Here is a 72,089-nt window from a genome sequence, read left to right as displayed (position 1 = left end):
TGTACGGAGTGGCTCTGTGGTGGACCGCCTTGCACAAACAATGCATACTGACTCCTCTAAACAAAGTACAGCGAATGGCGGCTTTGTGTATTAGTGGAGCCCTTCGAACCACCCCGAATGAAGCGCTGAATGCGATCTTGAACCTCCCTAGCCTGGACTTAGCAGGCATGGAAAGGGCCAAATCGGCAGCTATTCGACTGAGGGACACAGGGCAGTGGAAAGCCCAATTTTATGGCCATGCTAAAATTCTCCAGCATGATAAATCGATTCCGAAGATCACGGATCTATGCAAATCCATTGAATATACTCACACACCCTCTGAGGCCCTGATTCCTGATAGAGAGGAATAAGAACAGGGCCGACCGGGCACGAGGGACGCAATCTGTTTCTATACAAATGGCTCCAAATTAGAAGGACACGTTAGCGGAGGTGTATACTCCGAACAATTAGATATCAGGAAGTCATTCAGGCTCCCGGACCACTGTAGCGTCTTTCAGGCGGAGGTCCACGCTTTAAAAGAAGCACTAACCTGTTTAGGGAACTTAAGCCTCAAAAGAGGACACCTAAACATATAAAGTGACAGCCAAGCGGCTATTAAATAGATCTACTCGACAAACACCAACTCCCGTACAATAGCAGACTGTCGCAGATGGCAAATCAGTTTACTATCAGCCTAATATGGGTTCCGGGTCACCGGGACATCGTAGGCAACTGCATAGCGGACGAGTTAGCCAGGCAGGGCACCACCAAGCCTCTCCTCCCAGGAAAGGAGAATGTCGGTATGCCCACGGCAACTTGCAAGCTAAATATAAACAGCTACTTTAACACACTAGCCAACACCCATTGGCAAAACGCACCACAGTGTCTTATATCTCTACAGACATGGCCTGTGATAAACAACAAAAAAACATCAGAATTACTCAAACTCAGGCGCACGGAGTGTGGCATTTTAATTCGAGCTCTTACAGGCCACTGGCTTGTCGGCGCACATGCCGGCATTCTAATAGCCCCACAAAATGATTTCTACAGAAGCTGCAGGGATGAGGAAGAAGAGGAAACGGTAGAACACCTTCTCTGCTTCTGCCCAGCCCTATGCAGACTCAGACTGAAGCACTTAAGAAGTCCCTTCATCGACGATCTTACCGAAGTATTGGAGATTAATCTGAAAAACATTAGTGCCTTTATAAAATCTTCCGGGTGGAAGACATGCTGATCAGCTTAACACAGGTTGAAACTACTAAAAACGGGACCCTAGAGAAGGAAAAACGAGATCATGCGGTAGCACAGTGTCGGACCATAGTCAGACAGCCGACCTAACCTAACCTAACCTAAGTGGCAACCTGGCCGGTTCCATAGAAGATTTACAATATTCACAGTAAAAGCGAGATCTTATTACCCTTTTAATTGGTGCGCTTGTTTTAGCTATAAGTTCAGAGTGAAAACTATTTTTCATTGGAGCTTAAAAAAACCCTGTTTTCTTTGTTAGGCCCGGGACTTTTCAGCCCAGGTCTCTTGCTTTGCTGCTTGTACATCTCTATCTTTCATTCGCTCCATTTAGCTGAATAGCTGAATACTAGAGTTTTTCTGACCTAGAAGTACAATCTCTCCAGGGAAGACAATGAAAAAAGAGAGTACGTTAAAGTCGATGCCACCTACTGCGAGGGAGATAGAGATATGCAAGCGGCAAAGAGACTGTTCCCACGATTTCATACTTTTTTTGCATATCTTTTTTATGAATGGTCCGATATAAACAATTTTTAGCAGATTTTTAGATTGATAATAATAATCAGAACAAAAACCTAGTAACTTGTTTTGGCATTCTGCTGAAATAAACAAGAGATCTACATGCCAAATCCAAATTTTTTAGCTTTTATAGTTTCCGAGATCCAGCGCTCATAGTAGAACTGAAGTGCAACAGAGCGATAGAAATAATGCTTAGCAATCTTCATACCTGCTTCCCAAGGACCATCAAAGTGCGGTGACTTTGGAGGAATAAAACACCGCTCAATGCACTCCGTAACGCAAAAAAACCAATGTAGCTTTCTGGTGATCGTTGCTGAGGAACAGGGGTCTCAGTTCGAGCAGCACATTGTCCCTACGAAAATATTGGTTGCATTGCCAGACATAGAATAGGTTCCGTGGCAAATATCAATCCAGTAGCTATTATAAGCGGGTAGGGCATTTTTTTTTGATGGTTTTAAATGTTGCTTGTATTTTTTATGAGTAGCTTTCAAATGCAAGCATAAGACGACGGAACCCTCTTGTTTTATTGCATTTCAAAATATTGTGACCCCTCTTTATCTTCTGAGAATGAGCAGGAGAAAGTGGACGTGCATGCCTACGAACCCAAATCTCACCCCCTACCCACGAGTCGTTACTCATTACTGTGCAGTTTTTATTTTACGGCAGGAAAAATTTTACCATTGGAAAGAGTTACCAAACATGAAAACAACTCATACAAAATATAAGCTACACATAAAACTTTATATAATCTCGTATGGTGTTAAAGTTAAGTCTCTCAAAATTTCTAAACTTGAAATTAAAAATCTATTGAATCTGAGAAAGGTAGCTATTGAGTGGTGTGACATAGTTTCGCATTCGGAGAAACCAAAATAAGTTTAGAGTTCGTGCCATAGCCTTAGCCGTGCTCATATGTCCGGCCTTATCGTGACATTCATTTAAAATGTGGAATCTCAACTGCTTCGGCACAACCCTTAACAAATTGTTTTCGAAACAAGCGGTCTTGTTCGATCACATACTCGTCGCTTTCAGATTTCTTTTACAATTTCATGTCTGCGACAATTTTCTGTATTTTCTCGTCCTGTAGCTGTATAGAAAATAGCCAATCCTCTTCGTCGATTACACCAGTTTACAAAAGAAAATTGATGAAATACGCCTTTCAGGAAACCTTTGTTTTCCGGTAAGATACATCTCCCTGATTAAGAAAAGGGCACTTAAAATGTTTTCTATGGTACCAATTTTTTTTTAAGTGTAAAAAACGTTTTTCGCACTTTTTTATTTTCTAACTCGAGTTGTGATAAACCGAATTCGGTCATTAAGGACTCATTTTACAGGTAATAGAATGCCCTTTAACTTTCTTATACACATCATTAAGTTCCATTCATTAGTTCAAAAGCTACACTTCGTCAAAGTTGAAAAATTTGGAAAAAAATCAAAAACGCTGGCATAAATGGCTTCTTTAAAAATACACGCGTAAAAACCGAAATTAGTTTTATGTTGTTTTCTTGAAGGCTGAACCATAACGGAGAATATGCGCCATAGATCACGACAATCCGTTGGTAAATCGATTTTTAACAGATTTTTAAACGTATATACCCAAGTTCAGTATTCGGGAGCAGCGGCCGTTAAACGTTATTTTAAATTTTCAGTGTTGGGGAACGTAAGAATTTGGTGCAAGTTGTTATGCATAACGTCAGTTTCCTTGCTAAAAATATATAAAAATGATTTCCTCGTAACTGCAATCGCATACTTTTTAGCTTGCCCAGCGCTAATAGCAAGGAAACTGACGTTATGCATAACAACTTGCACCAAATTCTTACGTTCCCCAACACTGAAAATTTAAGATAACGTTTAACGGCCGCTACTCCCGAATACTGAACTTGGGTATATACGTTTAAAAATCTGTTAAAAATCGATTTACCAACGGATTGTCGTGATCTATGGCGCATATTCTCCGTTATGGTTCAGCCTTCAAGAAAACAACATAAAACTAATTTCGGTTTTTACGCGTGTATTTTTAAAGAAGCCATTTATGCCAGCGTTTTTGATTTTTTTCCAAATTTTTTAACTTTGACGAAGAGTAGCTTTTGAATTAATGAATGGAACTTAATGATGTGTATAAGAAAGTTAAAGGGCATTCTATTACCTGTAAAATGAGTCTTTGATGACCGAATTCGGTTTATCACAACTCGAGTTAGAAAATAAAAAAGTGCGAAAAACGTTTTTTACACTTAAAAAAAAATTAGTACCATAGAAAACATTTTAAGTGCCCTTTTCTTAATCAGGGAGATGTATCTTACCGGAAAACAAAGGTTTCCTGAAAGGCGTATTTCATCAATTTTTTTTTGTAAACTGGTGTTATCGTTTTTGCTATTTTCAGACTTGCGGTATCCATCTCTCGAGCATCTTCGAATGGAGCTCGACTGAGTGCGTCTACGTGGTTTATCTGTGTTCCTGCTCGATGAACGATGTCTATGTCGAATTCTTGAATACGTAACTACCATCTTGCCCTCCGGGGTATCAGGTCTCGTTTCTTCATCGACGTCTTTAGGGCATTGCAGTCTGTTGTAGTATACATGTATCATTGTAGCGAGTACCCACTGTACCGACACCAACATTTTGTTACAGTGTACTTAAACAAATACAAAGTGCCGTCCGCTAAACTTTTGCGGCCAGCCGAAATATGAATACGCCTCAGAGCCCAACTTATGGGAAGTGCTAGTGTCAGCATATTCCCATGGCCTGAGTGCAGACACATACAAGGCATGCATATACAACTTCTCTCGCGCTCTCGGTGCTACCAGCCCAAATACAATTGTGAGAATATACTTCGATATATACATGACGGCCGCTGCCAAAGCTTGCAGGCAGCGCAGCCGCAAATAGCTAGCTGTAAGTCATTCTCAATTTGACAATTCTTGAATAAAGATCTGCCCATGGCAATTATAACAAATGACAATTTTTAATGAAAAGTAATGGCAATTATAACATGGCGACCGTGACAGCGATGTTGGACCCAAAATCAAAACAAAGTTGGAAGTGAAAGAAACGCGAGGAAAGCCAGAAGAGAGCCGACCAAGCAGTTATGAAAGTTATGAAAATTTGACGACACATCCACTTGTGTGAAAGAGTACGAGCGAAAATGTTTAAGTGAAATAACATGTGTCTATTGAGTCCAGTATTATAGAATCGAAGATAATTCTATCTAATGAATGAGACGAGTACAAACAAAAGTTGAGACGAAAAAAAAAAGTGCAACAACATTAAAGAAAATGGTTTAGCACAGATTGTATAACCAACAAATGTTAGAGAAAATGCTGAGAAAACGCTATTAATGAGAGACTCAACTGGTCAGGAGAAAGAGCAAGCGCCCACTTTTTAAAATAAAACAATCACTGCCTGTGCGAGGACCAGCACCGGCGCCGCCTAAAACCATTGGCCAAACAACATAAAATAAAACTAAATGAAAGCAATCACCGCCTGTGCGAGGACCAGCACCGGCATTGCCTAAGCCCATAGGCCAAGGACAACTATAACAGGATAAAAAAGTGTGGGAGGCATGGCAAATCCTCCTACACCTACGATGGAAATCTAACGAGCATAAACGATGACGTGCCCCACCAGGGAATACACTGGAGAAGGATAAGCATGTGCAGCCAGTACTGACCCTGGAAAAGTGAACCGACAGCGCTTCCAAGTGCGCACATTTTAATTTTTTTTTTTATATTTATATGCATCTGCGATGCAAAAAATTATAATAAACACAAATTTTACAGACCAGGCAGTTTTTAGCTGCGAGTGTTAATTTTTTTTACCTATTATTTATATACCCTCAGAAAATTAAAAAAAAAATGTATCAAAAATATATAAATGCCTAAAACAAAAAAAGCAATAAGAAAAGGGAGAGGAGGTTAGAAAAACTTCCTAAATTTAAAAATAAAAGAATTAAATAGGCAGCTATATGCTGATAAAACTACCCCCGTACCATGGGATGAAAGCGTAGAAATTAAGAAAGAATTAGAGAACACGTATAGGGAATTAGATGCTTATAAAAATAAAAAAGATATGAAAGAAGCAAGAAAACCAAAGTGCCCTGCAGATTGTAAAGGGCCTTTTGAAAATACAGCTTGCGAGTATACGTGTCATAACAATAAATAAAGATAAAATAAAAAAAAACTTAATATGAATGGACAGTTTTTTAATGAAAAGTAACGCAATATGTAAAACAGATTTTGAATACGTTACAGAAATAATACCCAAAATGGGTTTAATTGAGACTAAAACAGTGGATTCCACTGCCAATGTAATAAATAAAATCGAATCAAAAACTATTGATACCGATTTAACAAACATATTATTATCAATAATTGTTTTTATTATGAGTGCATACATTTTGTATAAAGCCTATATGTACCACAATAAGTGTGTATCAAAAATACCTATAAAAAGAAGCCAGGCCAACGATCTGGATAAGATTTAAATTAATAAAGCACAAACAATTATTATAAAAACATGTTTCAATAAAAATAAAATACGAAATTTGTATATGTATGCAGTGACATACTAAAAAAATAAGAGAATTAAAATTTTGAAAATAAATACAAATTATTAACATATTAAAATGAATACCACAGATTGCATCAGAATTACTATAGCCAACCAACCAAATTTTGAGAATAGGGTATTAGACATACTTAGAAACAGAGCAGAGCCTCTATCAATTTCAGATTTTGAAGACGAATATATGAATAGGTACGGCATAACTTTTTTCCCGCTTATTCATTGCAGCGGTACGCAAAAAGCAATAGTACTGTCTACAGTAAGAAACTGAAAAGTATTCTCTGAAGTAGACATACACCCAGTGCTAGGACATATAAATGTGCTAGAAATTATGCAAAATTAATATCAAAAAAAAAAATAAATAAAAATTAATTCTTAGTATGGAATGGGAGCAATTAACTGTCCACATACGAGAATTAAAGGACACATTTGACAAGTCTTACAAATGTATAAGCCAAAATAGGCCAATACATGTAGGATCTGGCGGGCTTATTACACGGCACACTCGAAGTGGGTTAAGTTATATGGCAACTCTTAATCAGTTTGCAATCTAAAATCCTCGATAAAGTACTCGATTCTTTTAATGCCGCCGATACCTACACGAGTGAGCGGGGAGTCGTCGTTTAGCGTTCGTGAAGACAAGAATACAATTCATGTGACAAACAGAACTCTGTAAAATTTAATCTGAGCACTTCTATGTTTAAACTTTATCCCAATAAATCATTGTGAATCTAACGATTTTCACAGTTTGGGGGCTCATCCGGGATTGACCCAAACATTAGAGTGCAGAAGTGCGTTTTAACAAACACAACTTCAATGATTCCCAAATTTCAAGTCTGGTGAAATGACAATTTGAGACAACTGCGCAGGTAATTTGGCAGTGTGTCCAAAAGACGACGACAAAAACCAGAATTCGGCAGATGTGTGTGTGAAAACGCGCAAGGGAAACGCTTGGAGCCAATAGCGACTACAGTCCAGGAGGTAGTGCATCATAGATCCCCAGAGCGTCGGTATGAAAGAGGGATTTCTAACTTCAATTGACAAACGCGATTTTCCCATCATTACATACCACATCGACCACGTCGGGCCCATGGAAATGACGACCAAGCGATATAACCACATCCTTGTCATAGTAGACGGATTCTCAAAATATGTCTGGCTCTACCCAACTCGTAGCACTGGTGTAGACGAAGTTCTAAACTGTCTGGATAAGCAAGCCGTACATTTTGGAAATCCTTACCGCATAGTGTCCGACAGAGGCACTGCTTTCACATCTCTCGCGTTCAAGGAATACTGCGAGTCACACAACATACAGCATCTGCTTATAGCGACAGGTGTACCACGCGGAAATGGCCAAGTCGAAAGACTTCACAAGATCGTAGTACCAATGCTAGCAAAGTTGAGCTATGAAAGTCCATTAGCTTGGTATAAATACGTGGGACGAGTTCAGCAAATTATCAACAGCACTGAGCCGAGAAGCACCAAGATTACGCCATTCAAGCATTTAACTGGAGTTGATATGCGATTAGCCGGCTGCCATGAACTGAAGGACTTGATGCAGGAGTTTGCGATAAAAGATCTAGATGAAAAGAGAGAGAAGTTTCGCCAAACAGCCAGGGAGAACATCAATAAGGTACAAGACGAGAATAAGAAAGCGTTTGATTTGATAGATAGATAAAGAAATAGACCTAACGGAAAATGAAGATTCCGATTCGAGCGAAGGAATCGAAATAAAAGAAAAAGATAACACTAACAGAAGCAGGGGAAGAAGAAGATATAAAATCAGATATAAGCGTGCCAGACAGAAAAGAAAACATAATGGCAGATCCATTAGCCCAAAGGGCATATACAAAAGATATCTCGAATGCCATCCCGGAATTTAACGGGCAAAAGATACATCTTCAAAGATTCATAACAGCCTTGAAGTTGATTAACTTGACTAAAGGCACATTCGAAGATTTGGCTGTAGAAGTCGATAAATCCAAAATTATAGGATCTACACTATACAAAGTACAGAATGAAACAACAATAAATTCAATAATAAAGAAATTGCAAGACACTGTAGTCGGCGAAATATCCGACGTAGTCAAAGCGAAAATGGCGAAAACAAGCCAGAAAGGCAAAGCAGCCGAGAAATTGGCATCAGAAATAGACAGCTTATGAAAGCTCCTTGAAGCTTCGTACATTGACGAAGGCCTACCAGCCGAACACGCTGACAAATTCAGCACAAAAGAAGCCATTACTACAATGGTTAAAAATTGTGAGCATAGCCGCCTAAAAACAGTTCTAGAGGCAGGCAACTTCACAAACTATGTCTGAAATGACAGGCATTGGAATTTCAATACTGTACACCCAAAGAGGAAACCACTATCGCGGTAACAACTTCAGAAACAATTACCGCGGTAGGGGCAATAACCGAGGTAATTATCAGCATAATGGATATTACCAATATAATGGCTATAACCAAAATAACGGTTATAACCGAAACTATAATAATCAGACCAACAAAAATTATAGAGGTCGTGGTTATTATAGAGGAAACAACCGTGGTGGTAACACCAATAACAACAGATATAATAACAACAATTCAAATACGAATACCAACAGACAGAATAATAATAATGTCCGACAGGTACAAACCACGTCGGAAAACCAATAAAGACCCTTAAGGTAAAAAACCCAGTAAAGAATACGGTTCATACTATCAATCTTAAATTCAATCTTTTCGTTTCTCTCAAAAATGAATAAACAAATAAATTATATACATTACTAGTTGATACAGGTGCAGACATATCTTTAATAAAAGAAACTTCAGACTCGTTTAACAATGTTGATTACACAAATATTACCCAAATATCAGGTGTTGGTGAAGGAACAACCAACTCAAAGGGATTAGTACCAATAGAACTTCTTTCAAGCAACTATGCTATACCACATAATTATACCCGTTACTTGTAGAGTAAAAGGGTATACTAGATTCGTCGGAAAGTATGTAACAGGCAGAAGGAAGCGTTTCCGACCCCATAAAGTATATATATTCTTGATCAGGATCACTAGCCGAGTCGATCTAGCCATGTCCGTCTGTCCGTCTGTCTGTCCGGATGAACGCTGAGATCTCGGAAACTAGGCTCGAGCTCGAGCTAGGCTATTGAGATTTGGCGTGCAGATTCCTGAGCTTCTTACGCAGCGCAAGTTTGTTTCAGCAGAGTGCCACGCCCACTCTAACGCCCACAAACCGCCCAAAACTGTGGCTCCTACAGTTTTGATGCTAGAATGAAAATTTTAACTGAAATGTATTGCTCTCATCAATACCTATCGATTGACAAAAAAAAAAGTTTGCCACGCCCACAAACCGCGAAAACCTGTGACGCCCACAATTTTCATGCTAGTTAAAAAATTTTAACTGAAATGTATTGGTCTCGTCAATACCTATCGATTGATCCAAAAAACGCCCATAACGCTATACCGCCGCTAGGTGGCGCATTTTAATCTCGCTTTGCTGCTTGCATATCTTCATTTAGCTGAGTAACGGGTATCTGATAGTCGAGGTACTCGACTATAGCGTTCTTCCTTGTTTTTATTTAGTAACATCAAATTTTCCTTTTCCATGTGATGGAATTATAGGCATAGATTTTATGAAAAAATACTATTGTCAAATAATTTAAAACCAGAAAACGATTGGCTCATACTGAGGCCAGATAACATCTAAAATCCGATTTATATTTCAATAAATCATACACTAGAAAATAATTTGACAATTCTATCAGCAAGATCGGAAGTAGTCCAAAAAATTGCTATAAATTCAGCAACGAGGTATATATTAATACCAAACCAAGAAATCCAAAATGGTGTATTCATTGGAAATTCCATTGGAGATTCTAAAAACACTTTTGTCCGAATTTTGAATACAACTAATAAAACTGCAATCATTCAATAAAATACACTGAAAGTTGAACCATTGGATGATTACGAAATAATTAAATCTAATAAAATTGTAAACAAAGTAGAAATTGTAGAGAAATTCAACAAAAAATTTCCACATCAGTTCAAGGAAGATCCTAACGAATTATGCACAAAATACACATATATATTCGAAAAGAATCCGAATCAATATCAACTAATAATTTTTACAAACAAACAAGGAAGAACGCTGTAGTCGAGTACCTCGACTATCAGATACCCGTTACTCAAAGGGAAATGGAGATATGCAAGCAGCAAAGCGAAATTAAAATGCGCCACCTACCGGCGGTAGACAGATTTAAGCGTTATGGGCGTTAGAGTGGGCGTGGCAAATTTATTTTTGGATCAATCGATAGGTATTGACGACACCAATACATTTCAGTTAAAATTTTTTATCTAGCATGCAAATTGTGAGCGTCACAGGTTTTCGCGGTTTGTGGGCGTTTAAATGGGCGTGGCAAACTTTTTTTTAAGTCAATCGATAGGTATTGATGAGAACAATACATTTCAGTTAAAATTGTCTAGCATCAAAACTGTAGGAGTTACAGTTTTGGGCGGTTTGTGGGCGTTAGAGTGGGCGTGGCAGTCTACTGAAACAAACTTGCGCTGCGTAAGAAGCTCAGGAATGTGTACGCCAAATTTTAATAGCCTAGCTCTCATAGTTTCCGAGATCTCAGCGTTCATCCGGACAGACAGACGGACAGACGGTCAGACGGACAGACGGACAGACGGACATGGCTAGATCGGCTCGGCTAGTGATCCTGATCAAGAATATATATACTTTATGGGGTCGGAAACGCTTCCTTCTGCCTGTTACATACTTTCCGACGAATCTAGTATACCCTTTTACTCTACGAGTAACGGGTATAAAAATTATAATGAAAGATAATGAACCAGTATACATAAAGAATTATAGAATTTCTCACAGTCAAAAAAACGAAGTAGAAAAACAAGTAGACAAATTAATTAAATACAAAATAGTAGAACCTTCAGTTTCTGAATACAACAGTCCATTTCTAGTCGTCCCGAAAAAATCATTACCAAATTGTGATACTAAAAGATGGCATTAAGTAATTGATTACCGAAAAATTAACAAAAAAAATTTATCAGATAAATTTGCACTACCAGGAGTAGACGATATTCTTGACCAATTAGGTAGAGCTAAATACTTTTCATGTTTAGATCTAATGTCAGGATTTCATTAAATAGAACACGAAGAAACGTCTAGAAATATAACATCCTTTTCCACGAGCAATGGCTCCTGTCGCTTCACGCGATTACCTTATGGTTTAAAAATAGCGCCAAATTCTTTCCAAAGAATGATGACAATGCATTTTCAGGTATCGAACCTTCCCAGGCATTCTTGTGTATGGATGACCTAATGGTCATCGGTTGTTCAGGAAAACATATGATTAAAAATCTTACAAACGTTTTTAATTTATGCCGGAAGCACAACCTTAAATTGCACCCAGAAAAGTGCACATTTTTCAGACACGAAGTGACCTTCCTTGGACACAAGTGTACTGACAAAGGTATTTTGCCAGACAATACAAAATACGATGTAAAAGAAAAGTACCGAGTCCCAACGGACGCATACATCGCTAGAAGATTTGTTTCATTTTGCAATTACTACAGACGTTTTATTAAAAAATTACTCACGACACATATCTAGATTATGTAAAAACAATGTTAAATTCGAATGGACAGATGAATGTCAAAACGCATTCGAATACCTTAAAACTCAATTGATGAAACCTACACTACTACAATATCCAGATTTTAATAAAGAATTTTGTATAACAACAGATGCAATCAAACAAGCGTGTGGAGCTGTTCTTACTTAAGATTACAATAACACGCAGCTACCAGTGGCCTATGCATCAAGATCATTTACTAACTAGCAGCTATCCACTGGGCGATAAATTATTTTCGACCATATATTTATAGAAGACATTTCACAGTCAAGACAGACCATAGGCCCTTAACTTACTTATTTTCAATGACAAACCCGAGCTCAAAACTAACGCGAATGAGATTAGACTTAGGAGAATATGATTTTACTGTGGAATATCTTAAGGGAAAAGACAATCATATTGCCGATGCGCTTTCAAGATTAACCATAACGGATTTAAAGACTATTCAAAGGAATAATAAAATTCTGACAGTCACTACCAGAAGCCAAAGTAAACAGAAAAATTCCTGCGCAGGAAAAAAAAAAGAAAAAATAGATTTGCTTAGGCAAACTCTACATAAAGCTTCTCAGCCCAACGTATACGAAGTCATTGTAAATGACGAGGTACGAAAAGTAGTGACCTTGCGCAGCCGCAAATAGCTAGCTGTATGTCATTCTCAATTTGACAATTCCTGAATAAAGATCTGCCCATGGAAATTATAACAAATGGCAATTTTTAATGAAAAGTAATGGCAATTATAACACTGTGATAACCGTTATCTTCTTGCCATAGATGTAATATTTGAATCGCTAAATCGATTCCACGACGTCTAGAGCCTCAAGTTCGTAGCTGTGATAATTTTTCTCCGGTTTGGAAGTATCTCGGCTATAATAAGCAATTGGTTTCAGCTGATCCTCCTCACGTTGTAGCAAAACTTCGGCTAAACCAACGGCGCTGGCATCGGTATGTAGTTCACGCTCTGCGTCTAAACGATAGCTGGTGACAACTGGATTTGATACTAGGCACTTTTTTATTTCGACAAAGGCTTCTTCTTGTGGCGTTTTCCAAGAAAACGGCTGACCCTTGCGCAATAGGATTCTCAATGGCGCTGAAATGATTGCATATCCATCAACAAATTTGCGGAAATAACCAGTGAGACCCAAAAACTTTCTAACTTCGGTAACATTGGCTGGTTTCGGGAACATTCTGATGGCGTTCGTCTCAATTTCTTCAGGACTGATTCCTTCTGCGTGTATCTGGTGACCAAGGAATGTTTATATAACTCACATTTGTCCAGGGTTAACGTTAATCCGCATTCTTTTAAAACTTTCAGGATCCTCTCAAGCTTCTCGAACGTCTTATCAAATGTTTGACTGCCAATAAGGATGTCGTCCATGTAGTGTATCATGTTGCCTTTCTGTACTCTCTTTTGTAACTCTGCCATGAGTCGATTGAAAACCGCAGGTGCGTTCCTCAATCCGAACGGAAGTCTCTTGAATTCGTACAATCCATCTGTGGTGATGAGTGCAGTAAATTTTCGGCTCTCTGGGGCTTTCTCTATCTGATAGTATCCACTGTTGAGGTCGAGGGATGAGAAGTACTTAAATCTTTTCGCCTGCTGCAGACATTCTTCGATGTTCGGCACTGGAAAATTTTCCTTCTTGATCAGCTTGTTTAGGCGGCGGCAATCGACGCACATTCGATCACTACCATTCGACTTCTTGATGAGCACCACAGGGCTGGCGTACTCTGATGTTGACAACGTAATGATGTCCTGCTTTAGCAGCTCGTCGACCATTCTGCTTACGATTTCTTTCTTTGGCTCGGATACTCGGTATGGGGCTTGTGCTACCACCTGACTGCTTTCGACGGTGATATCTGCTGTGACCACGCTTGTCTTTCCTCTGCCTTCCAGTCCTGTTGAAAAACATCGGTGAACTTCTCCAATAAGCTGCGCATTTGCTTACTTTCTTTGTCGTTCTTAAAATTTTTCAGGAGCTTCGCGATATTGGTGCTTACAGGGGTTGTCGGATGATGGACTGCTCGCTTGATTTTAGAATCGCCTGACTTAAAGTTGAGCTCTAGATGAGCGGAGATGATGACGTCCTGTCCCAACAGAAAGTCCTCCTGCAATAGATCGTTGTCTGCTATATACACTTTTGCTGTGATCGTCCTCCCATCGATTTCTATATCCAAAGTCATCGCTTCTGTGAGGATACATGAACCTCCGCAAATGCCTCTTATCTTCATAGAGCACTTGTGGCGCTTGGCGTTAATTTGCTCGGCAACTGATTATCGGAAGAGACTGGCTTGACTACCTGTGTCGATGAAGGCGCTGTAATCGTGCGAGTGTACGCAGATATTCCTCGTGAAAAGGTTGTCCTGGTTGGCGGCTCCTAAACGCATGACACTCGTTGATTGGCAACTTGTTGCATTTGGTACAGCGTGTCTTCTTCTTCTTCTTCTGACACGAATTAGCAAAGTGACCCTTTCTCCGCAGTTGTAACATTTTACGGATTCCTTTGTCTTTGGTGGTTTAACATCGCTTTCCTGCTTCTGCTCGAAGTTGCTGGCTTTCGGTGAATACTCTTTCTTGCTCGTACTTGACCGACCTCGATTAACGAAATACGATTCGGCTGCATCACGAAGGTGTTTCATTGTGGCGAAATTAATTGCTGCAATACTGTTATGCAATTCTCGATGCTGTAGACCTGAGCGAACATATCTTATGATCGCTGCCTTGCTGAGCTTGTAGCGCACCCCAAGGGCTGACATCCTGAAACAATACTCCTTTACCGTCTCCTTTGATCGCCTGGTTGCATTGGCCATGTTGAAATGCACTTCTGCTTCGTCTGGATTTGCTCCGAACTCGTCCTGTATAGCTTCGGCGAAGTTTTTCCACGTAGTGTGTAAAATGGGTGATGAATCTTGCCACATTTTTGCTGGCCCTTTTAGCTTTGTATAAGTGGCGAGTAATAGGAACTCCTCGTCCCATTGGTAGGCATCAACCACTTTGTTGACACGATCGATGAACTGGTTGACTGAAATGGCGTTGTCGTCGGTGGGATCAAATTCTGCCAAGGTGTGGGCAATTTCCTTGACTGAAGCCTGCGTCACGTTGTTAGTAGCCTGTATAGGAATGCTCTCGTTGCTGGTGCTGTTGCTGATTACCTGCATGTGCTGGTGCTGCGTTTCCCATTTGAACGGTAACTTATCGAGCTAACATGTCCTTTAGTTCCTTCATCTCGTTTTGCAATTGGGAAATTGCCGCTGACAGTGCTGACATCGTTTCTTCTTGCTGCATGTTGATCCCCACTGCTGCTGGCAGTTCTACGTCCTCCGATTGTTCAAACTCTATTAGTCTTTAAGCCAATTCGGCTCTGGTGCCCGATACTGACACGTTTCTAGATCTCAGCAGGAATCTTAACACGTCGCCTTTATGTTCTGCTATCTTCGGCATTTCTCTGGCAGTTCTCTTTGCGAGCGAGACAACTATATGTACCTCACAAAGTTCTGCATCTGCTTTCTCACTTGACCAATACAAACAAGCTCCTTGTATGTATGTATGTACTCCGGCTTCTAGAGAATTCTGACTTGCATCGACTTGTGAAATTCACCAATACTCACAACAGCGTAGTGTGTATGTGCTTTGGCTTCTCTTGAGACTTCTGCTGCTCTCGAGACTTCTGCGGCCACAGGCTCACTAAGAATCCTGATCTAACTCATATGCTTGACTCCACGGGTTCACAAAGATTCCCGATCTGCTTGGCTTGAATCCGCCTGCCACGTAGACCTGGAACACATCCGTAATTTGCACTTTCCGCTGTCACATAGACCTGGGAACACATCCCATTGCAAACTTTCCACGCCGACGATTCTTGCTGCTTTTCTTAGAGTTCTTGGCACAACTCCTCCGCTTCACACATATCCAACCACATTGATCCCACTTCTGAACTGAGAATAGTAGCTATTGAGTGGTGTAGGTTTTATTTAGGATAGTTGTGTTAGATATAAGGTTACATATATAAATTATAACTATGAGTGTTCTGTACACGTTCTGCTCTGGAGTCTATCTCTGTCTCGAATACTTTACATTTTCAGACTCTGGTAACATTACTAAAAGGGACTTATTCTACAAGAATATAGGCAGGTTTGGTATATACAATATTAGGCGCTCTTCACAAATCTAAGTATCGTATTATATATCTAATTGAGGCATTTATTTTAATAGTCTGCATGAGCGCTATTAAAGGTCCTTTTTTACAAGGTCCGGGTTTCTTAGTCTCCTTCTAATTCAGTAATGAATAAATGTATATCATATTTAGATTAACTATGAAAATCTACAGAAAAGAAAGGATCACCTTATTTATACTTTGGCTTGGGACCGACGTAAATTCCCGAAAATTGATCAAAGTATTCTTCCAGGTCGTCAGCTTGTTGTGATTAGTATTGTTTACTGTGAAAAACTGTAAATATTTATTAGTTCCCAATAAATTTATGTGGTTAGGTGTAATACATTTTGTTTAGACGAATATTTTTGTCAACATCAACATCGATCATATAAATATTAATCCTAAAGTCTCCATTATATCTCTCGAAATAAATAATCCCTTTATTCGTGATTAAAAACTCATATACAATAATAATATTTTAAGTTGTGTGCTTTGTCCTTTTTCTCTTGAGTACTTTTTTTTGCTTTGGTGTTTTAAAGGTAGCACTCTCAGGACTTTTATTAGGTATGAATGCTAGTATGCACCACTTAAAACAAAATACATCGGTATTTTGTACGGTTATAAGTGCATTTCGATTTCTTATATTTTTTGGAGCCTGTATGTATCGGCTAGCAGGAATATTTTTTTCCAGAGTCTTAGTCCTGGAACTCACTGCTCGATGCTAATGAGCTATCTACTGCCATATTTAGCTCGTCGATAATTTTTTCATTTTGGTATACAGATTTATATGAGATCCCAAAATGTTTTATTGTTTCAACAGTAACTCCTTTGTCTTTTTGTGTTATGTAGGAACCATAAACTCTTAGGTTGAATTTGATGGCTCTATATTCTATCATGCAAGGCTTTATAATTCGAGTTATGTTTTTAGCAATGCTATTAAAAATTTTTTAAATCAATAGTGTTAGTCAATTCGATATAATTTCTCAGGAAAAACAGTATGTTAGTTAAGAAGAACTATATGACGTTGACGTTCCCTTAAAGTGGGGCATAAAAGTTTTGATTCCCTTTTATTTTCGCTAAACTAAGTTTTTTCGTTGCCTTAATACTTAATCCTTATTATCCATTCATTCTCATTCGTTTGAGGGCATTTGATGATGTCGTATAACGATCGTCCTAATGATTTGGCCGTTTCTTAGCATTCAATAATATATTGAATGCATTTTTAGGTCCCTTACAATTTTGATAGTTAGATAGATAGGGTAGAGCATAATTCACTCCTTATTATAGATTTTGACATTAAAACCTCGAAGGCATTCCGAGGCTTTAAGCACTTAGCATAATAAGCTTCAAACTCACTTATCTCCACATTTTTGGTGCAGAAATCACAAGCAACTAATGACTCCACTTTTCGGTTAGGTAAATATCGATGGTGTACAACTTTTACACAGGTTAAGGAAAGGCGATCTCTGTGTAAGCAAGATACGCATGTGAGGACACTTAAGGTCGGGACAACATTTGCATAAGATGTTGCAAATCAACCATTAGAATTTCCCCAAACCTTAGGCTGAGAGAAGCTATTATAAGCGGGAAGGGAAGTTTCTTTCGCCGTTTTTAAAAGTAGTTTGAAATTTTTTCTTTTTTCTTTTCAAATACAAGCATATAAGTGACGTATACGCAAATACCCTGGATACCAAACCCAACATACAACCTGTATATCCCAAGATACCCATTATTCCAATTGTCAATAACATAAGTCCAGAGCCTACTATCGCAGTTATTCAAATCAATCCGACATAAACATTTAACCCCTCAGACACAAATCTTTCCCACGCCTTCTATCGGCAGCACCAGAATTATAAACACTTCTCACGCCTTTATCGACGAAGGTAGACATAAACAATATTCAAACATTTAAACAAAGGGTCCAGCCTGAGAACCCATTCGTCAGCATAAAAGCCTTGGCCAATCCAAATTAATTAAACAAAAGATGCAGCCTAGAAACCGTTTCATCGGGCCACAGATTTGACCAATCAAAATTCTCAATCAAAGTCCACTTTCGCTGCTCGCGTCGCTGTCACCGCTAAAAGCCATAGTTATAAGAATAATGCATTTTGTAAAATCAGTTTAAGATTGGGGATCTAACTTGAAAGAACTTTACCAATAAAAACTCCGCTGTATATTAAAATAAAACAAGGGAGAACGCTATAGTCGAGTACCTCGACTATCAGATACCCGTTACTCAGCTAAATGGAGATATGCAAGCAGCAAAGCGAGATTAAAATGCGCCACCTACCGGCGGTATACAGATTTAAGCGTTATGGGCGTTAGAGTGGGCGTGGCAAATTTTCAAACATTTCAGTTTTTTATCTAGCATGAAAATTGTGGGCGTCACAGGGTTTTGCGGTTTGTGGGCGTTAAAGTGGGCGTGGCAAATCGATAGGGTCAATCGATAGGTATTGATAAGAACATTACATTTCAGTTAAAATTTTTTATCTAGCATCAAAACTGTAGGAGCCACAGTTTTGGGCGGTTTGTGGGCGTTAGAGTGGGCGTGGCAGTCTACTGAAACAAACTTGCGCTGCGTAGGAAGCTCAGGAATCTGCACGCCAAATCTCAATAGCCTAGCTCTTATAGTTTCCGAGATCTCAGCGTTCATCCGGACAGACGGACAGACGGACATGGCTAGATCGACTCGGCTAGTGATCCTGATCAAGAATATATATACTTTATGGGGTCGGAAACGCTTCCTTCTGCCTGTTACATACTTTCCGACGAATCTAGTATACCCTTTTACTCTACGAGTAACGGGTATAAATATATCCCGAAGCAAAAAACATAATTGGCGCAGTCGGTAGGATACAAGTAATATCCTCGCGAGTGACTACCTAAAAAGGACTTAAAAAAATCACTTCGCGAAAATTAAAACATTATTTGTATCCGCAAAACGAACTTACCAACATTAGTTAAATCACGAATGAGGATTTCTAGTGTCTAACCTAGCGATAATAAATCTAATTAATTTCGCCTAAAAAAAATAAAACCATTAAAAAATGGAAATGCCATCAACATCAGCAGCAGCAGCAGCCGTGGCCGCAGCAGCAAAAGCATCACAAGCCCTCTCAGATGTATCCATGAATCATTTCCTTCTGCAACTAAAACAGATAAATAAATTCAACGGAGACCCACTATATTTGGCTCTCTTTATAAAAGAAGTCGATGAATTAGTCTACCATTACCCTACAACATCAGAGGGCCAAAATCAAATTATCCAAGCAGCCATCACGAACCTCCTAGTTGGACAAGCCAGATCACTCTTGATGAGAAACATACCACAGGACTGAAAGGAATTGAGAACCCTACTTATCAGCGAGTTCAACAGCGCAACACCTCCACATCGAATGATAGCAGAATTACGTTAGATTAAATATAAAAATAATTTAAGAAAATTTGTTGAAGAATTGGAAGAACAGACTAGTAGAATTTGTTGTAAATTGAGCTTAGACAATAATCCATCAAACACAGTTTTAGTTTCGAGGACATTGAGTGATACATTAGCTGAAGTGATTCGTGAAAAATTACCAGTCAAAACTTTTATTACATTAAGTAAATTTGATATTTCGTCTCCTCTTAAATTAAAATAAAGCTTAGAGAGTTTGATTATGAAATAAAGTACATTAAAGGGAAAGAGAATCATGTAGCAGATGCTCTATCCAGGATTACAAAAAAGGAATCAAAAGATAACAAAATTGAAGAAGTATTTCAAAATGAAGACGATGTAGATACTACTGCAGCAACAGTGCATAGTGCACAAGAAGATAATGGCGATTGCATACAAATTACCGAACGACCAGTTAACGTTTTTAATCACCAACTTATATTTGAAAAGGGAAATCAAGACACTAACGAACTTACTCACTACTTTAACAAAACTATTAATAAAATTATTTACAGTAACATGACTGAGACTTTGGCAAAAGACATAATTATAAAATTTATATGTGGACACAATTTTGTTATGTACATTAATAATGACGAAGATTTTGCAATTTTTCAACGAGCCTATATGAAATTAATTAAAGCAAATACTGGTACGAAATTAATGAAAACTTCAGTAGTACTTCCCAACTTGCCCACATATGCAGACTTTCATGAAAAAATATTAGAAATACATGAGAAAACAATACACCAAGGAATTAAAAAGACTTATGACACTTTTAAAATGAAATACTACTTCCCAGACGCACAAAAACTTATTCAAAACATTATTAATAAATGTGAAATTTGTAATTTATGCAAATCAGAGCACAGAAAAGTTGCTCTTCCGTTTGAAAAAACTCCAGAAACCAAAAATATTCGCGATAAATATGTTATAGACTATTACTTTATTAACCAACGTAAATTTTTAACAGGCATCGACATTTATTCAAAATTCATTTCTATTATTGAAACAAAAACCACAGATTGGATGGAAAGTAAAAAAGCTCTTCTTAAAATCTTTAATATGATAGGTAAACCGAAAACAATTAAAATGGATCAAGATCCTGGTTGGTTACAAAAGGAAAATATTAACATTGAAATTATAACTAGCAAGAATGGTATAGCCGATATAGAAAGGGTACATAAAACAATCAATGAAAAACTTAGACTTATTAATACACTTACGGACGCTGAAGATAAGTGAATGAACATAGAAAAGGCAACATATGTTTATAATCATGAAATAACCCACGATGCCACAGGTAAAACTCCTGCTGAAATATTTCTTTATGGAATAAAACCAAGCAAAAATATGCAAAAACAAAAAGAACATAAGATAGATAAACTTAATAAAGACCGCGATTAACATGAAGTAGATCTGGAATACACTAAAGTTGAAAAAGAAATGAAACGTAAAGCTAAATTAGTAAACCCATTCAAAAAGACAGGAGCGTTAGAACAAAAAGACGAAAAGCACTGGCAAGAAACTAATAGGGGTCATAAAGTAGTAAAACACATAAGTAAATTTAAAAAAGCTAAAATACAAAATCTCTCTAGTCATTCCAGTACTGATTCTGATAATGAAAATGATCATGATAGTGACATGGACGAAAATACCATTGACAACAGCTCAACAAATTAGCATTACACCCATTACTTCGAACAACGGTTATTTACTTCTGAACACAGGGACTATAAAAATACCTCTAAAGTATGAACATCATATGATTAAAATAAATCAAACTAAAATATTTGAAACATATCAGGAATTTATAAAATACGAAAACCAATTTAAAAATGTACCGGACATTGTATTAACATTGAAACAATTAAAACATGAAATCAAGGGAATTACTTCGTCATCGAGACAAAAACGGGGATTAATTAACTTTTTAGGGACAGCTCACAAGTATCTATTTGGAACATTAACTGAGTTTACAATTAACAAGAGTTGGAATATTTAATCCTAAATTACTAAAATATGAAGAGTTGGAGAACATAAACGAAGAAAAATTACTCTCAATCAAAACTTCAGCTTGGTTAAGCAGTCAAACTAAAGACACTGTTATTCTAGCCCATATACCCACTTCTTTTAAAGAAACACAAAAATATAGAATTATTAAATATCCAGATAATAGGCCGACAAATTGATATAAATGATAATTATGAATATTTTGTAAATGACGAAAAGAAAGTATTTTACTTGGAAAATTCACCAAATTTATTAGCAAATATTTTAGACCAAAAATTTATTATCACTGTATCTCTCAAATCCTTACTAATCAATTTGCGAAATGTCAACACACTTTTGTATCAGAAAATGAATCTTTAAAATATATTGAGCCTAACATCATTATTACTTATAATTTAAAAGAGACACAAATTAATCAAGATTGCGAAATGTTCAACAAAACAATTCAGGGTAACAATATATTACAATTAAGTCAATGTACTTTAGAAATAAGAGATATTAAAATTACAACATCAAAGAACATAAAAGAATATAAAATAATATTATCCAGCACTAATATTACTTTATATGAACCAATACGATTGTTAAAACTTAAAAACTCTATTACCTATCAACAAAAACAAGAATCAATTTATAAGTGGATTGTTTTTACAATATTAATAATTATACTTTTAAGCATTACTACTTATATCATATTTACCTATAGGCGCCTAGCCAACAAAAAAGAAATTTTGTTTAAATTCAACAAGGATGTTGAATCTTCTAAAGGAGGGGCGAGTGACGTATACGCAAATACCCTGGATACCAAACCCAACATACAACCTGTATATCCCGAGATACCCATTATTCCAATTGTCAATAACATAAGTCCAGAGCCTACTATCGCAGTTATTCAAATCAATCCGACATAAACATTTAACCCCTTAGACACAAATCTTTCCCACGCCTACAATCGGCAGCACCAGAATTATAAACACTTCTCACGCCTTTATCGACGACGGTAGACATAAACAATATTCAAACATTTAAACAAAGGGTCCAGCCTGAGAACCCATTCGTCAGCATAAAAGCTTTGGCCAATCCAAATTAATTAAACAAAAGATGCAGCCTAGAAACCGTTTCATCGGACCACAGATTTGACCAATCAAAATTCTCAATCAAAGTCCACTTTCGCTGCTCGCGTCGCTGTCACCGCTAAAAGCCATAGTTATAAGAATAATGCATTTTGTAAAATCAGTTTAAGATTGGGGATCTAACTTGAAAGAACTTTACCAATAAAAACTCCGCTGTATATTAAAATAAAAATCGCTTTTTTTTAATATATCCCGAAGCAAAAAACATAATTTATACACATCTCATAATCTGTGTGTTTGGTTATCTTCTGAGAATGAGCAGGAGAAAGTGCACGTGCATACCCACGAACCCAAATCTCACCCCCTCACAGTTTTATTGAAAATGTACAGTTTTTATTTTACATTAGAGAAAATAATAGCATGGGAAGGGCTTATATACTAATTTTGGTTTCGGCGGTCATATTTTCCATTTTTTAGTTTAGAAGTGGGAATAAACTGGAGGAAAAAACTAGCTAAAAAAATCACTTTAATGTTAATGTTGAATAAGACTTTTTAAGAGTAAGTATATATTTCGGATACGTTGGCATTTTAGCAACCCTTCAGCTAAGCAAGGATCCAATCCTCGCCAGAATTAAAGAAAACAAGAAAGAAGAAGAAGCTTATATACCCTTGCAGCTATAATTATTAAATTTAAAAACACAAAAAATTATATTCCCAATAGTATAAGATAATATGTCAAAAAACACCAAAGCTATAATTTGTTTCATATTATTTTCCTACCAATTTTCCGATCGTTGCTATGGCAGCTATATGATATAGTCGTCCGATTTTGATAAAATTAAATTCGAAATTCAGAACTAATTAAAAATGTTATTTCCAAGCGTTGGAGGTTATATGTTGAAAAACACCGAAGCTATAATTTGTTTCATATTATTTTTCCACCAATTTTCCGATCGTTCCTATGGCAGCAATATGATATAGTCGTCCGATTTCGATAAAATTTAGTTCAAAATTCAAAACGAATTAAAAAATGTTATTTCCAAGCTTAGGAGGTTATATGCTAAAAAACACCAAAGTTATAATTTTTTTTAATTTTTTTGGTCCGAGTATTCCTATGGGAGCTATAAGATATAGTTGTCCGATCCGGCTCGTTCCGACTAATATAATACCTGCAAAAGATATAAGACTTTTGGGAAAGTTTCAGCCCGATAGCTTTAAAACTGAGAGACTAGTTTGCGTAGAAACGGACGGACAGACGGACATGGCTAGATCGACTCGTCTAGTCATGCTGATCAAGAATATATATACTTTATGGGGTCGAAAACGTCTCCTTCACTGCGTTGCAAACTTCTGACTGAAATCAATATACCCTCTGCAAGGGTATAAAAAAAACACCGAAGTTATAATTTGTTTCATATTATTTTCCCACCGATTTTACGATCGTTCCAATGGCAGCTATATGATATAGTCGTCCGATTTTGATAAAATTTAATTTGAAATTCAGAACTAATTAAAAAATGTTATTTCCAAGCGTAGGAGGTTATATGTTAAGGAACACCAAAGCTATAATTTGTTTCATATTATTTTCCCACCAATTTTACGATCGTTCCTATGGCAGCTATATGATATAGTCGTCCGATTTTGATAAAATTTAATTCGAAACTCAGAACTAATTAAAAAATGTTATTTCCAAGCGTAGGAGGTTATATGTTAAGAAACACCGAAGCTATAATTTGTTTCATATTATTTTCCCACCAATTTTACGATCGTTCCAATGGCAGCTATATGATATAGTCGTCCGATTTTGATAAAATTTAATTTGAAATTCAGAACTAATTAAAAAATGTTATTTCCAAGCGTAGGAGGTTATATGTTAAGGAACACCAAAGCTATAATTTGTTTCATATTATTTTCCCACCAATTTTACGATCGTTCCTATGGCAGCTATATGATATAGTCGTCCGATTTTGATAAAATTTAATTCGAAATTCAAAACTAATTAAAAAATGTTATTTCCAAGGAAAGGAGGTAATATGTTAAAAAACACCAAAGATATAATTTTTTAACATTTTTTTTCCCGATTATTCCTATGGGAGCTATAAGATATAGTTGTCCGATCCGGCTGGTTCCGACTTATATACTACCTGCAAAAGATATAAGACTTTTGGGAATGTTTCAGCCCGATAGCTTTAAAACTGAGAGACTATTTTGCGTAGAAAGCGACGGACAGACGGACAGACGGACATGGCTAGATCGACTCGTCTAGTCATGCTGATCAAGAATATATATACTTTATGGGGTCGAAAACGTCTCCTTCACTGCGTTGCAAACTTCTGACTGAAATCAATATACCCTCTGCAAGGGTATAAAAAAAACACCGAAGTTATAATTTGTTTCATATTATTTTCCCACCGATTTTACGATCGTTCCTATGGCAGCTATATGATATAGTCGTCCGATTTTGATAAAATTTAATTCGAAACTCAGAACTAATTAAAAAATGTTATTTCCAAGCGAAGGAGGTTATATGTTAAGAAACACCGAAGCTATAATTTGTTTCATATTATTTTCCCACCAATTTTACGATCGTTCCTATGGCAGCTATATGATATAGTCGTCCGATTTTGATAAAATTTAATTCGAAACTCAGAACTAATTAAAAAATGTTATTTCCAAGCGAAGGAGGTTATATGTTAAGAAACACCGAAGCTATAATTTGTTTCATATTATTTTCCCACCAATTTTACGATCGTTCCTATGGCAGCTATATGATATAGTCGTCCGATTTTGATAAAATTTAATTCGAAATTCAAAACTAATTAAAGAATGTTATGTCCAAGGAAAGGAGGTAATATGTTAAAAAACACCAAAGATATAATTTTTTAACATTTTTTCTCCCGATTATTCCTATGGGAGCTATAAGATATAGTTGTCCGATCCGGCTGGTTCCGGCTTATATACTACCTGCAAAAGATATAAGACTTTTGGGAAAGTTTCAGCCCGATAGCTTTAAAACTGAGAGACTAGCTTGCGTAGAAAGGGACGGACAGACGGACAGACGGACATGGCTAGATCGACTCGTCTAATGATGCTGATCAAGAATATATATTTACATGAGTCGATCTTCGCCCGAATAAAAATTTTAGAAGATTTTTTATATTCGTTGGTTATTATACCCGTTACTCGTAGAGTAAAAGGGTATACTAGATTCGTCGGAAAGTATGTAACAGGCAGAAGGAAGCGTTTCCGACCCCATAAAGTATATATATTCTTGATCAGGATCACTAGCCGAGACGATCTAGCCATGTCCGTCTGTCCGTCTGTCCGTCTGTCCGGATGAACGCTGAGATCTCGGAAACTATGGGAGCTAGGCTATTGAGATTTGGCGTGCAGATTCCTGAGCTTCCTACGCAGCGCAAGTTTGTTTCAGTAGACTGCCACGCCCACTTTAACGCCCACAAACCGCAAAACCCTGTGACGCCCACAATTTTCATGCTAGATAAAAAATTTTAACTGAAATGTATTGGTCTCTTCAATACCTATCGATTGATCCAAAAAAAAATGCACGCCCACTCTAACGCCCATAACGCTTAAATCTGTATACCGCCGGTAGGTGGCGCATTTTAATCTCGCTTTGCTGCTTGCATATCTCCATATAGCTGAGTAACGGGTATCTGATAGTCGAGGTACTCGACTATAGCGTTCTCCCTTGTTCTTTATTAGAACGTTGGAAAAAGACTAATTGTATGTTACAGAATTGGTTAGAATGAAACCTCGGTTTGCGTATTAGAATTTACTGTTATTGCATTAGGTGACGCAATCGCAGTTGGATGATGCGATCGCCACTTCTTTGTTTATGTTTACATAATTCGGTCTTATTGGATTTTGCGATCTTATTGGATTTTTACGTTTATTGAGTTACGTCATTGTTGACGTTCGGACTTAATCAATTTTCTTTGTTTGTTTGCAATGCGGGATCTCGAGCTTCTGTATCGTTTTTAATCAAAGCCGAAATTGGCGATTCTGTTTATTTGTAAACGGTTTCGATCTTTCAACTGGTGGCCGTTGAGAAATCGCAGTGCAGACACGTCACTCCCCCATCACTTAGACAAAATCGTATGGTTATTTATGTGATTTTGGGGTATAGTTTTGGTATTTCTTGTTACTCTTGTGAGTCTATTGTTGGGTCGTCACCTTTTGTGTTATTGTATTATATAAGTATTCTTTTAGGTATTTCTTTAAATTTATAAAGTAGGTAGAGTGATATACTTAATATTAAGAGACCCAGTGTTACAATTACAATTATTTTGTAAATCTGGTTTTCTTTATTTTGTTCAAAAAATATTTCTTTTGCTTGTATGTATGATATTGGGTCTAATTTGGTGACATTATTTCTTGTGTGAATGCTTTGTGTGTAGTCAGAATTATAATTGCTTATGGATAAATCGTTAATTGCAATTGAGCAATTGTGTATTTTGATCATATTGTTTCCTTCAATTACAATTTCATTTTTAATACAATTTTGATTTAGTATAGTTTTTGAAAAATTCCGTGTAACTATGATATTTGGTTCGACATAATTAATTTGGGTAGTTAAGAGGGTTTTTGTGTACCTGCAACTAGTATCTGTTTGATTAACGAGACCTAAAAGACATGTGTTGGTAACAGGTCTTTTTGTTTCTTTGTTATACAAACTATTTCTGTATACGTAATATTTGATTTGGGTGTTATCTTGTAATTTTTTATTATTTTCATCTGGATAAGGTAATATTTCGTATACGGGAAGTTTCTTTATTTCTCTGGGTATGTGGGATATAATTAAAATTTCGTTTAAATCTGACCTAAGCCAAGTTAAGGTTTTTATGTTCAGAAGTATCTCAGAATTAATGTTTGTCAAGTATTCGTGTTTTAATAACTATGGATTGAATATTCCTAATCTTGCTAACTGCATTCCCATTTCCAGGACTTCAATGTATTCTGCGAAATGTTCTAAATTAAAAACCAATAATTCAAGAATTTTTTCGTTTTCGTTGTATTCGAGATGCTTGTTTATTATATCGATGCCTTTGTTAACTGTATTGATTATATTATTTAGTTCGTTAACCTGTACACTGTTTTGAGCTATTACATTGATTTTTTCTTTTAATTCTTATTTATCATTATTATCTAATGATCCAAAAAGATATTTCTAAGCTGTTCCTACAAAATTAGCTAATACTCTTTTGTTTCTCCTAACAATTTTTAACCCATTCATTTCTCTTTGTAGTTTTTCTGTTAAATATTTAATCTGTGTTATTTCCTTAAAGCCAAACGCTTGTGATAGCAAATTTTTGTAAGTTTCTTCCGATTTTGTAATATTAATTGTGAGACAATGGTATTCAAAACTATCTGGGATGTTGATTGTGTCGGTCATAAAAAACAAATAGCCATTGTATGATTTTATAGGGTTAATTTCTATAAATTGGTTGTTACCCATTGGCATCATTATTATTAACGTTGATGTCAGAAAGATGAAAGTCAAAGCGCTGGGTCTTGATCTGGGTCCTCCTGCAAATATTTACTTTTATTAACTTTCTTTTGTCTCTGGAAGTTTGTTTTGTAATGTTTTATTTTTCGACCTCTGTTAGCTTCCTCAAAATGATCATTATCTTTTTGTTCTATATTTCCAGTCTTTTTATAAGGATTGTGTAATTTCCCGTGAATTATGGGAGCCTTTCCAAATTTGGTATTTACCTCAAAATGTTGTCGTTTTTTATTAAGTTGTTCTATTTAATCTTCTTTTATAATTTGGCTATTATATGCAGGGGTACCTGCATAAATAAAACAAGGAAGAACGCTATAGTCGAGTACCTCGACTATCAGATACCCGTTACTCAGCTAAATAGAGATATGCAAGTAGCAAAGCGAGATTAAAATGCGCCACCTACCGGCGTTATACAGATTTAAGCGTTATGGGCGTTAGATTGGGCGTGGCAAATTTTTTTTTGGACCAATCGATAAGTATTGACGAGACCAATACATTTCAGTTAAATTTGTTTATCTAGCATGAAAATTGTGGGCGTCACAGGTTTTCGCGGTTTGTGGGCGGTTAAGTGGGCGTGCCAAACTTTTTTTTAGACCAATCGATAGGTATTGATGAGAAAAATACATTTCAGTTAAAATTTTTTATCTAGCATAAAAATTGTGGGCGTCACAGGTTTTCGCGGTTTGTGGGCGTTAAAGTGGGGGTGGCAAACCTTTTTTTGGGTCAATCGATAGGTATTGATGAGAATACAATGCATACATACAATACATTTCAGTTAAAATTCTATCTAGCATCAAAAAAACTGTAGGAGCCACAGTTTTGGGCGGTTTGTGGGCGTTAGAGTGGGCGTGGAATCTCAGGAATCTGCGTGCCTAATCCCAGTATTGTAACTCTCATAGTTTCCGAGATCTCAGCGTTCATACGGACAGACGGACAGACGGACATGGCTAGATTGACTCGGCTAGTGATCCTGATCAAGAATATATATACTTTATGGGGTCGGAAACGCATCCTTCTGCCTGTTACATACTTTCCGACGAATCTAGTATGCCCTTTTACTCTACGAGTAACGGGTATAAATATCAGCTGGGGCTCTACCTGTTGCATTGTGTTTTATTTTATGATTGTAAGTATACAGTATTACTTCCATTTTCATAAGTTTATTTTCCGGATTGTCGCCGGTCTCGATCACACGTATTTTTTCGTTAATTGTTTTGTGTAATCTTTCTACATCTGATACTCCATTTTTACTTGTTGTTATCTGAATATTTACGTTTTCTGTGTCCAGCCAATTTTTAAGCGCTATACTCATAAAAGCACTATCCCTATCTGTTTTCAAGGTTCTGCGTTTTCCCATTGAATTGAATATTCGAAAAAGTCCTCTTTTAACTTCCATCCAGTCCTTTCCGTTTAATTCAATCGCGCTTCCAAATTTTGAGTATAAATCAATACAAGTTAGGTAATTTTGATTTTTGATCGTGTAAATATCTGCGACGTAAACTTCCCTACAAAATTCTGTTTCTGGAGTTGTTTTTAATAAAAGCGATGTTTTTCTATGTTCGGTTTTTGCTTGGTTACAAACATTACACTCATTAATTAAATTCTGAATTAAATTCTGGTAGTCGGGATAATAATAGGTTTCTTTGAAAAGCCTTACCATTTTTTCAATTCCTGGGTGCAATAGTTTTTCGTGGTTGCTAACAATAATTTCTTTAAATTCAGCGTAAGTTTTTGTCCTGTAATTTAATTACTGCTCTTACAATTTTTGTAGTAGTGTTCATAACCTGTTTACAAGCTTCTTGAATGATTTCAAAATCAGAGTCGTGTTCGATGAAAAATGCACTTGACTTGGTACAAAAATGTTTTATTAATATTTGCTAAGCTTTTTCGATGTTTAATTCATTAAACATTATTTTAATCTTGACTTTCTTAAAATAATTTTCACTTTCTTCACCTTCTGTATTGCTTCGAATCATTTCTACCTGTCTTGCGAAATGATTGATTGGTTTTTCAGTAATTGTTATTAAATTTTCATTATCTTCTTCAGCGCTATGTGCTGTTGCTTTGTTACTGCCATAGTATACTTCGTTAATTTTGATTCTTGACAATGCATCGGCTACGTGATTTTGCTTTCCTTCTAAATATTTTATTTCGAAGTCATATTCTCCTAACCTTATCTTCCATCTTTGCAGTTTCATATTACGTTATTTGATATTGTTTAGCCAGACTAACGGCTTATGGTCACTTAATATCTCAAATCTTCTTCCGAATAAATAGGGTCTTAAGGTTTTTGTTGCCCATACTATAGCTAATAATTCTTTTTCAATTGTACAGTCAGGAAATCCTTGAACTACTGTTAGACACCCACTTCCCTAAGAACACCCATGTAGTGGAGGACCTCCACATAGAGGAGAATTTAGACGACCAGAGTATTGACAACATTTCAAACCCTGGCCGCATTCAGTGGGCTGTCAACTCTTTCAAGCCCTTCAAATCACCTGGCCCAGATGGGTTCTTCCCGGCCCAGTTACAACGGACACTAGATATGTCCCTTCCCTGGCTGACAGCCATCTTCCACGGCCGCCTTGCTCTAAACCATATTCCAACAAGGTGGCTGGACGTTAAGGTAATTTTTATACCGAAAGCCGGCAAGCCCTCCCACACCAACCCAAAGGACTTCCGCCCGATCAGTCTCTCTTCCTTCTTGTTGAAGACCCTGGAAAGGCTAATCGACACCCACATCAGACTAACCATCGACCATAGCCTACTCTCTGACGCACAGCATGCGTACCGTAAGGGTAGGTCAACCGATACCGCACTCCACTCTCTAGTGTACAGTATAGAACGAGGCTTCCGCAATAAGGAATACTCTCTTGCAGCGTTTCTAGACATAGAAGGCGCCTTTAACAACGTCACCCCAACGGCGATTACTTGTGCTCTGACTAAACTGGGCATTGAGCGGCCCATAGTGGGACTCATACACACCATGCTAACCAGCAGGGTAGTGCACTCCACTATGGGACCGGCCCACTCGACCAGGAACGTCAGTAGAGGAACCCCACAAGGGGGCGTACTCTCACCTCTTCTATGGGTTTTAGTGGTCAACAAACTGCTTTCACTCCTAGAAGAGGCGGGCACAAAAATGGTAGCCTACGCGGATGACGTGGTTATCCTACTGCAGGGTAAATTCCCGCAAACCCTTTGCAATCTAATGGAGACAGCCCTATCCACCCTCACCCGGTGGACAGCTGGCTGTGGACTGGGAGTTAACCCGGAAAAAACCGAACTAGTTCTCTTTACAAGGAAGTACAAGGTACCAATTCTAGTTCCCCCAAAACTACACCAAACGCGCCTAACCTTTAGCAACCAAGCAAAGTACCTAGGTGTCATTCTTGACAAAAAGCTTCTCTGGACTGATAACATCCTAGATCGCACACGCAAAGCGGCCATAGCCCTCTTCGCTTGTAAAAAAGCCATAGGGAGGAAGTGGGGTTTCTCCCCCATGATAGTTCACTGGCTATATACTGCAATAGTCAGGCCCATTCTACTCTACGGAAACATCGTTTGGTGGCCTTCTCTAGATAAAAACTGTAACCTCCGGATCCTTCACAAGATCCAAAGAAGCGCAGAGCTCTGCATCAGTGGGGCACTGCGCACTACCGCCACTGAGGCACTAAATACAATTCTCGATCTCCAACCCCTGGACCTACTTGCCAAAAGCTGGGCATCAGCCACAGCGCTGAGGCTCCGTGAAGCAGCGGCATGGACAACAGGCTCCACGGGCCACTCCAATATCCTATCAAAGCATTCACCCCTACCACTTTATACAGACTACGTCCCACCCATAGTCGACTTCGAAAGAAGATACAAAATTTATATACCCACCCGTTCAGACTGGGACAACCTCCCACATCAATTCGTAAGCGCCGTCAACATATACACTGACGGCTCCAGGCTTAACTCCCAAACAGGTGGGGGAGTCTTTTCCCCCGAACTAGACTTAAAAGTCTCTTTCCGCCTACCAGACCACTGTAGTGTTTTCCAAGCGGAAGTGATTGCAATTCAGGAAGCCACTACCCACCTGAACACGTCTGTACATCAAGACATAGATATCTTCATCTTCTCGGATAGTCAAGCTGCCCTCAGGGCCCTCGACTCCTACACAACGAGCTCAAAAACAATCTCTGAATGCCGGAAATCTCTTAACGAGATGGCCACTCATCTGAGTATCAACCTCATCTGGGTGCCTGGACACCTCAACATTGAGGGCAACTGCATAGCAGACGAGCTAGCAAGACAGGGGACAACCGCCGATATCCTTCGCGATAAGGACACGGTAGGGATGCCCATGGCTACCTGCAAGCTCCATCTCAGGCAGAGATTGTATACTCTTTCCAACAACCGTTGGAACTCAATCTCAACATGCCACAATTCTAGACTCACATGGCCAAACTACAACACGAAAAGAACAAAAACTCTCCTACAATGTAGCAGGGAGAACATCTCCACTCTCTTAAATGCCCTCACGGGCCACTGCCTTATAGGGACTCATGCGATAAGGCTGGGTCTAAGTAACCACGACTTCTGCCGCAGCTGCAAACAGATAGACGAAGAGGAGAGCATCGAACACCTCCTATGCTTCTGCCCAGCGCATAACCTAAAGCGCTTTCAAACCCTAGGTAGCTACACACTTCCGAACCTTGCGGCCATTCAGGACGTAAGCATTCAAAAACTACTATGTTTCTTAAGAAAAACAGAATACTTCGCGAAAGCAGATAACCCATGAGCTAGGGAAACGGATCTTTTCAGAGATCATGTGGTATCACAAGGGGCCCATTGTGGCCTAAGTGAGGGGACTAATATTTAGTCTCCAACCACTCCTACCTAACCTAACCTAACCATAGTTTTCTTCATGTGCACTTAGAGTCCTACTAATGTAACTTATTGGTTTGTTATCCTGAGAAAGAACTGCTCCTAATGCAAAGTTGCTAGCATTAGTAGTTAATTGAAACTGTTGGAATATGACATTACTTCATATCGATAAAAATATCGTATAAGCAAAAGTATTCTGCTCACTACTGGTAACACTAATATCGTTTTGGTTCCGATGAGCTGGTTCAGCTCTCACTTATTCCGCATAATTTTGAAGTGACAAGACGTGAGCCAAGGAACTTAAAATATATATCTAAAACTATACATAAAGTGTATTTAACTTGGTTTGTGAGTTGGTGGGAAGTGTAGTACTGCGCCGAGCACATTATACATGCTGTGGGAGGACCACAGGACGAATACAAGAGACAACACGTGAAATCTGGATTCTGACGAAATAGTGTGACGCTTCCAGGAAATCACACACACACATAAATAAGTTGTGTGTATTCTTATAGGTTATGGGCCCAGACCACGCCGTAACTGCAGCTAAGTACAAGTATCATTTTATTATATATATTAAACAAAAAAATGGAGAAAACCAATAAACGAAATATAAGGCCATTTGATGGAGAAAAATATTCCATCTGGAAATTTCGTATAAGGGCATTGTTAAACGAAATAGATGTGTTGAAGGTTATAGACCAAGAAGAAGAAGAAGATTTGGTTGAATGGCAGAAAAAGGAGAAATGCGCAAAAAGCGTGATCATTGAGTACTTAAGTGACTCGTTTTTAGGTTTTGCTAAAAGTGAAGATACTGCAAAGCAGGTTTTCCAAAATTAAGATTCAATCTATGAGAGGAAGAGTTTGGCCTCACAGTTGTCTACACGCAAGCAACTGCTATCTTTAAAACTTAAGAGCGATTCTCAGTTATTAAGCCATTTTAATTTGTTTGACGAACTCATTGCCGAATTGCTAGCATCAGGTGCTAAAGTTGAAGAAATGGACAAGGTTTCGCATTTACTACTAACACTGCCATCTTCGTATGACGGCGTTATAACGGCAATAGAAACTTTAGCAGAAAACAATTTAACCTTGGCCTTTGTAAAAAATCGTCTGTTGGATCACGAGATCAAGCTAAAAAATATTAGCAAAGATACCAGTCTAAAGGTTATGCAGGCTGTAAAAAAGGACAGTAAGCCTCAATTTTCTTATAAGAAAAGTAGCAAATTTGCAACAAATAGAGTTTCAAAGTTCCAGAAAAAATGTTTTCATTGCGGCAAGAGTGGTCACATTAAAAAAGATTGCTTTGCTCTAAAAAGGGAAAAGGAGAAACATGGAAATGGCAAACAGGCGCAGATGACATCCACACAAAGCCAAGGAAATCATAATGGGATCGCATTTATGATGAGACGCGCAAATAGCCAACCAAAAATTGGGTTCTTATTGGATTCTGGCGCATCAGACCATTTGGCCAACAATGAGTGTTTGTTTACAACTATCACTGAACTAGATGAACCTATTAAAATTTCTGTTGCCAAGAACAAGGAACAGTGAAGCTGTACACAGATTCAAATGAGTAAATTGAGCTTAAAGATGTCTTATACCGTCCTGATATCCCTGAAAACTTGATCTCAGTTAAAAAAATGCAGGAGGCAGGCCTTACCATTGTATTTCACCCAGGAGGGGTAACTGTTAGAAAAGGTAAAATAATTGTAATGAATGGAAGTATATTTGGAAATGTTCCATTGGTTAATTTCTTTTCTAATAAACTAGCTTGTATTGCAAATGCAGCTAAAAATAATAATTATAGTTTGTGGCATGAGAGGCTAGGTCATTTGAGTAAGGGAAAGTTTTTAGAAATTAAAACCAAAAATATGTTTGACGATACAGATTTGCTGAATAACATAAAACCAGAAAATGAATTTTGTGAAGCTTGTGTCAAGGGAAAGCAGGCGAGATTAAGTTTTAATAAATTTAAAAATAAGGACCACATAAATCGACCATTATTTGTTGTACATTCTGATGTGTGTGGTCCAATAACCCCATCTACTGTTGATCATAAGAATTATTATGTAGTTTTTATTGATTATTGTGTAACTTACCTGTTGAGTTATAAGTCAGAAGTTTTTAGTGTATTTCAAGACTATGTAGCTAAAACGCATGCTTTGTTTAATTTAAATATAGTTAACCTTTATATTGATAATGGTAGGGAGTATTTATCGAATGAAATGAAAGAGTTCTGTGTTCAAAAAGGCATTAGTTACCACTTGACGGTTCCACATACTCCACAACAAAATGGTGTATCCGAAAGGATGATTAGATCTATAACGGAAAAAGCTCGAGCTTTAGTTATAGGGGGCAAGATTCAGAAAACTTTCTGGGGTGAAGCAGTGCTAACAGCCACCTACCTTATTAATAGAAGCCCAACTAGTTCATTACATGAATGCAGAAAGACACCTTTTGAAATGTGGCACAGCAAAAAGCCGTGCCTGAAGTACTTAAGAGTTTTTGGTTCGACAGTATACGTTCTCAATAAAACGAGAAAAAGAAAATTTGATGACAAATCATGGAAAGGTATACTTGTCGGGTATGAACCAAATGGATATAAAGTATGGGATGTGGAGAATAACAAATTTGTTATTGCAAGAGATGTAGTGCTTGATGAATCAAGCAGGATAATGTCTAGAGCTGTGGATGTTGATAACAACATGGATTTTCCCATTTTTGAAGAAAATATTGAACCTGCTTTTCAAGACTCTGGTCTTATTGAGAGTGAAACGGTTCAGAAAAACACTGATATGGTAGTATCAGATGTGCAGCCTAGTGAAATTGAAAATGAAGTGGAGAATGAAGTGGAAAATGCCGATCCAGAGATATCTGGTGTTTTATCTGAAGGTGAACCAAGTGACTCTAATACTCAAATTCGAAAAAGCAATAGACTAAAAGAAAAGCCCAAATTGTCATATAGAGATATGATTAAAAATTGTGTTATGAATGCGCAAACTTTAACAGGTAGTGCTCCAATATCTTTTGATAAAATTTATAATAGGAGTGATAAAGAACAGTGGAGAGCAGCTATTGAAGATGAGCTTAATTCTCATGAAATTAACAAAACATGGTCACTGGTAGAAAGACCTGAAAACAAAAACATAGTCGATTGTAAATGGATATTTACAATAAAACAAGGAAGAACGCTACAGTCGAGTACCTCGACTATCAGATACCCGTTACTCAGCAAAATAGAGATAAGCAAGTGGCAAAGCGAGATTAAAATGCGCCACCTACCGGCGGTACTCAGATTTAAGCGTTATGGGCGTTAGAGTGGGCGTGGCAAAATTTTTTTGGACCAATCGATAGGTATTGACGAGACCAATAAATTTCAGTTAAAATTTTTTATCTAGCATAAAAATTGTGGGCGTCACAGGCTTTTGCGGTTTGTGGGCGTTAGAGTGGGCGTGGCATATTCGCGTAACAAACTTGCGCTGCGTATAAAGCTACGGAATCTAAATCTGAAATCCCTATCCTCTATCTTTGATAGTTTCCGAGATATCCACGTTTATTAGTATTTACGATTTTTTGAAGTTTGTGGGCGGTTTATGGGCGTTAGGGTGGGCGTGGCACTCTACTGAAACAAACTTGCGCTGCGTAAGAAGCTCAGGAATCTGCACGCCAAATCTCAATAGCCTAGCTCCCATAGTTTCCGAGATCTCAGCGTTCATCCGGACAGACAGACGGACAGACGGACATGGCTAGATCGACTCGGCTAGTGATCCTGATCAAGAATATATATACTTTATGGGGTCGGAAACGCTTCCTTCTGCCTGTTACATACTTTCCGACGAATCTAGTATACCCTTTTACTCTACGAGTAACGGGTATAACAAGCCAGACTTGTAGCACGAGGATTTACACAGGAATGTTTAATCGATTACGACGAAACATTTGCCCCTGTGACTAGAATTGCAATTTTTAGACTTATAATGTCTTTTTCAAACCAGTATAGCCTTAAAGTACATCATATGGATGTAAAAACTGCTTTTTTAAATGGAGATTTAAAAGAGGAAATATACATGAGAGTTCCTCAAGGACTGTCTTGTAATAGCAGTCATGTTTGTAAATTGAATAAAGCAATTTATGGTCTTAAGCAGGCGGCTAGATGTTGGTTTAAAGTGTTTGAAAAGGCTTTAAAAGATATTGGTTTTAAAAATTCACCTGTAGATAGATGTATATATATTTTGGATAAAGGGACTATTTTAAAAAATATATATGTTTTGTTATACGTAGATGACTTGGTTATTTGTACAGAAAACATTTTAACAATGAATACATTTCAGTCATATTTAATGAGCAAGTTTCAAATGACAGATTTAATGGAAATTAAGTATTTTATTGGTATTAAAATAGACACAAAAGAAAGTAAAGTGGAATTAAGCCAATCAGCTTATATTAAAAATATTTTATTAAAATTTAAAATGGAGCAATGTAATTCTGTAAATTTACCACTTCCAAGTAAACTGAACTTTGATTTATTAGACTCTGATGAAAGAGACGATTCTCCTTGTCAAAGTTTGATTGGATGCCTTATGTATGTTATGCTATGTACAAGGCCAGATCTCAGTATATCTGTAAATCTTTTGAGTCGGTATAGTCAGAAAAATAATAAAGAGCTTTGGCTATGCTTAAAAAGGGTATTAAGATATCTGAAAGGTACTATTGATTTTAAGCTAACATTCACTAAAACTGAGAGGAATGACGACTTCTTTGTTGGATATGTAGATTCAGATTGGGGTGGAAGTCAATTGGATAGGAGAAGTACAACAGGATATCTTTTCAAGATGTTTAAAACAAACGTTCAAAACATATAGACATCAAATATCATTTTTCACGTGAACAAGTTGAAAATAAACTAATAAAACTTGAGTATATTTCTACAGATCATCAACTGGCGGATATATTAACAAAACCACTCCCAGCTCCACGCTTCGCACAACTAAGACAGCGTCTTGGCTTAACCGATTGATGGATGCAGACGACAATTTTTTTTATATACTTACATAAAAGTTGAAGACATAAATTAATTTATCATTTAAAAGAATAATTTTTTGAAACTATGTTATTGAATTTAAAATCTGTTATATTTTCTAGTTATTAAGTTTGGAAACAGAAGATATTCCTAATTACTTTATAATTTTCAAATTTACAAGATTACTTCCTGAAATTGCCTTTAATTGTTTTGTATGTTAATTTTGCATCACATCATTTTGTCATTTTGAATATTCATTTTTCTTTGTATTAATTTTAAGATTGACCTAATTGGGTTTTACTGGGTTTCCCCAATTCAAGCAACAAATGTTGGGTCAATGTGCACTCCCAGAAATATCTTGTCTTGCCAATTCAAATTTCAAATTTTTTATTAAACTTTAAATTTATAAATCATGAGCATCAGACTTTTGAGGAGGTGTGTTGGAATATGACATTACTTCATATCGATAAGAATATCGTATAAGCAAAAGTATTCTGCTCACTACTGGTAACACTAATATCGTTTTGGTTCCGATGAGCTGGTTCAGCTCTCACTTATTCCGCATAATTTTGAAGTGACAAGACGTGATCCAAGGAACTTAAAATATATATCTAAAACTATACATAAAGTGTATTTAACTTGGTTTGTGAGTTGGTGGGAAGTGTAGTATTGCGCCGAGTACATTATACATGCTGTGGGAGGACCACAGGACGAATACAAGAGACAACACGTGAAATCTGGATTCTGACGAAATAGTGTGACGCTTCCAGGAAATCACACACACACACATAAATAAATTGTGTGTAAGTTAACTAAGTAGCTAACCGGACGGAGGCGATGACCGAATGTCCGAAGCCCAGCTGCGGCCAAAACCGCTGACGCGGCATTTGGCCGGATGCTCGTGCATAGCCGGCAAACACAGCATATTTGCGTGGCCGCTATGAATTTCATTTTTGTCAACTTTAAGTTTAGTTCGCTTCAAGCTCTATAAGAATAAAGAACACAAGTTCTATAGCATTGCAAAACTCCGGCAACCGCCGTTAAATATCTCTTATTATTTTGCACTGACTGAGTCTCTAGGCCAGCAGGCGAAGGGGCAGTTACCTCCCAACGTAAGTCATCCTAATCAGCAATTGTGAAGATACAGCCATCCGGCTCTGACTTCAGAGAGGGATCCCCGATCTCTACACACGAGAACCAGGTCAAGGCCCCCTCCTCCCCCGCACTACCGAGCGTGCTTCGGCAGGTGCGACCAGCAGCAACTATATTCCTCCCGCGTTCACGGGAGGCCATTACAAGCAGCAGCCTCCAGCGGCTCATCCTCACGCGTGGGTGCAACGCATCCCCCCGCACCTACGGGAGGCAACCACAAGCTACTGGCCGCCACTCAGCTATAACGGGCGCTCCCAGAAGCGACCGCTTCCTCCGCGCCTACAAGCGAGCTCATCGAAGAAGACCACCCTTGACAGTAAAGAAGAGGACCACCCTTGGCCACACACATATCGCGTATTGTTTCTCCCGCACATACGTGTGGGCTCATCGAAGAAGACCACCCTTGACAGTGCGGCCATTGAGGACCACCTCAGGCCGCGCCCATCAACCAGATTAATTGGCGCTCAACAATAAAAACCCAACGGTTTCGCTTAGAGATTTTTACATTCTTGGAAAAAAATTTTTATCTTTGAGGAAGAAACCACAGTAAATAAAATGTAAGTGCACCCCTCATTTAAATATTTTCTAACCAGTCTGCAAAGTAGAACTAGTTAATAAAGAATACTACGGCTTAAAACGGCTCCGAGCCCGATAAAATTCGGGATTTGATTAACGAAAATAAAATATATAAATATATTACGTTAAATTCATTCATTTTTCTGATTTGAAATATTTTGACTATGAGTCGAGGCTGTGTGTCAGTCTTATATACCCTATATCTCTTATAATTTACAATATTATAATTTTAAAATATTTACCACTACAATAATTTTTATGCAAGGGCACAGGTATCTACTACCCTTAAAATTAACTAGGTGAATTATATAGTGAGGAAATACGAGCTCTCATTTTGGCGGCTCTGTGTCCCCGTTTTCTAATCCTTTTGTGTGCGTATATGAGCTCGCCATTTTCTAAGTATAGAAGCGTCAAGCAGTACGCTAGCGATTCAGGGTCAGATAGTGAAGAACTCCTTCGAGCTTCCACTCCGAAAAACACGCGTAGAAACCCCCCAGAGGGCGAAAGGGTAGACCTAATGGATCCTGAACAACTTAGAGGAGTAGTGCAGGCGGCTATTGACAACGCCCTGGCCGGGAAGGCCGCCGCAAATTTACAAAAAGAACGGGAGTTCAGACAAATAATCGATGCATTGACCAGCCAAGTGGCAGAATTGCGCGCTGCGCCCACGACGTCCCGAAGTTCGGCCCCAACGCCAGAAATTAAGGTTTATGCAGCCATAGAAATTATAGACACAGTTCAATGCAGCGAGCCTCTGGACGCTGTCAAGTGCCTACCCGAATTTGCGGGGGCACAGGAGTCATATGTTTCATGGAGGCAAGCCGCCACCGCTGCCTACCACATATTTAGACGGTACAATGGTAGTTCACGCCATTATCAGGCAGTGATTATAATAAGAAGTAAAATAAGAGGCACTGCTGATGCGGTGTTGTCCTCCTTTGGCACAATTTTAAATTTTGACGCGATCATAGACCGTTTGGATTTCACTTACAGTGACAAACGGCAGATCCACGTCATTGAACAGGAGATGGGCACCCTCAGACAGGGAAGCCTCACACTCCTGCAATATTACGATGAGGTTGAGAAAAAACTCACCTTACTCACAAATAAAGCCACGATGTCGTACGAGACAGCGGCGGCGAGAATTTTGTGTGATAAATTCCGGGACGATGCGCTCCGGGTATTTATTTCGGGCCTTAGACGCAGCCTATCTGATGTCCTCTTCTCGGCAAAGCCGAAGGACATGCCAACTGCGTTGGCATTAGCGCAAGAAGTGGAATCAAACCACGAGAGGTACACGTTCGCAACATCGTTTGCAAAGAGTCTAGAGGATAGGGACCGTAAGACGAGTCCAAAGGAGCAAAGGCGCCAGCAGGATAGAAATTTTTCCCAAACAGACCCCCAGTTGGGTATTAATAAAAATCCCTATTATACCAAACCAGTTAAAGCGCAGGTACATTCTGACCTGCGCAATAACAAATTGCAGAGTAGACCGGAGCCGATGGAAGTCGACCCCTCTGCAAAGGTTTGCATTCCTGCTCAAGCTCCACCCTATCAGAATAGGAGACCGGCAACGTCCGAGCGCACAGGCGCCCCTAGAAAACAGCAGAGGGTAAACCACGTCACCCAAAGCTCAGATCAGGAAGGGAAATCTTACGCCAACGCTGCGTCCAGCGCAATAGCAGAGATCAACGATGATGCTATTTGCGAATACGATTCAGACGTAGTCCATTTTTTAGGGGAAAATCCCTGCTGCCTGTCATCAGACGAAGAGTAGCGGGGATAAATATGAAACTGCTTATTGACACGGGCGCCTCGAAAAATTTCATCCGACCGTTCGAAGGATTGAAATGCGTCCCGGTAGAAAACCCCTTCGAAATTCACTCAATTCACGGCAACACCACAATCACGAAGAAATGCTTCGTGTCACTTTTTGATTTGAAGGCCACCTTCTTCATCTTACCCGACTTATCTTCTTTTGATGCAATCGTAGGCCTCGACCTTCTTAAACAGGCGGGAGCGTCACTTTGCCTGGCCTCTGGCCACATCAAATGGGGCAACAAAGAGGAGAAAATTGATTTTCACTCGTGCCCTAATGTGAATTTCACCGAAGTGGATTGCTCAGATGCGCCACCTTTGGTCAGAAAGACATTTTTAACAATGCTCCGCGACAGGAAAAAAGCCTTTGCGGACCCCAATGAGGCTTTACCTTACAACACATCGGTGGTAGCCACCATCAGAACTGTTGATGAGGAGCCCATTTATGCCAAACTCTACCCATACCCAATGGGCGCAGCCGATTTCGTTAATGGCGAGATTCAAGAGCTGCTAAAAAATGGCATAATCCAGAAGTCGAGATCCCCCTACAATAACCCGATATGGGTTGTAAACAAAAAGGGCACCGACGAAACGGGAGCCCGTAAAATGCGACTCGTATTGGACTTTCGCAAATTGAACGAGAGGACAATACCTGATCGCTATCCCATGCCAAATATCTCTATGATACTGGGGAATTTAGGCAGAGCGAAATACTTCACTACGCTCGATTTAAAATCTGGCTATCACCAAATAACGCTGGCAGAACGCGACCGTGAAAAGACTTCCTTTTCCGTAAATGGAGGAAAGTACAAGTTTCGCAGAATGCCATTTGGACTAAAAAATGCTGCCAGCATTTTCCAAAGAACTATAGACGACATACTGCGAGAGCAGATAGGCAAATTTTGCTATGTTTATGTCGATGACGTTATCGTCTTCTCAGAAGACGAAAACTCTCACATCCGGCACGTAGATTGGCTTCTCAAAAGCCTTTACGATGCTAATATGAGGGTATCAACTGAAAAATCTAAATTCTTCAAAAAAAGCGTTAGCTTCTTGGGTTTTATAGTCACCAGCAACGGGGCTACAACTGACCCAGAAAAAACCAAGGCCATTCAGGAATTCCCTGAACCCAAAAACGTGTTCGAAGTTAGATCATTCCTTGGCCTGGCCAGCTACTATAGATGCTTTATTAAAGATTTTGCGCCCATAGCTCGGCCCATTTCAGACATCCTGAAAGGGGAATTCGGTAGTGTCAGCAGACACAGGTCGAAAAATATCCAGGTGCAGTTCAACGAGCCGCAACGGCTAGCTTTTCACAAGCTGCGTAACATTTTAGCTTCCGAGGAGGTCATCCTCAGGTATCCCAACTATAAAAAAGCATTTGATCTAACGACAGATGCCTCAGCTTACGGCATTGGCGCAGTCCTATCCCAAGAGGGACGGCCCATTACCATGATCTCGAGAACCCTAAAGGACAGAGAGATCAATTATGCCACCAATGATAGGGAGCTGCTAGCAATAGTTTGGGCATTGGCCAAATTACGGGACTATCTATATGCAGTGAAAGATATCAACATCTTTACTGACCATCAACCACTGACCTTCGCGGTATCGGAATCCAATCCGAATGCAAAGATCAAATGGTGGAAAGCTCGCATCGACGAGTCCGGCGCCAACATTTTTTGCAAGCCCGGCAAGGAAAACCTCGTTGCGGATGCCCTCTCAAGACAGCAACTTAACGTTCTGGGAGAGGAAGAAGCTTTTTCAAGTGCGGCCACGATTCACAGTGAGCTGTCACTGACCCACACAATTGAGGCAACGGATAAGCCCTTGAATTGCTTCCAAAACCAGATAACTCTGGAGGAAGCTCGCTTTCCGCAAAAACGCAGCTTTGTCCTCTTTAGAAACAAGAGACGGCATGGGATCAGCTTCTCCTGCAAAGAGTCATTACTCAATGATCTCGCAGATTTAATTGTTCCTAAGGGCGTAAACGCCATCCATTGCGATTTGCACACACTCGCAATGATACAGGACCAACTGGTACGCCAATTTCCAGCCACAAAATTTTGGTATTGCAAAAATCGTGTAACGGACATTTTTGCAGTCCCGGAGAGACGAGAAATTCTGTCCACTGAACACAACAGGGCTCACAGGTCGGCCCAAGAAAATGTAAAGCGGGTACTCTCCGAGTACTACTTCTCGAAAATGGCCAAGCTAGCTAGCGAAATCGTCGCTAACTGCAAAACATGTGCTAAAGCTAAATATGACATTAAGCAGGAGCTTGGGGAAACACCAATCCCGTCTCAGGTTGGGGAAATATTACACATAGACATCTTCTCAACGGATAAAAAATATTTTCTTACATCAATTGACAAATTCTCAAAATTTGCGCTGGTCCAGCCAATCCCCTCTAGAACCATAGAGGACATTAAACCAGTACTGCTACAACTCTTGAATGTTTTCCCGAAAGCCAAGGTCATATATTGTGACAACGAACCATCGTTGAACTCGCACACCATTTTGTCCATGCTGGAAAACCATTTCGGCGTGAGCATCTCGAATGCACCGCCCCTCCACAGTGTCTCAAACGGACAAGTGGAACGTTTCCACAGCACTCTAGTAGAGCTTGCTAGATGCCTTAAAATTGTTAAAGGCATCAGTGACACCGTCGAGCTAATCTTGCTGGCCACAGCCAGATACAATAAATCTATCCATTCGGTCATCGACAAGAGGCCAGCCGACGTAATTCAAACACAGTCGGATCAACCACAGTATGAGATTCAGGATAAGATAAAAATCGCCCAGGACAAGCTCAGGAACAGGGAAAATGCTTCCCGACAGAACAGGGTGTTCAAAGTTGGTGAAAAAGTCCTTGTAAAATCCAACAGGCGGCTAGGCAACAAACTCTCACCATTGTGTGAAGAGAAGATTGTGGAAGCGGACATGGGGACCACAGTCCTCATCAAGGGAAGGGTGGTCCACAAGGACAACATAAAATAAAAAAAAAAGGGTTTTACCTTTTTGCCACTTGGCACAAATTTTACTAGCTTTAAGCATAGCTGATAAAATATTTTTTTAAGGTTAAGTTAATTTCCGTTGGTGGTGGGCAACCTTGTCATGAACAAAAATATAGCTCAGAATTCATTCCACAGGTCCAAAATCATCCCAATCCTCTTCTCCTTAACCATGGCGTCGGCGCACATCACCGACTATTCACAAGCCAAGTACATCCCCATTATTGACGGTCGAATACTAGTGTGGGAGGAATTCGCATTCGTTAGACATTCAGCGAACCTTTCAGAGTACAGGCGCGTAGTAGAAGAAACAGAAAATATGAGCGATATGTTTCCTCAGTCACACATGAAAAAACTTTTGGACGTGGACATAGCTCACCTTCGCGACCTGCTCGACTCGTTAGGCGTGCACCACAGGGTAGCCAGGAGTTTAGACTTTTTAGGATCAATGTTAAAAGTCGTAGCAGGAACTCCGGACGCCGGGGATTTAGAAAGAATTAAATTCACAGAAACACAATTAATCAATTCAAACAATAGACAAATAGAAATAAATACCAGAATATAAAGTCAAATTAATGAATTAACGTCAACCGTAAATCAAATCCTGAAAGTGGCAAAGAGTTCACAAGTGGACACTGGCCATCTATATGAAACATTGCTCTCCAGAAACCTAATGTTAACAATGGAACTTCAAAATTTAATGATGGCAATATCGCTTGCTAAAGTAAACATAGTCAGCCCAAACATATTAAATCACGCAGACCTAGAAAGTATTTGGATGGAGGAGCCCACCGACACTCCTATAAAAGATATTTTGTCCGTAGCGTCCGTGAAAATTCTCCAGTCTGTTAACATATTGCACTTCATTATTAAGTTCCCAAAAATTAAATTAGCATGTAAGAAGATTACAATGTTCCCGGTAGCACATAATAATGTGATGCTAAGGTTAGTGGATAATATAATAGCAGAATGCAATGGGGAAATGTATGCGATCCAGAATTGCTCCACAACACCAGGAGTCACTTTCTGCCGACTATCAGCGAAGACCACATGCGCCCGAGAACTCCATGCAGGTGGAGCTGCGCACTGCGAGACCCAACCAAGCGATTTACATCCGATCACTTATGTCGATGAGGGAATTATGATCATCAATGATCAATCAGCGCAGGTACGAGTAGACAACGGAACAAGCGTCTGGATACACGGGACGCAACTCGTCACCTTTAGTGAGCGCGTCACAGTAAACGAAACCCTGGTTTTGAACCAAAACTCCGCCCAGAAGAGGACTCCGGGGGTGGCAAGCTCATCCTCACTGAACATCACCATCAGTCAAAATACTCTGAGCCTCCCCTAACTTCACCGCTTGAGTGAACGTAACCTGGAATACATTCAGAAGTTCGGAAATAAAATCAACACCAATCAGACACACATGGTAGCGCTAATTACAGGAGTAATATGTTGCGCATTGATTTGTGTCGGCCTAACCTACATGCGACTCACCGGTGCCAGAAGATCTGCGGTAAAACTAAGAAGGGTGATCGCTGAAATAGGGTCGGCCGAGGGCGGCCTCAATCTTGAGGGGGCAGTAGTTAACTAAGTAGCTAACCGGAAGGAGGCGATGACCGAATGTCCGAAGCCCAGCTGCGGCCAAAACCGCTGACGCGGCATTTGGCCGGATGCTCGTGCATAGCCGGCAAACACAGCATATTTGCGTGGCCGCTATGAATTTCATTTTTGTCAACTTTAAGTTTAGTTCGCTTCAAGCTCTATAAGAATAAAGAACACAAGTTCTATAGCATTGCAAAACTCCGGCAACCGCCGTTAAATATCTCTTATTATTTTGCACTGACTGAGTCTCTAGGCCAGCAGGCGAAGGGGGCAGTTACCTCCCAACGTAAGTCATCCTAATCAGCAATTGTGAAGATACAGCCATCCGGCTCTGACTCCAGAGAGGGATCCCCGATCTCTACACACGAGAACCAGGTCAAGGCCCATTCCTCCCCCGCACTACCGAGCGGGCTTCGGCAGGTGCGACCAGCAGCAACTATATTCCTCCCGCGTTCACGGGAGGCCATTACAAGCAGCAGCCTCCAGCGGCTCATCCTCACGCGTGGGTGCAACGCATCCCCCCGCACCTACGGGAGGCAACCACAAGCTACTGGCCGCCACTCAGCTATAACGGGCGCTCCCAGAAGCGACCGCTTCCTCCGCGCCTACAAGCGAGCTCATCGAAGAAGACCACCCTTGACAGTAAAGAAGAGGACCACCCTTGGCCACACACATATCGCGTATTGTTTCTCCCGCACATACGTGTGGGCTTATCGAAGAAGACCACCCTTGACAGTGCGGCCATTGAGGACCACCTCAGGCCGCGCCCATCAACCAGATTAATTTGTATTCTTATAGAAAACTTTTTCCAAAGTCTGGACAAATCAGTATGGGATCGTTTATGACAAGTTGTTTTAATTTATTGAATGCTGCAATAAATGTATCATCTTTGAATGTCACTTTAGAACCAGCTTTTAAACATTTAGTCAAAGGTTTTGAAATGTCTGCGAAGTTTGGAATGAATTTTCTGTAATAGCCGCAAAGGCCAAGAAATGATTTTATTTCTTTTTGAGTTTTGGGAATTGGAAATTTATTGATTGCCTTAACCTTTTCTGGATTTGGCATTACACCGTTTGGTCCAACTATGTGTCCCAAAAATTCTGTTTCTTTTTTCAAAAATTCACATTTGTCTAGTTGTAATTTTAGATTAGCGTTTTTAAGTTTTTCAAAAACAATTTTTAATGAAGTAAGGTGTTCGTCAAGGGACGTAGAGAAAACAACTATATCGTCCAAGTATACAAGGCAATGCTTGTTTATTAATTCACGAAGGACATTGTTCATGCATCGCTGAAAAGTTGCAGGTGCATTTTTTAGTCCAAATGACATTCGTGTGTACTCGTAGTGTCCGTACTTTGTGGAAAATGCTGTTTTGTTTATGCAATTTTGGTCCATTTCGATCTGGTGGATCTTTAGCCAAATCAATGGTGGTAAAATATTGACACCGTCCTAGCTTGCCTAGTATTTCGTCCATATTGGGAATGGGAAATTTATCACTAATAGTGATCTCATTTAAGCCCCTATAGTCTACTACAAGTCTAAATTGTTGTTTACCTGAAGCACCTTTCTTTTTTGGTACTATCCACAATGGATTGCAATAAGGTGATTGGCTGTGCCTGATTATTCCTTGCTTTAACATATCCTGTATTTGAGACTCAACTTCTTTTTCAAATGAAAAAGGATACCCATACGGTTTTTTATAAATTGGATTTTCATGATAAAGGTCACATTTTCACCATCACGATATTGAATACATTTATATTGGTTAATTAATTTTAATAATTTAACTTTTTCTTCTTCATTTAAGTGTTCTAAGCGATAACTTTTTCCCTCTGCTAATTCATTTCGAACAGCATAATTTATTTCATCAGTATAATTTTTAGATTTTAGCAATGCCTCAAAATCATTTATTTGTGTTGGATTTTTCAAACTAATGTTTTTGTGTAAAAAAATGCGCCCACTAATAGTAGTGCGATTATTTAAATAATCAATACTTGCCTGGTTTGCCTCTAGTAACTTTCGTCCTAGTAGTATGTCATAATTGGAAGAAAAGTCGTGAATATAAAATATTTGTTCTTGAGTAAATAAACTACTACTAAGGTGCAACTTTTACAAATTCATTTAGTTCATAATGCCCTATCATAGTCCGTATAGTGGTCGGATCTTTATGTATGCTCCCGTTGAGAAAATTCTTTTTCATTAAGTTAATTGATGAACCGGTATCGACGAGGCAACGATAATTATGATTATTTATAGTTATTTCTATGTAAGTTATATGACACATTATTTAGGGGCTCTTACCCAATTTGTAAACAACTTTGAGCCGAGAGCTAATTTCCAAATAACTCTGACAGACCCGAGATAAATCCGTGGTCAGCTATTTCTGCCAAGCAGGCCTCCAAATCATTCCCACCCAGATCAATTTCACGCAGTCGGAATCAAACGGATGCTGTAAACATCCAAACCGATATTGTAAACAATCGGAGCCCCAAGCGAGCCCTGAGTCCGCTAACGTAAACAAAAGATCCCCAAAGCGAGTCCCGAGTCCGCTTACGTAAACAAAAAGATCCCCAAAGCGGTCCCTAAACTCCGCTAATGTAAACACCAATTTCCGGCCAAGATTGGACTTCGAATTTAATTGGCAAATTGCATCATCCTATTTTCCGACTCTCTTGAGTCATTCTCTTTATCAATTTTTGGGGATAAAATCTCGTAAGCCGAGGTTTGATTATTGATCATTGAACTAGAGAGCAGGCAGTCCGTTTTTGAGATCCGAATCGAGCAGAACAATAATACAAGAATAAATACGAGAGCAGTGAATTAAATAAGTTCGACCTATTGTAAAATTGTAATAGTGAATAAGTGATTGTAAAAAATAAAAATAAATTTTTTTAATCAATTCACTAGTGAGAAACTTAATTGGCGCCCAACGTGGGGCCGTGTGATTAAAAAATTCTAAAGCAAAGCTTTTAAATAAGCCCCAAAAAAGTTTAAAAGTGAAAAAGGAATTTTGCGCGGCCAACAACCCGATACAACCGACGAATATATAAAGCCTGTGTTGATAAAAATAAGTTGGAAATTAATAAATGCAATAATCCCCTTAAACTCTATACAACCGGCAAAAAAATAAAAAGTTTGTGTTGATCAAAAAATAATAAGGTGGAAAATAATTAATGGAATAATCCCCTTAAAATCTCAAATTACAAAATAGTGTTCGTAACATAAATTCACTGCTCGGACAAAATAAAAAATTAAAAAAGTGACAACAAAATTCATCGAAACAAATAACCATTGTGAAAAACAATTTAATTAAAAAAAATATTGCAAACAAATCTTCGAAATCATCAACAAAAAGACATTTAAAGAATAAAGGCTGAAGGGCAATCCCTCGCCAAGAAATAAACACTGAAGAAAGAAGGAAGACACCAATTTATAAAACCGAAGAAAGAAGGAAGACCACAAGATACAAAAAAGGGAGGACGACCCCAAGCAGGATCATCATCCAAGAAAAACGACAACCCAAAAAACAACGACAAGAAAAATAAGGAGGACGATTCGTGAGCGATATAATCTTTTTTTTTATTACTATTATTATTTAATAAGAAATTTGTAAAAAGAAATATAATTATACATAATTTCTGATTTCGAAAATATTCTCAAAATGACAGAACCTTTAACAAGCCAGAACGGAGCAAATAAAAGACTCCACATAAGTTCGCCTCAAGAACATCATCAGGCGATTACAAACAATACCATGTTAAATGTAGGAGATTTAATTAAACAAATTGTAAATTTTGAATTGAATCCATTAAAGGAAGAGATCGTTAACTTAAGATCGCAGCTTTCTCATAAAATTAAAACGGTTGAAGATTATCAGATAGAGATTATAGATCCAAATATAAAGTGCGACACATCTTATGAGATCATCAAATCTGTTAGGGAATATAAAGGAGAAGAAGATAAATATGTAAGCTGGAGAGAATCGGCTGAAATAGCCATGGGGCAATATGCCAGAGGGAGTGAAAGACTTTATTCCGCCCTATCAATATTAAGAAACAAAATAACGGGAATGGCAAACGATGCCTTAACCCATAACGGTACGGTATTAAATTTCGATGCCATAATGGCCAGACTTGACTTTGTCTTTAGCGACAAACGTCCTATTCATATTATTGAACAGGAACTAAGTGTTTTGAGTCAGGGAAAATTATCAATTATGGATTATTATGGTACAGTTAATAGAAAGTTAACTCTACTTATTAATAAAACAATTATGACCTACGGGAGAAAAAAACCGATCAGCAGAAATGAATGAAAAACATAGGAAGACTGCTCTTAGAGTTTTCATTACCGGCCTAAACGGCCAAATTTCAGACACAATTTTCTCAATGAATCCACCTGACCTACCGAATGCAATGGTCATAGTTCAGGAATTGGAAAGCAACAACATGAGGGCGCATTTCGCAAATAGTTTCTCAACCACTCAAAGAAAAAATAGTGAGCCAAACACTGGTGGAAATGGTCAAACACATTTCAACCAAAAGCAAAGACAACAAAACAACAATTACAATAACCAGCGAAATAGTAATAATTTAATGTTTAATAATGACAACAACCAGAACAAAAATAATTATGGTTATTATAATCAGAACAAAAATAATTCCTGGAACCAGGGTAGATTTAATAATAACCAACAAAAACCATTTTTTAGACAAAAGTCAGGAGTAGGCTTACCCTACTTATTTAGAAATGACCCGAAAATAAATAAAAAAATAAAAATATTAATTGACACTGGGGCAACCTCGTGTTATATTAGAACTGGAGTTTACAAAAATAAGAATGAGCTTCCAATATACAAAAGAGTATCCACAGTGAATGGATATTCAATAATTAAATATTATCATATGATAACTATTTTTGATACACGATATACCTTTTATGAAATAGAAGGGCTAGACTCAGATCTACTGATCGGCTATAACTTATTGAAAAAAATAGGAGCTGTGATTGATACAGCTAAGGGAGTTATTAAATATAACGGAATAGAAGAGAAATTAAATTATGACAACGGAAACAATTTAAACCAACATTCTTTAACAGAAGAAAACACCATTCTTCCATTAAAAGAATTTATATTAAAAAAATACTTTGATGAAAAGGCTCAAATCAGATCCGAATCTGAAATGGGTAATCAAAGCGAATTTAGTTTGGGATATACAAATCCTGAACACGCCGTCGTTGAAATATCCGACAAAAATAAAAGTTTGGAATTTAAAAATTCCGAACACGCCTTCGTTGAAATATCCGACAAAAATAAAAGTTTGGAGTTGAAAAATTCTGAACACGCCGTCGTTGAACTATCCGACAATCAAAAAATAAACAACATAAAAATATCATCTGCAGATCAAAGAAAAGATCTGGAGAATGAAATATTAAATATTATAAATGAAGAGCATTCAAAAATAAATATGCAGATTCCTTTTAGGACAGATATACGCGGTGAAATAAACACCGTAAATGATAGGGCCATTTACAGCAAACAATACCCTTATGCTCTATCAGTTTCAGATTTTGTAAATTCTGAAATAAGTCGAATGCTAAGAGAAGAAATTATAAGGCCAAGTAGAAGCCCTTATAATTCCCCTGTACTAGTGGTACCAAAAAAGGGTTTCAATGAAGATGGAACTCCAAAACTAAGACTCGTAATTGACTATAAAAAATTAAATGAAAATACTATACCTGATAGGTATCCAATGCAGGACCCTTCAGTAATTTTATCAAATCTCGGAAAAGCCAAATACTTTTCAACAATTGATTTGGAATCTGGATTTCATCAGATTCTCATGAACGAACCTGACATACAAAAAACCTCATTTTCAATAAATAATGGGAAATTCGAATTTTTAAGAATGCCTTTCGGTTTGACAAATGCTCCTAGAATATTCCAACGAGCGATGGACGATATTTTGAGAGAACAAGTGGGTAAAACATGTCATGTTTATATGGATGACATAATCATATTTTCAAAAACAATTGAGCAACATTACAAAGACCTAATTGTCATTATTAAAATTTTGCTGAACGCAAACATGAAAATTTCGATTGAAAAATCAAAGTTCTTTAAATTAGAAACAAACTTTCTCGGTTACGTTGTTTCTCACAATGTGATCAAAACCGATCCCGAAAAAATTTCAACAATTGTAAAATATCCGATCCCTAAAAATATTCGAGAGCTTAGAAGCTTCCTAGGCCTTACAGGATATTACAAAAAATTTGTGCAAAATTACGCAAAGATAGCTAAACTTTTTACAAAATATTTAGAAGGCCAAAACGGCAAAGTATCTAAAAAAGCATCACGTAAAACTTTAATACAGTTTGATGATTCAGCTGTAAGAGCTTTTAACGAGCTCAAAGAAAATTTAATTGCACAAGTAGAACTAGTACAACCGGACTATAATAAAAAATTTACCCTAACAACTGACGCGTCTGACTTAGCAATTGGTGCGGTTCTTTCTCAGGAAGGAAAACCAATCACATTTATTTCAAAAACTCTAACCAAAACTGAACAATTACACGCGACAAATAAAAAGGAACTTTTAGCCATAGTATGGGCTTTTAAAAACCTTCGTAATTACTTATATGGGGTTAACAACATCGAGATCTATACCGATCACCAACCTCTTTCATTTTCCATTTCTCAATAAAATCCAAATATTGAAATGAAAAGATGGTATTCTTTTATTGAAAGCTATTCACCCAAAATAATTTATAAGCCAGGAGCAACAAATGTTGTTGCGGACGCTTTATCAAGGATACAAATTAATAACTTAACGGAAAGTAATGAATCAGATCAAAATACTCAGCATTCAGCAGAGAGTAGTTTTGAGAATGTTAAACCCGAAAACCCTTAAACCAGTTTAAGCAACAATTGCTAATAGCAACGGGGAGGTATACAATACATGAGTCGATTAATGTATTCGGAAATACTAGACATATAATAGAGTATGATACTCCAGAAAATTTAATATCAATATTAAGAGAATATATTCCACCCAACATAACAATAGGAGTTCACTGTACTCTAGAAGATTTTTATAGAATTCAAAAACCACTTAAAGACATTTTTATAAATACATTTTTATACACTAAGACATTTGTCCAGGATGTCAAAGACGCTGAAGACAGAGTCGTGATTATCACAGAAACTCATTGTAGAGCTCATAGAGGGCTTGATGAAAATTATAAGCAAATAACTAGACTCTATTATTGGCCTAATTTATACAAAAAGCTTAAGGAATTTATAAAGAATTGCACAATCTGCAATCAAAACAAATACAACAGACACCCAGTACAGATTCCTATCGGTCAAGCGCCTATTCCAGAAAGAGAAGGTGAAAATTTGCATCTTGACATATATTACGCATATTCATTACTTGTATAGATTCCTATTCGAAATATTTGGTCGTAAAAGAAATCCCTAACAAACTAAATATAGAAAATAAAGTTTCAGAAATTTTACAACAATTTCCATTAGCCAAATCTTTGATGATAGATAACGAACCAAGTTTCTCTTCATCCCAATTCAAATCCTTTGCTCAAAGAAATGGGATATCTCTATTCTTTGCAGATCCTCGACATAGTACGTCCAACGGACAAATAGAAAGAGCACACTCTACTTTAACAGAAATTGCTCGCTGCATTAAAGATGAGCTTAATTTAGTTGATTATTCTGAAATTATTATTAAAGCAGCACAAAAATATAATTTAACAATTCACTCAACAACCAACCAACGACCTTTTGACATACTATTTAATAAAATCAAACACGAAGATATGCCTAAATTATTGCAACAAGCTCAAGAGAAAATGTTGCATTTCCACAATAAAGATAGACAAATTAAGAATTATCACGTAGGAGAGGTAATTTACGAAAAGAAACATGGGGAAAGAAACAAGCTAAATTCTAGATACAAAAAACAAGTAGTTAAGGAAAATCTCCCTAATAAAGTTATTATAAATAACAGAAACCGTACGATTCATAAAGATAATATAAAATAATTTGTTTCAAATTACAGATAATGATTTCAATAATGTACTTATTACTGCTGGTAGCTACAACCAAATCCGAAATTATGCATTACACGAACCATGATTTCCTTCTTTACAAGGATACCAAAGAGGTTCTTATTTATGAATCATACGCAGATTTATTTCATATAACTAATATAAGTCTTTATAGAGATATAATTAATCTTGAAACAGAATTTCTGAAGAGTCACGACAGCAACAATTTTCTTTGGGAAATATCCCACGATTTAAAAATTATCCAAATACTTATCTCCCAAATTATACCCAGTAGATCGAGGCATTAAAAAGAGGCATTAATGAAATAGGCACTATTTGGAAATGGATAGCGGGAACACCAGATCATGATGATTTCATAACTGTCCAAAATAAAATCGATGATTTAATACAAAATAATAACGATCAATTCGTTATTAATTCTAAAATATTTAAAGAGATAAAATCTTTATCTGAAGAATTCAAAACAGCCTTTAAAGATCAAGAAATTCCGCTTAGAAAATATCGTCTGCGTTTGCTTACTTACGATCTTATGAATTTAATGGACACAATTACACTCGCCAAAATCGATGTATTTAATACTAAAATTCTAAACAACGACGATATACAAGAAATTTATAAACACGAAAATAGACCTGTAGTTATAACAGACCTTTAAGATATATCTGAATTTAAAATCGCTTTGCATCAAGATCTTAATATAATTTACATAAAATAACCTATTATTACCGATCGCTGTGACGTTTACAATTCAAGATCCATTTCACATGATGAAGGAAAATTATTAATTGATAATCACGTCGCCAAATGTAGAAATAAGTACTATGTAATGTCTAATTTTAAGACGGAAATATTTAACAATTATTGCACACTTAACCCAGAAGGTTCTTGTTTCACCAGATTACTAAATGGAGAAAAATCTTTTTGTAACAAAATCAGAGAAAAAAATAAAAAAGTAGATGTAATCCAAGATGGAGCCATTTTTGTAAATGGAAAAAAACAGTTAATGACACTCATTTAAATGGGTCATATTTAATTACTTTTAATGGCACCTCTATAATTAATAATATTTCCTACACCAATGTAGACAATAAGATATTGGAATACATCACAGCTCGAAAATATACAGATTTTTTAATATCCGAATATATTATATCTAATGATTCGGAACTCTCATTTGATAATATTAACATACTAAATCCATTTATTCAAATTAAACAAACTCAAATACCAGTTACGTTAATATTAATCATATTAGCATTAATATATTTAATTATTATGATTATAATCAAATTCAGAAAATTTTTAATATTCAAACCATGGCAAATTCATATAGAAATCGAACCAGAAAGCAATATTTCCGATATTGAGATAAATAATACACCCGACAATGAAAATACCCTAGAAGAAAATATCATTGTCGAATTAACCAATCAATTACATTCAATATACCCAACAGTTCCAATGAATCGGGACGATTCAATTTAGAATGGGGGGAGTTATATGACACATTATTTAGGGGCTCTTACCCAATTTATAAACAACTTTGAGCCGAGAGCTAATTTCCAAATAACTCTGACAGACCCGAGATAAATCCGTGGTCAGCTATTTCTGCCAAGCAGGCCTCCAAATCATTCCCACCCAGATCAATTTCACGCAGTCCGAATCAAACGGATGCTGTAAACATCCAAACCGATATTGTAAGCAATCGGAGCCCCAAGCGAGCCCTGAGTCCGCTAACGTAAACAAAAGATCCCCAAAGCGAGTCCCGAGTCCGCTAACGTAAACAAAAAGATCCCCAAAGCGGTCCCTAAACTCCGCTAATGTAAACACCAATTTCCGGCCAAGATTGGACTTCGAATTTAATTGGCAAATTGCATCATCCTATTTTCCGACTCTCTTGAGTTATTCTCTTTATCAATTTTTGGGGATAAAATCTCTTAAGCCGAGGTTTGATTATTGATCATTGAACTAGAGAGCAGGCAGTCCGTTTTTGAGATCCGAATCGAGCAGAACAATAATACAAGAATAAATACAAGAGCAGTGAATTAAATAAGTTCGACCTATTGTAAAATTGTAATAGTGAATAAGTGATTGTAAAAAATAAAAATAAATTTTTTTAATCAATTCACTAGTGAGAAACTTAATTTGTATGTAATTGGTCCGAGGCTTTTATTGGAAAATTTTCATTTTCATTATAAACATCTTCTTTGTACTCCTTATTTTGTTGATAATTTTCGTCTACTTGCATTCTTGATTGTCCACTATTACTTTCTCTGACTCTCTTTTGTGATTGGTTGGGTACTGAGCCCGATCGTCCACTTGGCTGTTGGCTTTGATTCATTGTATTATTTTGCTGTCCCTGAATTAAATTTCTTCGAAACTCTTGGCAACTTCCCCTATTTTGGTCAAATGTATTATTTCTGTTATTCGATTGGAACCTATAATTTTGTGGAACCATTCTTTGGGGTTGATTGGGTTGCGGTTGAATTGAAAGAGCTGGGCCAGGATTAAATTGTTGGCTGTTGTACAAATTAGTGTAAGGGTAGGGGTTACGTGTATAATTTGTTTGTTGATGCTTTTGAATTTTATTAGTATTGATGTTATAATGTTTTAAATTTTCATTTTCTTCGTATAGCCCTTCTTGCTGAGCCGCTTGTTTCAGTTTAAGTACTGTTGAAATATCGCTTCTTGCTAATGTCATAAAAATTCTGTCAGGTAATTTTCGTTGTATTAGGTTTTTTGTAGTCCTAAACATTGCTTCTGTGTACAATATTAATTCATTTGGATTTCCTTCAAGTTCTAATTTGTTGCTTATAACTAACTGCTTAAGCTCGATCTCGTTACAAAATTTTCTTAGATTACCTTGAAAATTAGTATTGTATAATCGCCTTAATAGTTCCTCCACAGGTGTTTGCGTTTTGTACTCGTCGATTAGGGCTGCTCTAAGATCTGGCCAGTTGTTGACTTGTAGAACTTGCAGAATCCTCTGGGCATCACCGGTGATTTGAAGTTCAATTGCTCCAAATATAACGCTTGTCTGTCGATCATGGGTTGTAGGATACAGACGCAAAAGGTAGTTAACTCTTCTGACAAAGGTTCCTAGGGTAGATGGATCTCCTTCAAACGTTGGAATATTCCGGATCTGGGACAAAAGTTTATTTAAGTTTTGCTCCGTCAATGGGTTGGGTGCCACACCAATTTGTGGTTGCTTGAGCTTACTTGAGCTGGTGGTTCTTGGTCCATTTTGTTGTGTTTAATTAAATTCCACTCAACTTTATTACTGACCGAATTGGATTTATTCAGTAGTCGATTGAAGTTTAATTTATTATAATATTTGTTCAGTGCCTTTAATTTGCACTTAGGTTCTTTTGCGGATCTCTTAGTTGCACTTCCGAGCTAGTCGAATAAATTGCTTACTTGTGGGCAATTCCACGCGCTGATCTGGACATCCTAGTAGTTAGGAAATATCCTTTTAATTGATCAGTAAGCTCCCGACTTTGTTTTTTTCGCAAGGATATTTTTTTAAAGAGATCCTACCGACTGCGCCATTTACATGAGTCGTTCTTCGCCCAAATAAAAATTTTAGAAGATTATTAGAACGTTCGAAAAAGACTAATTGTATGTTACAGAATTGGTTAGAATGAAACCTCGGTTTGGGTCTTAGAATATACTGTTAGTGCATTAGGTGACGCAATCACAGGTGGATAATGCGATCGCCACTTCTTTGTTTATGTTTACATAATTTTGGACCAATCGATAGGTATTGACGAGACCAATACATTTCAGTTAAATTTGTTTATCTAGCATGAAAATTGTGGGCGTCACAGGTTTTCGCGGTTTGTGGGCGTTAAAGTGGGGGTGGCAAACCTTTTTTTGGGTCAATCGATAGGTATTGATGAGAACAATACATTTCAGTTAAAATTCTATCTAGCATCAAAAAAAACTGTAGGAGCCACAGTTTTGGGCGGTTTGTGGGCGTTAGAGTGGGCGTGGCACTCTACTGAAACAAACTTGCGCTGCGCAGGAATCTCAGGAATCTGCGTGCCTAATCCCAGTATTGTAACTCTCATAGTTACCGAGATCTCTTTACTCTACGAGTAACGGGTATAAATATCAGCTGGGGCTCTACCTGTTGCATTGTGTTTTATTTTATGATTGTAAGTATACAGTATTACTTCCATTTTCATAAGTTTATTTTCCGGATTGTCGCCGGTCTCGATCACACGTATTTTTTCGTTAATTGTTTTGTGTAATCTTTCTACATCTGATACTCCATTTTTACAGCCAATTTTTAAGCGCTATACTCATAAAAGCACTATCCCTATCTGTTTTCAAGGTTCTGCGTTTTCCCATTGAATTGAATATTCGAAAAAGTCCTCTTTTAACTTCCATCCAGTCCTTTCCGTTTAATTCAATCGCGCTTCCAAATTTTGAGTATAAATCAATACAAGTTAGGTAATTTTGATTTTTGATCGTGTAAATATCTGCGACGTAAACTTCCCTACAAAATTCTGTTTCTGGAGTTGTTTTTAATAAAAGCGATGTTTTTCTATGTTCGGTTTTTGCTTGGTTACAAACATTACACTCATTAATTAAATTCTGAATTAAATTCTGGTAGTCGGGATAATAATAGGTTTCTTTGAAAAGCCTTACCATTTTTTCAATTCCTGGGTGCAATAGTTTTTCGTGGTTGCTAACAATAATTTCTTTAAATTCAGCGTAAGTTTTTGTCCTGTAATTTAATTACTGCTCTTACAATTTTTGTAGTAGTGTTCATAACCTGTTTACAAGCTTCTTGAATGATTTCAAAATCAGAGTCGTGTTCGATGAAAAATGCACTTGACTTGGTACAAAAATGTTTTATTAATATTTGCTAAGCTTTTTCGATGTTTAATTCATTAAACATTATTTTAATCTTGACTTTCTTAAAATAATTTTCACTTTCTTCACCTTCTGTATTGCTTCGAATCATTTCTACCTGTCTTGCGAAATGATTGATTGGTTTTTCAGTAATTGTTATTAAATTTTCATTATCTTCTTCAGCGCTATGTGCTGTTGCTTTGTTACTGCCATAGTATACTTCGTTAATTTTGATTCTTGACAATGCATCGGCTACGTGATTTTGCTTTCCTTCTAAATATTTTATTTCGAAGTCATATTCTCCTAACCTTATCTTCCATCTTTGCAGTTTCATATTACGTTATTTGATATTGTTTAGCCAGACTAACGGCTTATGGTCACTTAATATCTCAAATCTTCTTCCGAATAAATAGGGTCTTAAGGTTTTTGTTGCCCATACTATAGCTAATAATTCTTTTTCAATTGTACAGTCAGGAAATCCTTGAACTACTGTTAGACACCCACTTCCCTAAGAACACCCATGTAGTGGAGGACCTCCACATAGAGGAGAATTTAGACGACCAGAGTATTGACAACATTTCAAACCCTGGCCGCATTCAGTGGGCTGTCAACTCTTTCAAGCCCTTCAAATCACCTGGCCCAGATGGGTTCTTCCCGGCCCAGTTACAACGGACACTAGATATGTCCCTTCCCTGGCTGACAGCCATCTTCCACGGCCGCCTTGCTCTAAACCATATTCCAACAAGGTGGCTGGACGTTAAGGTAATTTTTATACCGAAAGCCGGCAAGCCCTCCCACACCAACCCAAAGGACTTCCGCCCGATCAGTCTCTCTACCTTCTTGTTGAAGACCCTGGAAAGGCTAATCGACACCCACATCAGACTAACCATCGACCATAGCCTACTCTCTGACGCACAGCATGCGTACCGTAAGGGTAGGTCAACCGATACCGCCCTCCACTCTCTAGTGTACAGTATAGAACGAGGCTTCCGCAATAAGGAATACTCTCTTGCAGCGTTTCTAGACATAGAAGGCGCCTTTAACAACGTCACCCCAACGGCGATTACTTGTGCTCTGACTAAACTGGGCATTGAGCGGCCCATAGTGGGACTCATACACACCATGCTAACCAGCAGGGTAGTGCACTCCACTATGGGACCGGCCCACTCGACCAGGAACGTCAGTAGAGGAATCCCACAAGGGGGCGTACTCTCACCTCTTCTATGGGTTTTAGTGGTCAACAAACTGCTTTCACTCCTAGAAGAGGCGGGCACAAAAATGGTAGCCTACGCGGATGACGTGGTTATCCTACTGCAGGGTAAATTCCCGCAAACCCTTTGCAATCTAATGGAGACAGCCCTATCCACCCTCACCCGGTGGACAGCTGGCTGTGGACTGGGAGTTAACCCGGAAAAAACCGAACTAGTTCTCTTTACAAGGAAGTACAAGGTACCAATTCTAGTTCCCCCAAAACTACACCAAACGCGCCTAACCTTTAGCAACCAAGCAAAGTACCTAGGTGTCATTCTTGACAAAAAGCTTCTCTGGACTGATAACATCCTAGATCGCACACGCAAAGCGGCCATAGCCCTCTTCGCTTGTAAAAAAGCCATAGGGAGGAAGTGGGGTTTCTCCCCCATGATAGTTCACTGGCTATATACTGCAATAGTCAGGCCCATTCTACTCTACGGAAACATCGTTTGGTGGCCTTCTCTAGATAAAAACTGTAACCTCCGGATCCTTCACAAGATCCAAAGAAGCGCAGAGCTCTGCATCAGTGGGGCACTGCGCACTACCGCCACTGAGGCACTAAATACAATTCTCGATCTCCAACCCCTGGACCTACTTGCCAAAAGCTGGGCATCAGCCACAGCGCTGAGGCTCCGTGAAGCAGCGGCATGGACAACAGGCTCCACGGGCCACTCCAATATCCTATCAAAGCATTCACCCCTACCACTTTATACAGACTACGTCCCACCCATAGTCGACTTCGAAAGAAGATACAAAATTTATATACCCACCCGTTCAGACTGGGACAACCTCCCACATCAATTCGTAAGCGCCGTCAACATATACACTGACGGCTCCAGGCTTAACTCCCAAACAGGTGGGGGAGTCTTTTCCCCCGAACTAGACTTAAAAGTCTCTTTCCGCCTACCAGACCACTGTAGTGTTTTCCAAGCGGAAGTGATTGCAATTCAGGAAGCCACTACCCACCTGAACACGTCTGTACATCAAGACATAGATATCTTCATCTTCTCGGATAGTCAAGCTGCCCTCAGGGCCCTCGACTCCTACACAACGAGCTCAAAAACAATCTCTGAATGCCGCAAATCTCTTAACGAGATGGCCACTCATCTGAGTATCAACCTCATCTGGGTGCCTGGACACCTCAACATTGAGGGCAACTGCATAGCAGACGAGCTAGCAAGACAGGGGACAACCGCCGATATCCTTCGCGATAAGGACACGGTAGGGATGCCCATGGCTACCTGCAAGCTCCATCTCAGGCAGAGATTGTATACTCTTTCCAACAACCGTTGGAACTCAATCTCAACATGCCACAATTCTAGACTCACATGGCCAAACTACAACACGAAAAGAACAAAAACTCTCCTACAATGTAGCAGGGAGAACATCTCCACTCTCTTAAATGCCCTCACGGGCCACTGCCTTATAGGGACTCATGCGATAAGGCTGGGTCTAAGTAACCACGACTTCTGCCGCAGCTGCAAACAGATAGACGAAGAGGAGAGCATCGAACACCTCCTATGCTTCTGCCCAGCGCATAACCTAAAGCGCTTTCAAACCCTAGGTAGCTACACACTTCCGAACCTTGCGGCCATTCAGGACGTAAGCATTCAAAAACTACTATGTTTCTTAAGAAAAACAGAATACTTCGCGAAAGCAGATAACCCATGAGCTAGGGAAACGGATCTTTTCAGAGATCATGTGGTATCACAAGGGGCCCATTGTGGCCTAAGTGAGGGGACTAATATTTAGTCTCCAACCACTCCTACCTAACCTAACCTAACCATAGTTTTCTTCATGTGCACTTAGAGTCCTACTAATGTAACTTATTGGTTTGTTATCCTGAGAAAGAACTGCTCCTAATGCAAAGTTGCTAGCATTAGTAGTTAATTGAAACTGTTGGAATATGACATTACTTCATATCGATAAAAATATCGTATAAGCAAAAGTATTCTGCTCACTACTGGTAACACTAATATCGTTTTGGTTCCGATGAGCTGGTTCAGCTCTCACTTATTCCGCATAATTTTGAAGTGACAAGACGTGAGCCAAGGAACTTAAAATATATATCTAAAACTATACATAAAGTGTATTTAACTTGGTTTGTGAGTTGGTGGGAAGTGTAGTACTGCGCCGAGCACATTATACATGCTGTGGGAGGACCACAGGACGAATACAAGAGACAACACGTGAAATCTGGATTCTGACGAAATAGTGTGACGCTTCCAGGAAATCACACACACACATAAATAAGTTGTGTGTATTCTTATAGGTTATGGGCCCAGACCACGCCGTAACTGCAGCTAAGTACAAGTATCATTTTATTATATATATTAAACAAAAAAATGGAGAAAACCAATAAACGAAATATAAGGCCATTTGATGGAGAAAAATATTCCATCTGGAAATTTCGTATAAGGGCATTGTTAAACGAAATAGATGTGTTGAAGGTTATAGACCAAGAAGAAGAAGAAGATTTGGTTGAATGGCAGAAAAAGGAGAAATGCGCAAAAAGCGTGATCATTGAGTACTTAAGTGACTCGTTTTTAGGTTTTGCTAAAAGTGAAGATACTGCAAAGCAGGTTTTCCAAAATTAAGATTCAATCTATGAGAGGAAGAGTTTGGCCTCACAGTTGTCTACACGCAAGCAACTGCTATCTTTAAAACTTAAGAGCGATTCTCAGTTATTAAGCCATTTTAATTTGTTTGACGAACTCATTGCCGAATTGCTAGCATCAGGTGCTAAAGTTGAAGAAATGGACAAGGTTTCGCATTTACTACTAACACTGCCATCTTCGTATGACGGCGTTATAACGGCAATAGAAACTTTAGCAGAAAACAATTTAACCTTGGCCTTTGTAAAAAATCGTCTGTTGGATCACGAGATCAAGCTAAAAAATATTAGCAAAGATACCAGTCTAAAGGTTATGCAGGCTGTAAAAAAGGACAGTAAGCCTCAATTTTCTTATAAGAAAAGTAGCAAATTTGCAACAAATAGAGTTTCAAAGTTCCAGAAAAAATGTTTTCATTGCGGCAAGAGTGGTCACATTAAAAAAGATTGCTTTGCTCTAAAAAGGGAAAAGGAGAAACATGGAAATGGCAAACAGGCGCAGATGACATCCACACAAAGCCAAGGAAATCATAATGGGATCGCATTTATGATGAGACGCGCAAATAGCCAACCAAAAATTGGGTTCTTATTGGATTCTGGCGCATCAGACCATTTGGCCAACAATGAGTGTTTGTTTACAACTATCACTGAACTAGATGAACCTATTAAAATTTCTGTTGCCAAGAACAAGGAACAGTGAAGCTGTACACAGATTCAAATGAGTAAATTGAGCTTAAAGATGTCTTATACCGTCCTGATATCCCTGAAAACTTGATCTCAGTTTAAAAAATGCAGGAGGCAGGCCTTACCATTGTATTTCACCCAGGAGGGGTAACTGTTAGAAAAGGTAAAATAATTGTAATGAATGGAAGTATATTTGGAAATGTTCCATTGGTTAATTTCTTTTCTAATAAACTAGCTTGTATTGCAAATGCAGCTAAAAATAATAATTATAGTTTGTGGCATGAGAGGCTAGGTCATTTGAGTAAGGGAAAGTTTTTAGAAATTAAAACCAAAAATATGTTTGACGATACAGATTTGCTGAATAACATAAAACCAGAAAATGAATTTTGTGAAGCTTGTGTCAAGGGAAAGCAGGCGAGATTAAGTTTTAATAAATTTAAAAATAAGGACCACATAAATCGACCATTATTTGTTGTACATTCTGATGTGTGTGGTCCAATAACCCCATCTACTGTTGATCATAAGAATTATTATGTAGTTTTTATTGATTATTGTGTAACTTACCTGTTGAGTTATAAGTCAGAAGTTTTTAGTGTATTTCAAGACTATGTAGCTAAAACGCATGCTTTGTTTAATTTAAATATAGTTAACCTTTATATTGATAATGGTAGGGAGTATTTATCGAATGAAATGAAAGAGTTCTGTGTTCAAAAAGGCATTAGTTACCACTTGACGGTTCCACATACTCCACAACAAAATGGTGTATCCGAAAGGATGATTAGATCTATAACGGAAAAAGCTCGAGCTTTAGTTATAGGGGGCAAGATTCAGAAAACTTTCTGGGGTGAAGCAGTGCTAACAGCCACCTACCTTATTAATAGAAGCCCAACTAGTTCATTACATGAATGCAGAAAGACACCTTTTGAAATGTGGCACAGCAAAAAGCCGTGCCTGAAGTACTTAAGAGTTTTTGGTTCGACAGTATACGTTCTCAATAAAACGAGAAAAAGAAAATTTGATGACAAATCATGGAAAGGTATACTTGTCGGGTATGAACCAAATGGATATAAAGTATGGGATGTGGAGAATAACAAATTTGTTATTGCAAGAGATGTAGTGCTTGATGAATCAAGCAGGATAATGTCTAGAGCTGTGGATGTTGATAACAACATGGATTTTCCCATTTTTAAAGAAAATATTGAACCTGCTTTTCAAGACTCTGGTCTTATTGAGAGTGAAACGGTTCAGAAAAACACTGATATGGTAGTATCAGATGTGCAGCCTAGTGAAATTGAAAATGAAGTGGAGAATGAAGTGGAAAATGCCGATCCAGAGATATCTGGTGTTTTATCTGAAGGTGAACCAAGTGACTCTAATACTCAAATTCGAAAAAGCAATAGACTAAAAGAAAAGCCCAAATTGTCATATAGAGATATGATTAAAAATTGTGTTATGAATGCGCAAACTTTAACAGGTAGTGCTCCAATATCTTTTGATGAAATTAATAATAGGAGTGATAAAGAACAGTGGAGAGCAGCTATTGAAGATGAGCTTAATTCTCATGAAATTAACAAAACATGGTCACTGGTAGAAAGACCTGAAAACAAAAACATAGTCGATTGTAAATGGATATTTACAATAAAACAAGGAAGAACGCTACAGTCGAGTACCTCGACTATCAGATACCCGTTACTCAGCAAAATAGAGATAAGCAAGTGGCAAAGCGAGATTAAAATGCGCCACCTACCGGCGGTACTCAGATTTAAGCGTTATGGGCGTTAGAGTGGGCGTGGCAAAATTTTTTTGGACCAATCGATAGGTATTGACGAGACCAATAAATTTCAGTTAACATTTTTTATCTAGCATAAAAATTGTGGGCGTCACAGGCTTTTGCGGTTTGTGGGCGTTAGAGTGGGCGTGGCATATTCGCGTAACAAACTTGCGCTGCGTATAAAGCTACGGAATCTAAATCTGAAATCCCTATCCTCTATCTTTGATAGTTTCCGAGATATCCACGTTTATTAGTATTTACGATTTTTTGAAGTTTGTGGGCGGTTTATGGGCGTTAGGGTGGGCGTGGCACTCTACTGAAACAAACTTGCGCTGCGTAAGAAGCTCAGGAATCTGCACGCCAAATCTCAATAGCCTAGCTCCCATAGTTTCCGAGATCTCAGCGTTCATCCGGACAGACAGACGGACAGACGGACATGGCTAGATCGACTCGGCTAGTGATCCTGATCAAGAATATATATACTTTATGGGGTCGGAAACGCTTCCTTCTGCCTGTTACATACTTTCCGACGAATCTAGTATACCCTTTTACTCTACGAGTAACGGGTATAACAAGCCAGACTTGTAGCACGAGGATTTACACAGGAATGTTTAATCGATTACGACGAAACATTTGCCCCTGTGACTAGAATTGCAATTTAGAACTAGAAAAGCAATTTATGGTCTTAAGCAGGCGGCTAGATGTTGGTTTAAAGTGTTTGAAAAGGCTTTAAAAGATATTGGTTTTAAAAATTCACCTGTAGATAGATGTATATATATTTTGGATAAAGGGACTATTTTAAAAAATATATATGTTTTGTTATACGTAGATGACTTGGTTATTTGCACAGAAAACATTTTAACAATGAATACATTTCAGTCATATTTAATGAGCAAGTTTCAAATGACAGATTTAATGGAAATTAAGTATTTTATTGGTATTAAAATAGACACAAAAGAAAGTAAAGTGGAATTAAGCCAATCAGCTTATATTAAAAATATTTTATTAAAATTTAAAATGGAGCAATGTAATTCTGTAAATTTACCACTTCCAAGTAAACTGAACTTTGATTTATTAGACTCTGATGAAAGAGACGATTCTCCTTGTCAAAGTTTGATTGGATGCCTTATGTATGTTATGCTATGTACAAGGCCAGATCTCAGTATATCTGTAAATCTTTTGAGTCGGTATAGTCAGAAAAATAATAAAGAGCTTTGGCTATGCTTAAAAAGGGTATTAAGATATCTGAAAGGTACTATTGATTTTAAGCTAACATTCACTAAAACTGAGAGGAATGACGACTTCTTTGTTGGATATGTAGATTCAGATTGGGGTGGAAGTCAATTGGATAGGAGAAGTACAACAGGATATCTTTTCAAGATGTTTAAAACAAACGTTCAAAACATATAGACATCAAATATCATTTTTCACGTGAACAAGTTGAAAATAAACTAATAAAACTTGAGTATATTTCTACAGATCATCAACTGGCGGATATATTAACAAAACCACTCCCAGCTCCACGCTTCGCACAACTAAGACAGCGTCTTGGCTTAACCGATTGATGGATGCAGACGACAATTTTTTTTATATACTTACATAAAAGTTGAAGACATAAATTAATTTATCATTTAAAAGAATAATTTTTTGAAACTATGTTATTGAATTTAAAATCTGTTATATTTTCTAGTTATTAAGTTTGGAAACAGAAGATATTCCTAATTACTTTATAATTTTCAAATTTACAAGATTACTTCCTGAAATTGCCTTTAATTGTTTTGTATGTTAATTTTGCATCACATCATTTTGTCATTTTGAATATTCATTTTTCTTTGTATTAATTTTAAGATTGACCTAATTGGGTTTTACTGGGTTTCCCCAATTCAAGCAACAAATGTTGGGTCAATGTGCACTCCCAGAAATATCTTGTCTTGCCAATTCAAATTTCAAATTTTTTATTAAACTTTAAATTTATAAATCATGAGCATCAGACTTTTGAGGAGGTGTGTTGGAATATGACATTACTTCATATCGATAAGAATATCGTATAAGCAAAAGTATTCTGCTCACTACTGGTAACACTAATATCGTTTTGGTTCCGATGAGCTGGTTCAGCTCTCACTTATTCCGCATAATTTTGAAGTGACAAGACGTGATCCAAGGAACTTAAAATATATATCTAAAACTATACATAAAGTGTATTTAACTTGGTTTGTGAGTTGGTGGGAAGTGTAGTATTGCGCCGAGTACATTATACATGCTGTGGGAGGACCACAGGACGAATACAAGAGACAACACGTGAAATCTGGATTCTGACGAAATAGTGTGACGCTTCCAGGAAATCACACACACACACATAAATAAATTGTGTGTAAGTTAACTAAGTAGCTAACCGGACGGAGGCGATGACCGAATGTCCGAAGCCCAGCTGCGGCCAAAACCGCTGACGCGGCATTTGGCCGGATGCTCGTGCATAGCCGGCAAACACAGCATATTTGCGTGGCCGCTATGAATTTCATTTTTGTCAACTTTAAGTTTAGTTCGCTTCAAGCTCTATAAGAATAAAGAACACAAGTTCTATAGCATTGCAAAACTCCGGCAACCGTCGTTAAATATCTCTTATTATTTTGCACTGACTGAGTCTCTAGGCCAGCAGGCGAAGGGGCAGTTACCTCCCAACGTAAGTCATCCTAATCAGCAATTGTGAAGATACAGCCATCCGGCTCTGACTTCAGAGAGGGATCCCCGATCTCTACACACGAGAACCAGGTCAAGGCCCCCTCCTCCCCCGCACTACCGAGCGTGCTTCGGCAGGTGCGACCAGCAGCAACTATATTCCTCCCGCGTTCACGGGAGGCCATTACAAGCAGCAGCCTCCAGCGGCTCATCCTCACGCGTGGGTGCAACGCATCCCCCCGCACCTACGGGAGGCAACCACAAGCTACTGGCCGCCACTCAGCTATAACGGGCGCTCCCAGAAGCGACCGCTTCCTCCGCGCCTACAAGCGAGCTCATCGAAGAAGACCACCCTTGACAGTAAAGAAGAGGACCACCCTTGGCCACACACATATCGCGTATTGTTTCTCCCGCACATACATGTGGGCTCATCGAAGAAGACCACCCTTGACAGTGCGGCCATTGAGGACCACCTCAGGCCGCGCCCATCAACCAGATTAATTGGCGCTCAACAATAAAAACCCAACGGTTTCGCTTAGAGATTTTTACATTCTTGGAAAAAAATTTTTATCTTTGAGGAAGAAACCACAGTAAATAAAATGTAAGTGCACCCCTCATTTAAATATTTTCTAACCAGTCTGCAAAGTAGAACTAGTTAATAAAGAATACTACGGCTTAAAACGGCTCCGAGCCCGATAAAATTCGGGATTTGATTAACGAAAATAAAATATATAAATATATTACGTTAAATTCATTCATTTTTCTGATTTGAAATATTTTGACTATGAGTCGAGGCTGTGTGTCAGTCTTATATACCCTATATCTCTTATAATTTACAATATTATAATTTTAAAATATTTACCACTACAATAATTTTTATGCAAGGGCACAGGTATCTACTACCCTTAAAATTAACTAGGTGAATTATATAGTGAGGAAATACGAGCTCTCATTTTGGCGGCTCTGTGTCCCCGTTTTCTAATCCTTTTGTGTGCGTATATGAGCTCGCCATTTTCTAAGTATAGAAGCGTCAAGCAGTACGCTAGCGATTCAGGGTCAGATAGTGAAGAACTCCTTCGAGCTTCCACTCCGAAAAACACGCGTAGAAACCCCCCAGAGGGCGAAAGGGTAGACCTAATGGATCCTGAACAACTTAGAGGAGTAGTGCAGGCGGCTATTGACAACGCCCTGGCCGGGAAGGCCGCCGCAAATTTACAAAAAGAACGGGAGTTCAGACAAATAATCGATGCATTGACCAGCCAAGTGGCAGAATTGCGCGCTGCGCCCACGACGTCCCGAAGTTCGGCCCCAACGCCAGAAATTAAGGTTTATGCAGCCATAGAAATTATAGACACAGTTCAATGCAGCGAGCCTCTGGACGCTGTCAAGTGCCTACCCGAATTTGCGGGGGCACAGGAGTCATATGTTTCATGGAGGCAAGCCGCCACCGCTGCCTACCACATATTTAGACGGTACAATGGTAGTTCACGCCATTATCAGGCAGTGATTATAATAAGAAGTAAAATAAGAGGCACTGCTGATGCGGTGTTGTCCTCCTTTGGCACAATTTTAAATTTTGACGCGATCATAGACCGTTTGGATTTCACTTACAGTGACAAACGGCAGATCCACGTCATTGAACAGGAGATGGGCACCCTCAGACAGGGAAGCCTCACACTCCTGCAATATTACGATGAGGTTGAGAAAAAACTCACCTTACTCACAAATAAAGCCACGATGTCGTACGAGACAGCGGCGGCGAGAATTTTGTGTGATAAATTCCGGGACGATGCGCTCCGTGTATTTATTTCGGGCCTTAGACGCAGCCTATCTGATGTCCTCTTCTCGGCAAAGCCGAAGGACATGCCAACTGCGTTGGCATTAGCGCAAGAAGTGGAATCAAACCACGAGAGGTACACGTTCGCAACATCGTTTGCAAAGAGTCTAGAGGATAGGGACCGTAAGACGAGTCCAAAGGAGCAAAGGCGCCAGCAGGATAGAAATTTTTCCCAAACAGACCCCCAGTTGGGTATTAATAAAAATCCCTATTATACCAAACCAGTTAAAGCGCAGGTACATTCTGACCTGCGCAATAACAAATTGCAGAGTAGACCGGAGCCGATGGAAGTCGACCCCTCTGCAAAGGTTTGCATTCCTGCTCAAGCTCCACCCTATCAGAATAGGAGACCGGCAACGTCCGAGCGCACAGGCGCCCCTAGAAAACAGCAGAGGGTAAACCACGTCACCCAAAGCTCAGATCAGGAAGGGAAATCTTACGCCAACGCTGCGTCCAGCGCAATAGCAGAGATCAACGATGATGCTATTTGCGAATACGATTCAGACGTAGTCCATTTTTTAGGGGAAAATCCCTGCTGCCTGTCATCAGACGAAGAGTAGCGGGGATAAATATGAAACTGCTTATTGACACGGGCGCCTCGAAAAATTTCATCCGACCGTTCGAAGGATTGAAATGCGTCCCGGTAGAAAACCCCTTCGAAATTCACTCAATTCACGGCAACACCACAATCACGAAGAAATGCTTCGTGTCACTTTTTGATTTGAAGGCCACCTTCTTCATCTTACCCGACTTATCTTCTTTTGATGCAATCGTAGGCCTCGACCTTCTTAAACAGGCGGGAGCGTCACTTTGCCTGGCCTCTGGCCACATCAAATGGGGCAACAAAGAGGAGAAAATTGATTTTCACTCGTGCCCTAATGTGAATTTCACCGAAGTGGATTGCTCAGATGCGCCACCTTTGGTCAGAAAGACATTTTTAACAATGCTCCGCGACAGGAAAAAAGCCTTTGCGGACCCCAATGAGGCTTTACCTTACAACACATCGGTGGTAGCCACCATCAGAACTGTTGATGAGGAGCCCATTTATGCCAAACTCTACCCATACCCAATGGGCGCAGCCGATTTCGTTAATGGCGAGATTCAAGAGCTGCTAAAAAATGGCATAATCCAGAAGTCGAGATCCCCCTACAATAACCCGATATGGGTTGTAGACAAAAAGGGCACCGACGAAACGGGAGCCCGTAAAATGCGACTCGTATTGGACTTTCGCAAATTGAACGAGAGGACAATACCTGATCGCTATCCCATGCCAAATATCTCTATGATACTGGGGAATTTAGGCAGAGCGAAATACTTCACTACGCTCGATTTAAAATCTGGCTATCACCAAATAACGCTGGCAGAACGCGACCGTGAAAAGACTTCCTTTTCCGTAAATGGAGGAAAGTACAAGTTTCGCAGAATGCCATTTGGACTAAAAAATGCTGCCAGCATTTTCCAAAGAACTATAGACGACATACTGCGAGAGCAGATAGGCAAATTTTGCTATGTTTATGTCGATGACGTTATCGTCTTCTCAGAAGACGAAAACTCCCACATCCGGCACGTAGATTGGCTTCTCAAAAGCCTTTACGATGCTAATATGAGGGTATCAACTGAAAAATCTAAATTCTTCAAAAAAAGCGTTAGCTTCTTGGGTTTTATAGTCACCAGCAACGGGGCTACAACTGACCCAGAAAAAACCAAGGCCATTCAGGAATTCCCTGAACCCAAAAACGTGTTCGAAGTTAGATCATTCCTTGGCCTGGCCAGCTACTATAGATGCTTTATTAAAGATTTTGCGCCCATAGCTCGGCCCATTTCAGACATCCTGAAAGGGGAATTCGGTAGTGTCAGAAGACACAGGTCGAAAAATATCCAGGTGCAGTTCAACGAGCCGCAACGGCTAGCTTTTCACAAGCTGCGTAACATTTTAGCTTCCGAGGAGGTCATCCTCAGGTATCCCAACTATAAAAAAGCATTTGATCTAACGACAGATGCCTCAGCTTACGGCATTGGCGCAGTCCTATCCCAAGAGGGACGGCCCATTACCATGATCTCGAGAACCCTAAAGGACAGAGAGATCAATTATGCCACCAATGA

General features: G+C 38.4%; 1 protein-coding gene across 1 annotated transcript; it reads left to right on the top strand.

Annotated features, from left to right (window-relative positions):
- Window positions 1-31,629: 31,629 nt before the first annotated feature.
- LOC139354742 (uncharacterized) lies at window positions 31,630-67,674 on the top strand. Its single transcript, XM_070998977.1, has 2 exons — window positions 31,630-38,849; window positions 66,953-67,674. The coding sequence occupies exon 1, from the start codon at window positions 31,654-31,656 to the stop codon at window positions 32,935-32,937; it is 1,284 nt and encodes a 427-aa protein (XP_070855078.1). The 5' UTR covers window positions 31,630-31,653; the 3' UTR covers window positions 32,938-38,849; window positions 66,953-67,674.
- Window positions 67,675-72,089: the final 4,415 nt, after the last annotated feature.

Source organism: Drosophila suzukii, unplaced genomic scaffold (genome assembly GCF_043229965.1).
Source record: "Drosophila suzukii unplaced genomic scaffold, CBGP_Dsuzu_IsoJpt1.0 scf_19, whole genome shotgun sequence".
Classification (NCBI taxonomy): domain Eukaryota; kingdom Metazoa; phylum Arthropoda; class Insecta; order Diptera; family Drosophilidae; genus Drosophila; species Drosophila suzukii.
This window is presented reverse-complemented; position numbering and strand designations above follow the sequence as displayed.

What these genes read in the sequence shown, in the direction of transcription:
- LOC139354742 (XM_070998977.1), top strand. Translation starts at nt 31,654, where the DNA reads ATGATAGTTCACTGGCTATATACTGCAATAGTCAGGCCCATTCTACTC.